The 72089-nt window shown below is 33.9% G+C and overlaps 1 protein-coding gene and 4 long non-coding RNA genes across 5 annotated transcripts in view; 3 read left to right on the top strand and 2 right to left on the bottom strand.

Moving 5' to 3' along the window:
- LOC124455755 (tachykinin-like peptides receptor 86C) overlaps positions 1-8288 on the top strand; it is a 9370-nt gene extending 1082 nt beyond the window's left edge. Inside the window, exons 2-4 of the mRNA XM_047006382.1 lie at positions 4851-5230; positions 7649-7812; positions 7896-8288. Coding sequence (XP_046862338.1) covers positions 4851-5230; positions 7649-7812; positions 7896-8130 — 779 coding nt within the window. The 3' untranslated portion in view covers positions 8131-8288. The remainder of the gene's footprint in view (positions 1-4850; positions 5231-7648; positions 7813-7895) is intronic.
- Positions 8289-13789: 5501 nt separating this feature from the next.
- LOC124455644 lies at positions 13790-16102 on the top strand. The gene is made up of 3 exons (XR_006951955.1): positions 13790-13868; positions 14929-15034; positions 15855-16102. It is a non-coding gene; the product is annotated as an uncharacterized LOC124455644 (long non-coding RNA).
- A 15164-nt stretch (positions 16103-31266) lies between these two features.
- Positions 31267-43220, bottom strand: LOC124455703. The gene is made up of 3 exons (XR_006951992.1): positions 43138-43220; positions 42815-42823; positions 31267-31279 (listed from the first exon to the last, which is right to left on the bottom strand). It is a non-coding gene; the product is annotated as an uncharacterized LOC124455703 (long non-coding RNA).
- On the top strand, positions 38017-43376 carry LOC124455702. The gene is made up of 6 exons (XR_006951991.1): positions 38017-38190; positions 40309-40413; positions 40737-40796; positions 41910-41974; positions 42119-42185; positions 43000-43376. It is a non-coding gene; the product is annotated as an uncharacterized LOC124455702 (long non-coding RNA).
- Positions 43377-71189: 27813 nt separating this feature from the next.
- LOC124455671 lies at positions 71190-71604 on the bottom strand. Its single transcript, XR_006951980.1, has 2 exons — positions 71567-71604; positions 71190-71286 (listed from the first exon to the last, which is right to left on the bottom strand). It is a non-coding gene; the product is annotated as an uncharacterized LOC124455671 (long non-coding RNA).
- Positions 71605-72089: the final 485 nt, after the last annotated feature.

Here is a 72089-nt window from a genome sequence, read left to right as displayed (position 1 = left end):
CAACTTTTGTCTTTAAGATAATTGGTACACGTCCACCTCAGTTCCCTCCCTGGCCATGCTACTAAAAATATGCACCAAGTCAGATCATAAGTAATACTAACACTCATAATATTTTGTAAAATTTTATTCATGACTACTACAAAGTTTTGTTTCATTAATGAATAAAGCAGAAATAGAGGTTTTTCACCATGAAAACATCAGCATTTCCCTCTGTTTCTCATTAAAGAATTTTTTGAGGGCAAGAGGTTAGGTATTTTCAAGTAGAGCTATTGAATATTCTTAAAGCTTTCATATATAATATTCTTTTAAGTTTTATTGCGCTTAAAGCTTTAAACCAAATTACCAACTGGCTTAATACAGGATTACGGTTGTCAATTCCTTCAGCCTAGAATTGAGTTTTCCTCTGAGAAATACGTATGTTTATAATGTACAAAAAACAGAAATTTGACAAATTTAAGAATAGTTTAACTTTCTTAAAGATTAAAATTTGCATTATTTTGTAGCAGTAGGATTGAAATCAGACATTTTAATATGACAACTTTGTTTTAACTTTATGGATTCATACTTGTATGTGCACACTTATGCCATCTTCAGTGCAGATGAATGAGTTTAATTTATCATGAAATAAAATACATGATATCTGGATAGCCAAAAGAGATAGACAAAGACATAGTACACTATAATTTCTTACTAGCAACAAATTTAAAAAACATTTACTAAAAACGACAATTTTTTTAAAAGCAAACATGTGTCAACGTCAAAACATGTTTGCTTTTAAAAAAATCGTCGTTTTTATTAAATGTTTTTTATAATTGACTCTATTAGTGTGATTCATGTAAATAACTACCTATCCACGTATCACGTTTCATATTTCATTATGTCTATATCCACGTTCCACATATTCATATCCTTGTTTGTCTACATGTCATGTATCAGTTTTCATTAAAATTTAACTATATGCAATTATTTCATTCATTTTAATCCTTAGGTAGCATAAGTATGGCGAAACTTGCACTAAAAAGTTAAAAAAATTTGTCGTGTGTGTTTAATGTCTAAGATTAAAAAATATTGGCAAATTGCAAATGTAATCTGTATGTGAGAAGTACAATATTTGAAATTGGAAAAGATCTTAATCTTATAAGAGAGTGGTTCCATCACTAGCAGCTAGTATGTTAACAGCAAGACAAACAAAGTGGGCCATTTATTGGGGATGATCAAATTTGTTGTTAATTTGAGATCACTTATAACGTAAAAAATAAAGCATTTTGACCACGAGCATTGATTTTAAAAGTCTCAGCAAGCGGTTTGTGTGTTTAATACAGCACATTGTTTTTGCTCTTAAGGTTTTTAGTCTTTCCTAACTCTAACCATAATAACACTAACCGTAAATATGCGTTATAATTATATGTTTGTAGATGTAGATCGTCCAGGTTCGTATATTCCTGAGAAGTACTGTTTTTGTTGTTGTTGACTGACGTTTCGACAACCTTAGCGGTAGTCATCTTCAATGTCAAATGAGGGGTAAACGTCTGGTTAGCCGTATTTGTTATCTGGTTCTTACGTCATTGTATTGTGTGTACAGGAAATGTGTGGACTACCGCTAAGATGGCTACTGCTAAGGTTGTCGAAACGTCAGTCAACAACAACAAAAACAGTGCCTCTCAGGACTATACCAACCTGGACGATCTACATCTATCAACATGTAACGATATTCCCGGGTTCAAACCATTTACTTTAGTTATAATTATCATTTTTGCCTATCTTAAGTGAATTAATCGAGGAGTGAAGTTTCAACAACTACACACAAGCGCTTTTTACATTATTTACTTTTAAGTAGGTCACACAATACGAGCATGAATTTCTTTAATCTATGAGTGCTTCATGGGCCCATAATATTTTTTTTCTTTTTTGCAAGATTTTATAAGTTTTATTGGGTGTAGTGTTCAGTGGAAATAGTATATGTAAATAAGAAAGATTGAAAGAAAGATACATAGGCAGCTTGATATAGTTGAAACATGCTTGCCCACAGGTTGAATCGCGCACCTACGTAAATACCTACGTGATCTTTAAATGAAAAAACTGAAAAACTACATTTATAGGCTAAAAAAACTAGAATTTTTCTACGAATGAAATGAAACTTTTATCGTTATATACTGCCTGCTATTGTTCTAATGACGTTATACGTTATTAATGAATTTCTTGCTTTTTGTGGGTAGCCTGTTCGCAGGCTAACCACTATGCTATACCTTAAAATGTCCGTTCCTTCCTTTGGTCTGTCTGTGCCATTAAAATGTATATAACTGGAACGCTACCTGTTCCTGTTATATGGAAGCCGTTTCTCCTCAGTCTTTCCACTCAACTAACACACGGTCAAACAACTTCTTTAATGCATCACACCAATAAAACTTCTCAAAAAATTTTATTTTAAGGAAATAAATCATATTTCGGATGATTAACTTAGGCTGAATATTCTTGATTTAACAATGATTCATCGTTTGGAAATGATGAATGAAAGGACTATCATTATGAGAAAAAAAAAACGTACAGCTTTTGTGTCATTTTTTTCATTGTCAAGATGAAAAATTCGTTATTCGTTCTTTTTATTTAGGGATATTAATACATTAAATATGAAATTGTACACATGTGAAAGTATGCACATAAAAATATGTTAGCGAAATTCTGTTATTAAATTTTGTCGTTTAAATTTGCAACTGTTAACGTCGCTAAAAGTTGTTTCGGTTAATAGCGTCTGTTTTTCAGTCAGTCGACAACCTCTTTCCTTTAAAATCATATTGTGTTTGTGTTAAAACACGCTACATTACATCCAACCACAAAATTTTATCTCAAAATCGTACAATAAACAGAACAAATCTTTTAAATTCGTTTCGTACTCCACAACCAAAAAGTTTTGTTTTCTTCGCAACGTTCCCGCGAGTAAATCACGAATGAAGCCAAATGAAGCCAAATAAAGCCAAAATTTGGCTTCATTAAAACAATCTAAAGGTAGCGTTTCATTTTTATTCCTTTTGATGATCTGTGCACATTCCAGTATGCGTCACAATAAATACGTAATATGTTCAAACGTGAAAGTGAATAAACTTATGGCACTCGCTGATCACTTGCTTTCTACACTTGCTACAATTAATTTTTAATTAAGTCCGTGATATCATTGATATAATCATACTCTCTTTCAACGTGCATAAATCGTCAGATATATTGTACTTTCAAACTTCTTAGACAATAATAGCAACAAAAGAGCACGGCCCAGTTTTCCAAAAATAGAAATACCAATATGATTTCCATGCAAAATCAATGCAAATATTTTGCGCTTAGATTTAATGAACCCTCTCGTTTTTCTGCTTCCCGTACACGCTTTTAAATTGTTTTGAAAGATAAGTTGTTGACGATGTGATTTTTAAAGTTAAAATTGTTTTAAGGGACAATAAAAATAAATTTGTCCTTGAAATTCGTAATAAAGGACCTAACTTTCTATGATTTGAGCTGGTAAGCTGTCACGTGACATGGAATATAATCGAGGGCGTTTTGCAAATGTAGATGTAAGTTATGACATTTAATTGGTTATATAATTTTACAGTGAGCAAACAGCACTTTTTCTATCTTATATTTTGACGTAAATTATTTAAGTACGTGTTATTTGAATTATGACCATATGCTTACCAGGCTATATGTTTGCACTGCGTACTTTTTTCCATAATTGTTTAATTAAGAATTTGATTCGTTGCTAATTTACATTTTATTAAATACAACCCATATTTTTATGTTACTATACAATTTTTATGTAATGATTTACGTAATTTTACTTCGTCATTACGGAGTTGTACGAGAGACAGTACCACGCATGCGCAAGCCAGTTGTACCATTAATGGCGGCAAGCTAGTTACGATTTTATTTTAGAAGAGCTTTTTCCTTTTGGTTGATCATGTTGTTCGTGTTTTTGCGTTTTTGGATTAAAGTATGAATGAATGAATGAATAATTTTATTTCCACACACTAACCATTGTCAACATGTGAGTTGTTTCTCACATGAGGCGTGCGCAAAGTGTTAGACTATATTATGATGATATACTAAATTAATGTCGTAATATCACATGACCTATCTCATTTTCTGTTCCTCGTGAATAAAAACTTTGACAAACTCAATGAACCTTTTTGAGCAAAACATTATGTGGTAAATACCCGTCTTATCATTCTATTATTATTAAATAAAGATACATAAAAAGCTTACACAAAGTTACAGAAACAAATTTAACAAGAATACTAAATTAACAAAGTACAGTTCTCAAACGACCCAGTACTTAATCGGTACTTTCGCCTTCGAAGGGATGTTAATGTTGAATATAAGAGCGAATGTGTAGTTAAAATGATATAAACTCCAACAACGATTTTTTACTTATTGTCGCGGTATTGCATCAAACTTCTACTCTGTCTTTTTTACATACAAAAATCCAAACATTTTGTTTTCCTACTTGTAATCAAGTTTTGACTTACACCAAAATTGTTCACATGCAGTCTTCATGAGTCTTTTTATCTAATCAAATGTTAAGTATACAAGTTAATGCAATTCGAAGAGTGTTTCATCAAGCTTAATTCTTCATTGCTCAACGATGAAATGCTTTCATTTAGAGCGTTTTTTGGTGTAGTGTCATAATTTATTTAATTTCTTAATGCTAAAATTTCGTGACAAATAAACTTTTCTGCCTAAAAAAGAAGGGCACATCTCTTTTTACTCGTTGCGTTTTTTAATCATCGATCATGTTTTTGGCACGCTTTACTGTTCATTTATCAATTTTCATCATGATCGAAGTGATTTTCCCTTTTTATTGAATACAGGGGATATTGGATGCAAATTTGAGGTCAATCTGTTAAACATTCCTTATGCTTCTTCATGCATCACTGTCGCCATTATTTCATTTGAACGATATTGTGCCATTTGTCGACCACTAACCACACTGACGTATTTCAAGGAACGACTGAAGTATATTGTTCCTTCGATTTGGATTACTGCTGTTGTTGTATACTTTCCCACATTGTATTTTTGCGGACATAATCTCCATAAAAAAGGGGATCAACTCAGCTGTGATTGTACTTATCGTTGGCCAAGTCTCAAAGCGAAGAACATTTATGGTATTGGAATCGTTCTTTTTTTTTATGTTGTCCCTTGTATGGTTGCTTCTTCTCTCTATTTCACGATTATTCGAAGGCTGAGAAAGGTTAGTATGGAAAATTTTAACTTATATACCCCTCAAACATTTACTGATGAATACACTAGACTTAAAGAATATAAAGACATAAGTTTTAACACTTGGTCACTCCTGACGAAAACTCCAGATAGAAATTCATAAGATCTCAAGTTTTGACATTAGTAGATACGACTGAAACTCATTTTAAAGAACTTTCAAAGAACTTTTTTCACCGTTGAGCTTTTTACAAAAGAACGTTGGGTTATTTTGTAATCATGCTTTTGATTATACCAGGTTAGTGGAGGACATATAGTAAGTCACAGCCTTGATATACACCTCACAAAGCATTAGCTCGTAGAGAGTTAAAAATCAATTCTACTCTTTTCATACCGGAGCAGGCGTCTTTCCTTAAAACCTGCAGTAATCTATTGAAGATTCATTAGCTATCCTCTGGAATGCAAACACTAAAAACAGACGAAGAAGTCATTAAAAATAGCCTAGTAATGTAGTACTTCAAATTTTTCTTCCCTGAAATAGTGTTTCATTATTCTACTATGTTGCAGTACCGATCCGGTGATTAAGCGTTATTCTAAATAAATTATAGGTGCTTATTCTATGTTCAAAATACCTTCAGAACAAAATTGTTGGTGTTAAATATTCAAAGAATTTTATTTACTAATCTAATTTCCTTTAAGTGTTTGGAAATGTAAACTTTAACCGAACTTTTCTGCAGTAATTTATTTTGACACACTTAATATGCGCAACTGCGCTCTGGGACTGTCTGAAAGAGTTCGTTGTATTTCATGCGATGTGTCTATTACATAAAAGAGTCTTGACTTCACTTCTACCCCGCCAATTTTTCTTTGCTACCCACTTTTTGAAAAATTCCTTAATTTAGCAAAGTGCTTAGCTGTACGATGATTTTTCGACGATTAGAAATAATTCGTTAACAAACCACTTATGATATTCTCTTTGGCCCGTTTCGAACGTCGAACTTTATTTGCGCCGAACGCATTAAAGACAAAAGAAAATGACATAAAAATTCTCATGTTAATTTTGTTTTGAATGCATTCGGTTCATGTAAAATGCGACGTTGGAAACAGGCCTTTAGCAGCTAATAATATTTTTATAGACCCCTTATCTTGCAACATCAACTACAAACATGAATTTAGGAAGTAATAAACGGTTCATACTCGCTGAGAATAAATAAGTCATGCTCTAGCACCTTTTTTAAATCTACATGACAGATAGATATAAAACTTGCAGATGCTCAGAATGCGAATAGTTTCTGTATGAGTTCTACTACTTGATCATGTTAAATTTCGACAATGTCGTGCCTTCAATCGTTGACTAAATTCTACACGCAAGATTCTGGAAGAAATTTTCAACATATTAACGGCTTCTAATCATTTTCATTCGGTATGATATAAAACGAAAGTTATTCTTTTGTTTTCAAATAGGCCAACGGTTATGTTAGATAAGTACAAGCAAATAGCGATCCTGCCAGTGTTTGGTAAATTCATGACAAATCTTTTATATAACCAAATATTTAAACATTTTACAAAAAATAGCCTTTTGTCGAAACATCAGTTTGGTTTCAGATCCTATCTTTTCATACAACTTCAACATTGCTAGAGTAAGCTTTCATCGCTTCCACCAATCTGGTTATGGTGATTACTTGACAATAAACAATTTTGCAGGAAAGTAGTGACACCAACCTGGACGATCTACTTTTACAAACATGTAACGATACTCCCGGGTTCAAACCATTTACTTTAAAGTAGTGATAATTAAATAAAGTGCAATTTACCAATCATACTTTACAATATGTATTTTAATATGTAAATAATGTGAATTGTGTTATAAATTATTCGTCGTAAACCATAAAAATCTACAACTAGTTAGCTAATATTAAATAACTTCGGGGAAACTTGAGTGATAGGATTATAACGTCATATTGACAAATAATTCCTGGTATTTGTAATAATGAAGTCTTTTCTACAAATAACAATATCTAAAATTATTGTTGACGACATTAAAATCCGGTTTTGAAAAGGATCAAATAATAGCAAGGTTTGCCAAAGTTTCTAAAAACGACATGCAAAATCTTTTGAACAAAAGGAATGCGGAAAACAATAAAAAGTGATGAAGCTGGCTTTGAACATATTTACAAAATATTTCTTATTTGAATGAACCGTCTCACAATGACAAATTAGCGGAGGTTTTAAAAATGTTTTACATCTATATGTTTTTATAATATTTCACGTAGTTGAAGTCAATGATAAAACGATTATTATAAACTCGACTTTCTAATATCAAGAACTATTCAGAGCTCGTTTAATGTTTTCCGCCTCAGCTTTGCTTTGTCAAATAACTTTTAACTCATTCTGAATGATTCTTGATATCTTGCTTAATAATTGTTGATTATCAATTGTCATATTTTTGCAGACAATTCCTGGTGTAGGTGGTAATAATGCTGCGTTGTATAGTTCACGTAGATCAGTGATTCGAATGCTTCTTATATCTTTGATCGTTTTCATTATTGCCTGGACGCCTTACAATGTTTTGTATACACTCAAAAGGCTAGAAATCAACTTTAGAAGTATCTACCCGTAAGTAAGCACAGCCATCTTCACAGATCCTCTTGTCAACATTGATTAATTGTGCTTACGAAAGTTTTTATTTTTGTTTTAAGATACGTATGGTATCCATCGCTTCTACTCGCCGGTTTACATTGTATGTGCAACCCGATCATTTATTGTCTACTTGGTAACAAGTTTCGTCAGGCATTCACGTCTATACTGTGTTGCTCATATTGCTGTCGTGCTCTACGTTTTCGTCAATATCATGACGTTAGTCAGGATATCACGGACAAAGAGATTGCAGGAAGGACTAGCGCAGGACAAACGAATCAACTGGCAAGCAATTAATTGTTGAAAAAGAAAATAACTTAATAGAATTAATTATGTTTGGTTAGATACATTTGTGTAAGCACTAGTTTTTTTTTAGCATAAACACAAGATTCCACATTAACATCCCTCCCCAATTACATGTGCACGTGCTTGATTAAAAATCTTTCGTCAGGATACATTTATTTGAATTACTTTTATTTTAACTAGATGTTTAAATGTGCAAACTTACTAATGTCGAATTTGTGCAAACCAGTGAACTCCATATATATATATATATATATACAAAATGTATATACAATGTGCCCGGCTATCACCACTGTGCAATGGTGAATCCTGCACTTGGGACACAGGACGCACGGTTAGACATTGTATGGGTTGTATTGTAGAATCATCAGAGTGCTCAAACCTATAAAGGTGAGCTTTGCTTCAAGCGAAAGCGGTGAACGTCTCTTTATGAGACTCTCTACACAATCAATCCGAGAGCGCTAAAACTGCGCAAGCGCAGTTTGATATATATATATATGTGGAATGATAACGACAATACATTTTATAGATATAAAATTGAAGCCTAAGTCCTAGTCTCTTGCGCGGTTTGTACGTCAGTTTCATTTGCCTGAGTGCCAAACATACACGTCCAATATAAATTTGAATACAAATTGCAAAAGGATAAACATAAAAACAACATCACGACAAACAACATACGAGGCCAACTCTTTGCAAAAGGTTATTTTTTACAGCTGAAACTTTACTACGGTGAGTTCGTTGTTACTTACAACTTGTAACGAAGAAAAGCCAACTGAAAATTACACTGTATGCTATAAAGACAATACAATAAGAAAATATGACGAAGAAATATTCAAGCAAAAAATTTTCTTACGTCGGAAGGAAAATTTTCAAACAGTGTCAGACAGTGTTTGTCTTTTTTTGCCATTTCAATGGATTTAAAGATCTGTTTTTCAGTATTCTTGAATATCCAGTTTCATAAAAAATATTGAGTCTATAACTCGCATTTTTACTTTCTACAGAGTGATTGTCATTTTTATCGATTTTGATAGTGCTTGAAATACTAAATGGTTGTCATCTCGATATCAATAGTTGAATATCCTTAAAGACTTTGATATGTTTTAAAGGAAAACCGCAGCTTAAGAGCATATCGACTGTAATGACAAAAATATATAGTAGCTATATTAAAGATGTTTTCATTCTATATGTAAATTTTGTCAAATAAAAGTTCATACCAACAAATCCTTTGAGTTTATTTGAAAAACGTAATAATACTTTTGGACGGGGGATGATGTAGAATTGAAATAAATATAATTCAAAAGATTTTCTTCGTGAAGATAAAACTGACTAGTAAGATGAAATCGACTGAGGTCAAACTAAAGATCTAGGATCCGAAAAAATACAAATTGTTTATAAACAAGCGAGAAACACGAGTGATGACGAATGATGACGACAAGTATTTTTTTGGCTTCAATTTCTGGCTTCAGTTATCATTCCAGTTATTTAAATATTGAGTTTCCTGGTGCAAACATGCGCCGTGGAAGCTAGTAGTGTTATAGCTGTCTTCAGAGTTAATGCATTTTACTCTTGCTCTTGTTACTTCTGAATTATCTCTATTACGGAAAAACTGAATAGCTTTTGGGTTCGGCGGTTTTGTATTCAGCAACGCTGTTCTACATTTGACTATCTTAAAAAGGATAATAAAGCACACCTCTTGTAACTCTGCTGCTTCTTGACGACAGTTAGTGTTTCCGTGTGATCCATTTTTACTTACTGAAAGACGTTTCAAGGCTGATTTCTATTCAGTGCAAATTGTCGCGCAATCGACTTTTTACGGTCAAGTTCTTTTGAATTGTGTGCAGCAATGTGAAACTGTTCCGGTCGAGAGCTTATAATTGAAAAAAAGTGATCACAACAAGTCAATCGCGCGAAAAATTACACTGAATGAAAATTAGCCTTAATTGATTAGTAGCTAAACAGGTCACACTTCCAGGTTGGATCTCAAAAAAAAATGATAGCATGTAACATTTAATTTTGTTCGTTTTGAGTAGCTACTGTTTTAATGCTGTGTTCATCATGCTTCCTGAGTTACATAAATACATAGTTAACTAGTGCGTACTAGTGTGCATGAAAAACAAGTGCGAACACAGAAGTATCTAACGGCCTGTGGGTTGTTGCTATTCAGGACCTTCGTTTCTCCTGTCATATAGTTTGAGTTACGTGGGCAGGACATTGCTACTGGCAGTCCTAATGGACTGTCAAATGGAGTTAAATAGGGAATTAGCTAAAATATCACTTCTCTTCGAGATTTTCTGTATTACTAACACGCTAAGGAATAACGTTTCAGGCAACATTGTTACACTTAATGCTGTAACAAACTACGCCAAGCACAGTTCACTAAAGAAACTGATTAGGATCACCCTGCATGTTATGAGATTTGTCAGTAATCTACGAAAGAAATCAAAAAGATTGAATGGCGTGAGCTTGCCATTAGCTCTGGTGCTGGAAGGAAAAGATTATCAGAATGCTGTTTCTTCAAGGAGCTTTAGTTTTTAAAAAATTCAGTGTCAAACAAACTTAGTGTGAGCAATTTGTCTCTCTCTTTCAGCATGGATGAAACCCAATCTGAACCACAAGCAACAACGCTGAAATTAGTCATTGATACAATAAAAGTGTAATGATTACAGGGCCAACAGTCAAAAAAGGAAGTGCCAGACTTGTCTGTAGTATCAACTACAGACATCCGACCGTGAAACAACAAACCTAAACCCTCACAATATTCCAACTCCAGAGGGCAAAACAGAGAGGATATTAGTTTGCATTTCTGGATGGAATGGATAAAAAAAACAAATTGCAAAAACGAAAATTCAGAAGGTTCTGTTTGAGATTGAGTTTGATGGTTATTGAATTCCATTTCATGCAACTATAATGCTTTCCTGACTTTTATTGTTTATGATACCATAGTGTTAAGTTTGTGAGTAAAACATGTTTTAAGCATTGTTTTTAAAATAGAGAATCAAATATATTTACAGTTTTTCCTAAATAATGTGTTGTTTTTTAGTTATAAATATTAAAAAATGAAGACTGTTGTAAAGTATATGTCAAACGTGTTCTAAACACTATTTAGAACTGACCATTGACTTTCCATTTTTGGAGTACGTGTTTGTTTCCAAATGACCAATAACTCTAAAGTTGTTATCACATGCAACTTCTGGTCTCCACAATATATTTTGCTGATTGTTGCTGTCAACAAAACCATTCGGGCCGTATTGAGGTTCTCCTCCACTGTTCACCGCATGCATCAGGTAGTTGTGCAAGTCTACAATTGCTTTAGTGACTTTGATTACAAGCTCTGTGTTTGCTATGAGACGACAGTGCAATGCACGAAATCTTGAAGAAGCAATCCCAAATGCATTCTCAAATACTCTTTTAGCCTTTTAGAGGCGGTAATTGAATACTCTCTTTGCTAGTATTAAGGAACAAGCTGGATGGGGCTTTAGCAATGTCATTTTCTAAAGAAAAGCTTTATCACTTACCAACACATAAGGAACTGGTGTTTCCCCATTTAAACTTGCTCTATATTAGCTCGTTATATGCCCTTGCAAATTTCCGTTATCTTGATTCAATTCCAGCCCCTTAGAAAAAAGTTTGTTCTTGACATGATTAAATGCAAATACATATGAATTGGCACTTAAGGACTTATGTAAAACTGAATCCTTAGAAGAGAGAGAAACACTAACCGTTATTTGGTCAGAAATTAGGGGATATCAATAGGAAACAGAGAATAACGGGGGTGTCGGCATTTGATTTAGAGCCACTGGTTTCTTGGTTTGTGGTCGCAAATTGCATCTTGGTCATGATAGACAAGAGATTCTCAAAAGAAAAGGTCTACCGGACTACCACCAGTTAATACACGTTGTTTAGAAATTCATCTAACCTTGACTAATCTATTTATTCTCATATCCTAGCGAGAATTCCCTTCTTGGCATTGCTCAGTCCTGATTGACACTTCAAGTCTCTGTTTACATGTGCCCCGAAGATAGTGTTTGGAGCAAGTGGCAGGCTTGGTGATGGACCTGATTCTTCTGATGTACAATACTCGACGAACTTTGAAAGAAGTTTGATAACCATATACTTAAGGAGATGTGGGTTATGTTCACAGGGAATCAGGAGGAAGTTGATTGAGAAAAGTGACCACAGGCGGTGTTTCACATACACTGGGTTACGCTGGTGCTGCTGGTTTAGCAGCACCTTCTGAATAGAAAATGTTACGTTTAACAGTGAAAATAATTTTTTTAAGAGACTTAGTCACCAAAAATAGTGCACTTTACCAGAAGCAAATATTTCGTAGCAATAGATCTTTTTTAAAAAAAAAGTGTTTGAAGACTCTTTTCATCTTTTAATGTCATTATTACGTCAAAACCTTTAAAATATGGTACATAGCTAAAGTTACAAGTAGAATAAACAAACCGTTGCTAATTGTGGAGGTAGCTTGTCCATATTAACATAATGACTAAAACGGCTTAAACATAACAAGTAAAAAGAGCTCACTTTCAATTGGGTAAGCTGATGCCGACATCTTTTCAAACTTAATTTTTCATTATTTTTAAATTTAAAACTGTACAAATTAAGTGATTGATATTATCTTCTATTATTATATTCGTGACTAAAAAATTAGAAACAACTCGGTCTTTTAGATTGTTGTTTATTTGTTTTTGTGATATGTGTATTGAACTACAATGCTATGTATTTTAAATTAAGCTACAATATAAATGTTGCATTAAATAAGGTCATTTCTTATGTAGAAGACACGCATTAAACCGTCACATAAAAATCCAAGTGTTAATTTATTACAGAGAAATCAATGTCCTTAAACATACCTCCAAATTAAGTCGACCAATTTCCCCCAAAACGATCAGAATTCGTGATGCAACCGATACTTATTTATTGACACAAAAAATTAAATATTATATGCAACTGTGTGAATTTGTTATTGTATAGATTATAATTAATAGATGACTATGGACTATACATCTTTATTTCAATTGGTCCGGAAATTTTTACGTTAAAACAGCTGCTACATTAAAAAATATAAGTGATAAACGTATTTTCTGCCACATTATAAATTAGTATTTAATGTTCATTCCAGTGGACTGCAAGGCTCTTTAATTGTTGTCGTTAATGTTCAATAGGTAGCTACTAGTAATGCCTTTGTTATCATGCTGAAATGATTGTAAATAAGCATAGATTCGCAGGGACATGCCTTTTGTGATCTCAATTAATGTGTCCTTTATTAAGCTGATTTCGTCACAAGATTTTCTTTTCCGAACACAAGACTGTCATGAAGAAAATATGATTTCGTAATACTTGCCTAATATCCCGCTCAAGAGCTCTCACAAACGTCTCGGAAGTATGAAAAAGCCAGTGCACACACAGAAAACATCTTTTCTTTCTTTTATACATTAATAAAAATTATGGAAAACAGATGAATTTAAAACAAACGTTTAATTTCTCATCTAACAGGTATTGATGATTGATTTGCAAATTCTCTTTGATAGATTTTATTTACTTAGCTCAGATTGCTCAAATCGGTTTGCACAGGTTCATGCAAGCAGAGCTATTGACCAATCAGCTCACGCATTTTATTGTTTTTATTTTATGAGTATCTATATTACCTATAAACTATTCAAAAGCAATTTATTTTCGTCGAGTCTTCCACTGGGTCTGTTTGCTGAACAAGTCAATCGATCAAGGTAAGCACCTATTTAGTATGTATTGACTTTAGTCTAAAATAAAACCATCGCTATATGCTGTTGTTACGTAAATTTGAAAATTGGGAAACAACATGTGATCTTATTGGCACAATACTAATTGAAGATTTTAAACAAACGACAGTATTTTTCAAACTTTTTATGCAAACTATACGTTATCTTCACCGCGAATAAATTAATTATTATTTAATATTTGCAAATAATTCTTACATTCACAGAGTAATTCCTCATTTGTATTATATGTCTATCTTATATATATATATATATATATTCCTCGATGTAAATAATTTATTCATTGTCACTGACGATGACTTCTGGTTAACTCTAACTTTTTGCAAATATAAATTTTAAAAATACTGTCGTTTATCAAAAATACTTAATGCCTAACAACAGTTGCTCTGTAACATGATATTCCCATCTATCTAATGTACGTGTTTTTGAGATTGAATTAACTAGTTGGCAAGAAATCAAATCCAAATTTTTCGATATTTTTACACAACAATAAATGAATCTTAGATAATAGAATTTGTGATTGTTCTATGTTGTACTAAATGTTCAAATTATGCAAAGAATTGCAAAAGACTGCCGAAATTACATCAGCCTTTTTGTATCTTAATGTTTATAAGGATTCATGATTATAAAGTAATCTTCTGAACATGAGTTGTTAATAAGGTAATTTTTATTAAAAAAATAAATCTCGAATGTACGCGTCTATTAATTATTCATTTCGTTTTTTAGTAAAATGTTTGTTGCATGCAAAACTTGTATGTACTTCTATGTACTTCTATGTACTTGTATGTACTTGTATGTGCTATACATCAGTGTATGTAGTAAAAATTTATATGATTGACATTATGTCATTACATGAAAGAGTAAAACACGTAACGGATTAAAATTTAGAAGAGCTATTTTTCCCTGAACTTTCGATGAAATTTTTTATGTTCCTTTTTATTTTAAAATGATGTTGAATTGTACAGATTTGCTAAATAATTATATAATTAATTATGATCTTTAATATCTATTATTCATCTCTCTTTTTCAGCAACAGCACAAACTGATACGTATGAAAGTTGTCATGCTTTTGTTGGCTTTTTTAAATATCTCGCACACCTTGCCTGACCTAATCAAACAAGACTTTGAAAAAATAGGTAGATTATTAAATATTTGCAAGAAGGTGGAGGTATTATCTCAATCGTAAATAATGACAATGATACAATCTGTGGACTTTGCCTGTATCTTTCGTTATTTGCTGCCCAGAAGGAGATTGTATACTATCTATAATAAGAAAACGGAGTTTGCTCATCGTTTAATGGTTAAATTATTTATATATTTCGTTTGTGATCTAAGATTTTTTTAATTTGTGTGTAAAATTAGCTTAAAATGTGACACAAATCTTAAACCAATTTTGCAATTATAAAAGTTTATGTTAACAATAAAAATTATCTTTGGAATATGCAACCGCAAAATACCGCTGTACACATATAAATTTTGCGTAACCATAATACTTTATTGATTTCACAAGATTTTCAAAACTTATTCATATTGATTTTTTTTACAATTTAAGGTTTATAACAGTAAATTTATACATAATATTATTTAGAATGTTCACAATTCATTTTATCGCAATGTATGAATAAGTCATTTATATATGTTTTTTTTTGACAAGTAGAACAGCCCCTATTTGTTTTCGGAAGAGACGGTGTGCGCCCATGTCTGTCATAATCATTTAAGATGTAAAATTATATGGTTTTTAAGTCATATGGTTTTTAAAGTCATATGGTTTTTAAAGTCATATGTGTAAGTTATATGAGTTTCTTAAAAGTACAACAGCCTCTATTTGTTTCTGGAGGAGAGGGTGTGCGCCCATGTCTGTCACAGTAAGATCTAAAGAACAGGTAGAGACAAGTGTTTAACGGACAGTTACAGTTTATAATATAACTGATGTTTCTAACTTCTCTCCATTTTTAGGCAACCATTTGAAAACATGCCAATGCTCAGATGGCTCTGGAAGAATGGGAATTCTACGATATTATTCATGTGGATACCAACCTGTGACTCACGAGAAACTTTGTGGATTTACAATAAATGATTTAGTTTGCTGCACCAAACAATGATTCTACTATTATAAATAAAGTACATTGTACTGAAAGTAAAAATGAATTATGAAGTTATTTTCTCATTGTTTGATAATAAAATATTATGTCGTTTGTGATAAATGATGCTCTTTTACAGTATTTTTATGAACACTAATAATTGCTCACGTGTGGTCCTTATGCTGAGACAGTTCAAAAAAGGGCGTGTTGTGATATTACTATTGTCATTTTTTGATTCAATAAGTTGCAAACCTTGGTAATTGCTCTTGTGTGTATTTTACATATAGTGAGTTCAATTAAGAAATACTACTTTGTACGATATAAAGACTATCTGAAACAAATAATTAAAGCCAAATCTTACACCCAGACACGCGAAATTACACCCAGACACGCGTGCTTAGTGTTTCGAGATTCTCTCGCGGACTGAACTCAACATGCGTGTCTGGGTGTAAAATTTGGCTTAAAAAATTATTAGGCTTTTCTATTACAGGTAGGGTTCATGTATTTTATTTCAATGGTATGATTATTCCAACCGCAGCCTAATACCACAATTGATCGCCGTTTCAAATCACCTATTGATTTCGCAATTGTAAACAGTAAATACTAAATAGCTAAACCAGCGAAATATGGCAAATATAATCAGTGTTAGTGAAGTGAGAGCAGTTTTAATGCAAGCAGCCGATCGGCTTTTTGGCTTTGGATACTGCGTCAACGTCTGGGAACTCAGTATTTTTAATACTTATTAATGTCTAGTTCATACGCATCCATGAGAAAAATATATGCTATATAAATATATAAAGACAAGATGTCAGACTGACTTAGACCATTGAGTTCTATAATAACTGGAGCGGCTATCTCAAGCACGGCTTTGATTAGCGGCTGACGCCAAAAAAATGAAGGATTTGTTCCATTACCGCTGAGATTTACCCAAATTGACTGCTTTTCTGAAAATCTCACAATTTTTCTCTCCCCCCTTGTGAAAGAGTGAGGAAAAACTATATTTGTTTTTCGCATATTTGGCAAGCAATTTTATGATGAAAATCACTGTAAAAACATAAATCTCCTAAAAGCGAGTCTACTGTTGTTGCCAGTTGTCGACTTCTACGACGGATGCCTTTTTTAACGAACGAGCTATTTGTTGGCCAAATATGAATGCAGATGCGCGCGTCGTAACTGTCGTTTAATGATTTGCTCGATCAAAGTTTGCGGTTTGCACGAAACAAAATATATCATATTTTATCTCAAAGGATTACTAGTGAAATGTTAGCTCATTTATTCTTATTAGCTTTTGCTTTCTTTTATGTGATGGCCTTTTTCGCAACAATTGTAGGATTTGATTTTGTACATGCATCTCGCGTTTCATAAATTAATAATGAAAAAAAATATTGTATACAAATCATGAGAACCTTTGAGATTTTTGGGTTATTTTTTAACAAGAACTGCATCAAATACTTGTCAAGCTGTAGCATATTTGAATTCGTTGTCATGATTGTGAAATGGCAAAAATGCAAATAATTAAATCACTTACATTACAATAGTGTTTATAATAATTAAATGAAGATATGATCTTCGCACTTTGCTGGACAATTTAAGCAATCGTCTCGTAAGCCTGAAAAAATCAGGTGACTCAGCGGGATTCAAACCCATGACCTCTGCGGTGCCGGTGCAGTGCTCTGACCAACTGAGCTATGAAGTCACACAGTGGTGAGCAGGTCAATATTGTTGGGCTCATGTTTTCTCATGAAAGGAATGTCGTATGAATGTTTTTATGCAGTGCGGTAATTGAAATTAAATGAAGATATGATCTTCGCACTTTGCTGGACAATTTAAGCAATCGTCTCAGGACCTGAAAAAATCAGGTGACTCAACGGGATTCGAGCCCATGACCTCTGCGGTGCCGGTGCAGTGCTCTGACCAACTGAGCTATGAAGTCACACAGTGGTGAGCAGGTCAATATTGTTGGGCTCATGTTTTCTCGTGAAAGGAATGTCGTATGAATGTTTTCATGCAGTGCGGAAATTGAAATTAAATGAAGATATGATCTTCGCACTTTGCTGGACAATTTAAGCAATCGTCTCACGACCTGAAAAAACCAGGGGACTCAACGGGATCGGATTCGAATGTAATACTTCTCTTCTTGTTCTCTTTTTTCTTGTGTTTCCTATTAGCCATGTGAGTTCAGAATTTGATTGACTAATAAAGCTTTCATCTCAATATTAAATTGTTATACCCATATTTAATACCAGTTGCTATGGGACTTTTCACTCTAAGTATGCAACATCTGGTGTTGTTTATAGAAATATGATGAAGTGCATGTACACATGTAAAAATATGGCAATAAAATCAAATGAATTAAACACATTTTGTGTTCTTTAATGCTAGAAGCTTAACAGCTTTGTAAAAATTATAGAGTTATTAAACTGTACTACCTGTATTTCATTCATATTATGAAATGAATTAAGAAGCAAAAAATTGAAGAAAAACTTGGAAAAATAAAACATTTCCCTGATTTAATAAAGGGGAAAATAAAGCAAATGTCAAATGTCCATTGTGTACTTTATTAGGTAAATGAGCTAAAAATATTTTTTCATAAAAACTGAAATTAAGAAAAAATAAATAGCACTGAAGTTTTCATCACTGAATCTTTAATGCTTCAATAGGTCATGCATTACATATAAGTAACATTCAAACAACTTTCTACCACAATAATTTAATAAAGAGATGAGACATGATTTTACAATTTAGTTGTAAAAAACACACTGGATTGTACAGTTACAGTAAGTCATCATCAATCTCAATATCAATTTTGACACAAGCACAAACCTTATGACCTTTTTACATTACATTTCATCAAGCGTCAAGACACAGAAAACCTTGTCATCTTTATTTGGTACTTGACCTTTACTTTGAAAGCATTCAAAGCATCTTTACTAAATCCATTATATCCATCCATAGAATTAGTTAAAGTTAAAGTAAATGTTGGACAGGGAAATCTGTAAATTAGTTAGATCTGTTTGTATCCAGCCTAATAATTTTGCAGTTAGACACTGCCAGGTCAATAGCATTTTCCAATTGTCTTTCATATAGTGATCTATGAAATAGTGTTGGTACTGGTAGTGCAGCATATTCCAGAAAAATTTTGCTATCCGATCATCTCTTCATGTTGTCAGCAAATTGATCAGAACAAACTCTGCTCTACATTTTGTGTACTCTTTGGGGTGATCTTTTTCGCGTTAGAGCAGAATCTTTTTCGCGTTAGTGAAACTATTTTGCAAACAGATTTACGGTTTCACACATTAACCAATAAGTGGAAATGTATGTTGATATTTAAAAACATAAATAGGAAAACATCAGTCGGATTTTATCGCTAAGGCTTTGAGTTCAATTGCTTCTCAATTACAAACAAAACAAATATCTCACCTGTGAAAGCGACTTTGTGGACATTACCATCTTCAACAATTGAATGATTGAAGTGTTTGCGTTTTAAAAGAAATGTTAAAGAAAGATATTTTGTTTGTTTTTGAAAAATTCTGTATAGTTAGCTATAGACATCAGGGGAGGTCGAGAATATAATTTTTCTGCAAAGCGATCATTTCAGCGGAAATAGGTCCATTGGCCGCCATTTTTTTGGTGTCAGGTCCCAGTCCATTTACCCGCTGCAGTTATTATAGAACTCAATGAGTTAGACACTTCACAAGCAATTTTGGCGCCACTAGACTTCTTCGTTTCAGAAAAAAAATAAATTGGCTGCCGTGTGTAGGCCCTTTTTCAAATTGTGACTTGTAAGGCACTATTTTTTATGATTTATTAGTATAGAATGAGTTTTTACTTGTTTGTTTTATTTGATAATATAATATATAACATTTAAAATCGCCTAGCAAACTTTTCAAAATCGTATAATGTGTGTACACTGTAGATTAAACCCTATCGAGAACCCTATCATCTCATGACCTATTCAAGTTGTGATGTATATTATGTAAATTTTTAAGATGTTGCTAGAGCTTCTTTCGACTGACCTAATGCTAATTTATGCATGTTCATAATTAAGGTGTGATTGACAAAGGGCAGGGTCTTTACCATCAAAACAGACAAATATAGACCAGTAGTGTTTTTGTACAGAACGAGCCCATTAGGCAAGGATTTTTAAAAAAGCTAATGTCCTATAGACCGGTTTCACATCCATAGCAACTGTTGCTATAGTTGAATTCAGAGGACAAGCAAATGCCATTACCCCATTGTTTCTGCAGCTAGATACCTTCGTCTTTTTTAAGAAATATTATTTTAAATTCAAATTCTATATTTTCTGTATTAGACATGTACTTTTCGTTTTTTGCCCGATTACCTGGAAAATTTGACCACACACAAAATCATTTGCTCCAAACATAGATATGTGTAAAATATTGTGATTCATTTCTTGATGTGATCCATATAGGACAATCTTTATTTAAGACACAGCTTAACGTACATTCTGGGTGGAATTTACTTGCTTCTAAATAGATGGCAACACGATTCACTAGCACCTAAATGCTATATTGTTTTTGTGGTAATGATAAATAATGCAGTAATAGCACTATGTTTGCGTATAACAACAAGAGTAGCCCCACAAGTGGCTTCATTTAGCATGCTTACACATAGAAGCTCTTCCAAAGGGCAAAAATGCCAATTTCATCAAGTGTTGTGATATTTTCAGACCAAATTTTCACAAAGTCTATTGGTTAAGCTGCACCTAGAATACTGTATTGCCAAGTGAATCTGGTTTATAATTTGGCAACCAGATTTATGATAGTCAATAGTACTGATAAAATATCATTAGACCATTGTCTAATCTAACAAATTTAAGGGAAATAGAGAAAGAAAACGGCAAGCTTGCTGTGACTCTAATGGGAAATCTTTCATACTTAATTTCGATATGTTTGAATAATAAGTTAGGTTGTGTCTTATTGTTTTACATATAATGTATTTTTCTTCAACACCACAGATCATATGACCAGTTCATGAACATATAAACGCTAGACATTTATGCCAATAAGACTTTATGAAACATGCTACTAATTATGTTGTCATAACCCTTATAACTGACTGTTTGGAGAGATTTTTGGACAGCCCTTAGAACCCTTTGGTCAGAGCCGAAACGTTTTCATTGTAATTAACCCACATGAAACAGTAAGATTTATCTCCAGTAGCTGGGGTGGTGGAGTTTGCGATCAACATTTACCAACAAGAGAAAATATTTTTTTGCACCTTGGATTTTATATTGTAAGATTTTATTTTGAAATTTTGAAAACACAAGAACTTTCCAAACGGAATAATAATGTTGTAAGAATGTTCACATTATATAAAGCAAATTAGAATGATGTGTAAAATACTTTATTCTATATTAAGCATATCAACCCATAGACTGACTTGGTGGAAGTTTGCGGTCAAAACATTACCAAACTTGATAATAATTTACATTATGCTGGGCATAATATAATATGTATATGACTTAATTATATCTTTGTTGTATCTATAGAGTTGCTGTAGAGATGTGTTCGTGAATCATGTTGTCTTCTATCGTCCTATATCATATGGATCACATCAAAAATGAATCACAATATGTTGCACGTACTATACCTACATTAGGACCAATTGATTTGATGTGCAATTCTTTCATCAATGAAAAATGACGAAATTGCCGGAATTGTCATGGAAGATCATTCAATCAAGTTATTTTCCGAAATGCTTGTTGAAAAGGCGAAGAAAGAGGTACACAGCTCATTTCTCAAAATATAAAAGAGCTCGGTCGTCAAAACCCTGAAGCACACATACGAAAACGATAATCTGACGAATTTGATAAAGCCATATGTATATGTTTGACGATCTACGATTTAATCCAAGTGGACTTCAAATTGATGTAGGAATCTAATCTTTTCAATTAAAGATGGAACACCTTATTAAGAAGTGTGCAACTTTCCTTATTGAAAATGTTTGAGATATCAAGCCGATTCTGTAATAAAATAAATAAAGAATCATCTCCTGCTCCTCTAAACTGATTGAAGAAAAGAAACGACTTCCAAAGCAAAGAAGAACCTTGTAAAGTTATTCCTGGCTAGAATCTTAATGCCCGAAAAGAGAAGGGGGTGGGTGGTTTAAGCTTCAAAACTCTTTTTTATGTCTTACTGCTAAAAAGAACCCCTAATGGACGTATGCCTCGGAGAATGACATTCAACGCATGCTCACTCCACTGAAGAAACATCTCTCTGAGTGGCAACCTCGCTCGCTATAGGTCGCTTACTTATAAGGTTGACGTGCATTTTACAAAGTTTTCTTGCACATCATTGCCGATATGTTCATTTTTTAGACTTCAGATCGTGGAAGTTCAGGGGAAGAGAGGGAAAAAGGTACCCATAATCCTAACGCCAGATATCGAGAATGGAATCAATCAGCTGGTAAGCAAGCGATAGAAGGTGAGAATTTCTGTTGAGAATAGATATGTGTTTTCTTGTGCAAGACGAAATTCGCATGAATCGATGCTGAGATGGGACTAAAAAGCGTTGACTCGACTAAGTGGTCATCTCCTTTTCAGAAGCGTTTTCTATCAAATTTTTAGGAAATTTTTTCGCAGTTTATGTTACGTCAATTATTGGATTCGTGATAATTACTCTGATGGAAAGATTCATTGTAATTGGTAGGATTTAGTCCTCATAACAACGACTTGAGAACGTATTATCACACCACTTTACTTACTTGCCTTGCGTTGTTCGACTATTTTGTCTAAAATAACGTAGGCATAGTCTTTGTACTTCTACATTGTGCCTGAAATATTTGTTTTGTTTGGTTTTTAGTACAATTTTCTAAATTTTTAAGTTTAAAAATTATGGGAAGTAAACGGAATAGAAAAAGAAAAGCGGTTGACAGATGGCCCAACATGGCCGATACTTTGAAAAAAAGTCGTGAATGTCCACCTTCAGTGAAAAACCCGAATTAAGGTACAATTTTTATGCACTTTTCTGTGCTTTTTGGCGTTTTCATGATGTTCATTTGTCCCGAGTGTGGTGGTATCATACACTCTCATTTTGATATGAGGAAGAAAAATGGCACTAGTCCGAACATGTCAACGCTAACACAACAGAAAATCTCGTGGATTTATACTAGTAGTATATGCCGGCGATTTAGAACATTTACAACTCTGACCGGCTGCCGGCCAAATAGTCTCAACGAATCTTTAAATGCATTAGTGATAAATGTGAGTGAAAATACTGCTTTAACACTTCGAAAAAGCAAGGTCACTCACATAAATTGAATGCAATAGCAATGATGGCATTTCGTGAAACTGGTCGTGGAAACTTTGCCGTTCTTGCATTCGACAAATTGACGAACATGCCAGCTCGTCTAAATCACCAAAACTTCACAAATCTTCAGAATAAGAAACTATTGCATGTTGTGAAACAGTTGGCCAATGACAGTATCTTATCTAGTGCAATGAAAATGAATGAAGCCCTTGACAATAAAAATGGAGAATGGGGCATCTCACTAAATGGGACATGGCAAATAAGAGGGCATACTTCCCATAAGGTTGTCATCACTACTATATCGCTGGACAGCAAGAAATGTCTGAGTATAGAAGTGCTTTCAAAGAAGTGCCAGCAGCTCTTGAAATGGCAGATGAAAATGCATGTTGTGAGATACGATGAATGGAAGGCTTCCCACAACTGCAAAATCCACCATAAAAGAAGTTCTAATAGCATGGACACTTGTGAGGCAATCAGAATTTTTTAACAGTCTGTTGCTACCCGAAGATTACGATATACGAATAGGTTTGGTAATGGTGACTCATCAAAATATTGTGTAATAGTTAAAAGACAGCCATGTGGAGAAATGAAAGTAGATTTCATTTGCATTTCAAAGAAAGTAGAATGCATTGTCATGTGCAAAACAGAGTGGGGAGCAGCGTTTGGAAGTTGAAGAGTTCGCATAAAGGAGTCAACCTAAGTGATTGTAAAGGTGCGAGTGGAAATGGTTGATTGGATGATACTAAAATTTAGCTTCTGCAAAACTAATATGGATTGGCAGTAAGAGATAACATGCATTACATAGATAAAATGGCAAAAGCAATCAAGGCATCCCTCTATCATGTGGTATCAAGTGATGATAACCCTCCACATAAACTTCACCCTGATACTGAGGAGAATTGGTATGGATTATTGCCTGTTGCGATTGATCGAAGTGTCGATAATTATCGTTTTTTAATGTAGGTTTATCGATATTAGTTTTTTTCAGTATACCGAAATATCGATATACCGAAAATATTACAAAAAACATGTTTTTCTTGGTTTTTTAAGTTAATGGCTATATAGCAGTTTTTAAATTGTTTTGTATACTATTAATTTATCCAAAGAACCAATCACGCGTGTGCAGCAACTGCTGGCTAAGTTTCAGCTATTTGATCTTTGAGTCATAACAAGCGCATGGCATTTGTTGGCTAAGTTACAATTTGATCTAGCGATGAGTCATCGCCAGCAACACTATAAATAAACCAGATTTAATTGAAAAATTTATAGACATAGTAACAGTTCTCGTGCATGTCAAAAAAGTCTAACTTATAACAAATCATACCAAACGTAGTTTGGTAGCACTTCGAAATAGTCGACAATCACATATGTCGTAACTGCGACATGATGCCTTATAATTCCAAAGTTCAAACTAAAATGCTATGATTTTTGTTCCACGATCTTGTGATTGGCATCATTTTATCATAACACTTTGTTCCAAACACAACGCAGGGTGGTCATGCAAAAAATTTGATCATGCAATGCATAGATGTATTACCTATAAATCTATTCATGAAAAATATGAGTGATATGACATGATGTGAATGATAAAAGGCATTTTCTTACACATTGTAACTTCATATTTAATATTTGTTGAAATAGACTGACTCTTCCAAAATTTACTTTTTTACTTCGCATTGCCATAGTTGTATTGCAAGTTTTTTGTCCTAATAAAATGGTTTAAAATAAGCATATAGCTGAAAATAAAATTTGTGATGAATGTCATCGTCTCTTGTGACTAGCATGATTTTGTCACAATACTTATTCCCATATAATAAGGCTGTCATGCAGAAAATTTCATCCCTCAATGCATAGCTATATTATCTATAAGGCCATTCACAAAGAACATGAGGATTGTGAATGATATATATGATAAAAGATATTTCTTACACAAAATTATAACTTCAAACTATGTTTATTCAAATAGACTAACTCCTTAAATTTTTCTGTTTGCTTGGTATAGCTAATTGTGTTGCAATTTTTTGTCTGATTTTAATAGTTTAAGGTGAGCATAAAGTTGCAGAGAAATTTCAACATGAAATTTGACGCAGCTATCTTGTGATTAGCATGATTTTATCACAAATATTTTTTTCAAACTCAAAACCGTCATGCACAAATTTTAATCCCACAATGCAAACAGCTATATCAATTGTAAATCTATCCTCGGCCCTCATTTTTTGAAAGAGTATTCACTGTGGATATATTGCCTATAAATATATACACAAGCACTTAATTGTCGTCGAGTTTTCAACTTAGCATCTTTGTCGAACAAGGCCGCAATTGACCGAGGTAAGCAACTTTTTTACATGTGCCTACTTTAGTCTTAAATGTATCCATCGCTTTGCTGCAATTTATCTCTTAAAGTTATCATCACTGAAGTAAAGTTTCTTATTGTTGTCAATATCTAATTTAAATGCTTTTCAATTGGTAAGAATAAATGATATGGATGGAAACAATACGGTTTGTCAGTTATTCTCCCGTTCTTAACTTTTTGATTGTATACACTAAAACATTGCAGTTAGACTACGTACACACAAAATTTATTATTGTCAATTATGCGCTATAGGTGTGCTTTAATTGCCACATAATTATTCTTTTGAAAAAATTCTTGAAGCAGTGGTATTTTGAATACAAAGAATTTAATGAAGCATAATATTACATGAAGTGTTTTGGAAAATGACAAGATTCAAGATATATTCTAAAATATACTTTAAGCTCAAGTATTTTGTTTACCGGACTAATACACACGGGACTAACATGCACATATATATATACATTAATTGTAAATATATATGTCTATGTATGGTTTTAAATACCATTCTATCTGAGGATGACTTTGAAATAAAGTCGAAAATTTACATTTCACTTCTCGGCTTGTTTTGATTTATATTTTGCAATCTCAAGGTATCTTGTTTTTTCATGATTTGTTTTATACTATATATTTTTAAATTGTCGGCTTGTCATGGTTTTTTTGTTCGTCAGATTGCCAAATGGAGAAATGATCATCTTTCATGAAGCCATATAGCAATAAAATTTCGCCCCAACTTCAGTAAATCTCAAGTAAAATACTAGCGTGAGTCTGTGAATCCGTTTGAAACATATAACGCATACTTTGTTTTGCGGATTTTTGAGGGTAGCCACGCTCATGCGGAGGAATAGATGGATGGAGTAATGAACGCATGTAGCAAATCCGGAAAAACGTTATAATCCCGAACTCTTTCGTGTGCGCGCTACGCGCGTGAAACACACGGCATTGCAATATTGCAAATTGAGTAAAACTCTCAGATTGCACACATTAGTTTGGTCGATAAATACGCAGTTGTATTTAGTCTGAGTATGCACACACTGGTCACAGTGCTTACGTAAGTAAAACATAAACACAAAGCAAATAAATGTATTTTTAGACGAGTCTTAAATGCATTAAAGTAATCATCTCCATATTTGTTTGACATGAAGTCATAACGACAATGCATAAACACTCATGCTGCCTGTCAAACACAGTGTGCGCATTGTCTACAAAATGCTCCGTTCACTCTGGTCACAGAGAGCAATTTGATCAGGTTTTTTTCGAAGCTAACATTGAAATGACCAATTACTTAACCCATTCTGAATATAGGGGGCGGGCATACGAAAGTAGTTTTTAAATAAATTATGAATCGCACTGTGTTAGACATGAATCTAAAGTGTTGATCCATTGTCATAATGACTTCATATTTATGCACATCGAGACGACACTTAATGCATTTAAGAAGCATAGTACTAAAAAATACTAATACTTTTCTTCAAGTTTTAAACATTAATCGACCAAACGAAATTTAATTTACATTGCTTTTGATGGTGAAAAAATCTTTTAGAATCTTGGCTTATTTTTAAATATTGTCAGTATAAACAAAGGAGAGGATTATACCACTATACCTACAGAAAGAGCGATTTTAGAAAATTACATTGTTTATGCAATATCCAGTCCTAATATAGAGATCAATGACTTACTTCACATCTACTATTTACAGCCTAAAACCAACATTCACAGCATCGCCAAAATTTAATGGGTATCTGCTCCCCTGATTTGCAAAAGCTTGTTTGGGACTGTCGTTCCACAGAGGATTGAATTCATCGCACATTTTAGCAATCAGGAATATTTAGGAAAGTTTGATGTTTATTGTGCATAAACTAATTGCTGTCTATTTTTGTGGCTACCCACGTGTACGCTTTGCGTACTTATTTTTAATGTTGAAGGTTACAGTCGGCCTCTAATTACTAAGCGTGACTAGATGATCTAAATCTGCGTTTTTGCGCATGTTCCGATGTTTATAGCCAATTAGATTAGGAATATTTTTTCTGTGAAGTATATTGTATGGTTAGGCTAAATTTTGATAGCCCGACTAAGATGTGAAAATCATGAAACCGGCACACTGTTGCTTCGAACTACTCGCTTTATACAAAATTTGAGTTTCATAGCGTATTAAACCAAAATCGCTATTTAAAGATTTCGATTATCCTCTCAAAATCTGCAGGAAATTGATTAAAACTGTTTTGAAATTCAATCTCATTTATTTTGCATTTTTAATAGAAATAAAGGAATGTTAAAGTGCGCTAGCAGGAGTTTCTTCTGTTATAGCAACAACAGCTGTGAACTTTTAACTGGTAATTTCTTTTCTGGTCTAGAAAATGAAATCATTCCGCTCCAGCAAAGTCCTCGTATTCCTCATACTTGTTTTGTCTGTCGTGTCAGCGGTTCCACACAGAAGTCTTTATAATGACTTTGAAGAAGTAAGTAAATTCCAATGTGTTCTATGTACTTTGGAAATTACATTTAAATTTAGCTAATGACATTACAAAGCTTGAACTGAACTACAGAAACGCTTGTGTGTCAAACCGTGGAAACTATTGCAGTTGGTGTTGTCTATTGCTTACGTCATGCTTAAAGTACGGAAAATAACGTTATCCAATCGCCTCAACTACTGGTTGCGTGAAAACTTCAAATCCAAACTGCAATTTTTAGATTAAGTGAACTAGACGCTACAAATTGTTTGAATATAAATAAATAAAAAGTATCCAGTGCTTGCATATCATAAAACTGATTATCTCCCAAGATTCGTTACAACAAAAAGCAAGCATTCGCAAGAAGTGGAATTATCTTTAAAGGGGCAAAGGTGGGTTCACTTTAACATTTAATTAATGGCCATTATATGGAGTAATAATTCTTGATATCATGCGAAAGACAAATCCAATAATTGTTTTATTATTCCCATCAACTAACAGAAATGTTATCAACACTGATAAATGTAAAACAATTTGAAACCTTCGCTAAATTTTTGCAAAAGCAAAACGATTTTTTTTCAATTTTTTTTTATATATTCTGTAATTTTTTTCAAAACCAATTTCCTCGCTTGCTTAGTGTTTTCCTATGCGTTTTGCTCAAAAGGTTTCCTTATTGTTTTAGAAACTGTGATAAACATCGCTATTATTGGATTTTTTTCAAAACCGGCTTTTAATGGCGTCAATAATTGCAGAAATTATTATCTGTAGTTATGACGTCATAATTGCAGGTATCGAGAAATATCTGCAGGTAGTTGACCAATCACAGCCGAGATTGCATACACAGTAAATAATAATTAGCAATTATTGGATGAGGTTGTTCATGATGTCAACAATTAATCAGACCAGCATCAATGTTATCTGCCGAAGCGAAGCTGAGTCACTTATTGACATAAATTTCTTTTCAATACTTTTAGGAGCTGAATACATGAGCAGGGTATCCGGGATTCAGCCAAGCGTTAAATGATTTAGGCGAATGGAAACGATTCAATACTTATCATCGGATAAATCTTCTTGAGCAATTTCACAATATTCTGATTTATATATCTACGCAAAACATTCAAAATTAAAACAAGCAATTTGGCCTAATTTGAAAATTACAACAGGAATGACTAGTGGCGCTTAAAAAGCTGTTGTAATTTTTAAGCTTGAAGTTTTGGCCCTCTAAATCCCTTGAAATCATTTCATTTGACGTTTCACTGAATCCCGGCAAGCCGGGATCATATAAACAGCCCCTTAGCAATGTGCTACTTTTTTGGAAGTCATACAGTAAAATTAAAAAATAAAATAACAAGCCAAACTATCATAAGGACAATGTTCAACTCATTGTTTTTAGTTTCCTTGTTTCAGTTGAAAATAAGACTATTTTCATGTTAATTAGACGTTTTAAACGAAATACTTTAACAGTGCTTTATGGCCATTTCACTCTGTTTAAACATGCACTTTAGAGATGCTCTAAGTTCGGAAGCTTTTGCGGTTTGTCTCTCCCGCCTTGTTGTACTGGTTTGTTCTGGTATGTTAACGTTATACATCCACTTAAAGCCTACTATAATTAAATTCCATTTTCATTTTGGCTTGCTCAAGTCAACAGTGCTTTACAAATATAGTCACCGTATATAATTAATTACATTTGACGCATTAAACAACTTTTTTGCAGCAAAAGGTCATTTTGCTTTCCTTGAGGAAATGAAAAACTTCATTACGTCATCCTTTTCAACCAGCAGGTAAATGCATAATTTTTTGTTTCTATATTACAATTTAGTGCGTCCTACTTTCTCATAAAACTGCACGTTTGAGATTTCTCTGCAAATTTTAAACTGCTCTTTTAAAATTTGCTCTTAAAACTTCTCATTAAAGATGAATAAAACGAGAATTGTAAAGTTTATGCTTCAAATCATTTTGTATAGTTTTTTCCAATATTTGTAGACATAAATACATTTTATGAACATTTCACGAGGTTGATGAAGTAACCAATTTAAACATTCCAATGTTTCTTTCACTATAATATATTCGTTATTGTCATGGTAAAATAATATGTGGCAACTACAATCAAATGTAAGAAATGACACTCACTTAATCAAGACTAGCGTTTGCTTTTACAAACATCTATGATCAGAGGCTTAGGATGCTTTCTACGCTTCTGATCATGAAAATTTGGAGGGGCTTTTGCGGGCGATTAATCATTTAAATAGGATACATTTCCGGTAAAAAGGCCTATTTTATAATAAATTGAAAAGTTAGGGGGACACCCCGACACGTGCACCCCATCCTTCTATGCCACTGCCTATGATATATATAACTACTTGTAATATAGCATTTATTCAATTGATTAAAACAATTAACGACCATTACGAGAACATGCTTATTATACACATACGTCGAGGGAGGCCGTCCATGCTACGCCATAATTATTATATTTGCGACTTTTTACGTTTTTGCTTTAGGTACTTTCTACGAATAAAGGAATATTTCTTCGGATTTTTTAAATTTTATAGCTATAACTCCACAGTAATTTTTTTCATTGGGTTAAATTTTAGATTGATCAAAATATGGTGGATTAATTATATCATCGCATTGATAAATGAATGATCTTATTGGCTAATGATCTGATTGGTTAATGATCATTTTGATTGATGATCTTATTGGTTAATGATCTTATTGGTGGATGATCTTACTGGCTGATGATCTTAGTAGTTGATGATCTTATTGGTAGATGATCTTATTGTTTAATAATCTTATGGGTTGATGATCTAATTGGTTGATAATTTCCATCCACTCAACTATAACATTTCTCATTATAGTATGATTTTATTTTTTAGTTAATTCGATAAACAGGGATTTTGCCCTACTTACTTTTTGCTAGATTAAGCAAGAGTCTCTTCGAGATTGATTAAAAGTTTTATTTAGTTCTTTATTATTGGCAAAATTCTTGATTGCGCTTTACGTGAAATGTTTCCCTCCCAAGGATTTCATAATTTTTTGAAAATTTCTGTAAAGAATCTTGTTGAATTCCTTTTCATTGGCTTTATTCGTCCTATAGATAAAAAACAGCTGTCTGATAATTTACTTTCTTTATAGAATCATCAATTTTATAATAAAAAGGATCATTGATTTATAAAAAAGAGATATATTAACCAGTTCATCTGGATTGTATTAAAATGGTTTCAACGCACTTACTGATGTATTGTTTATGTTAGTTTCATATTCTACCATTTGAGATATAGGTCATCTTCGTTTAGCTCCAAAACGCGTTTTTTATTAAAGTTAAGCCTTCTAAAACATTTTCTCTGACGATGAAACATAGAATTTTCAAACTTTATATTTTTTATGCTGCCTAAAATGCCATGGTATATACCAATTTCCTTTGACATTTATCGTGCTTAGTTGAATATATTTTGTACATGTGATTCTTCTCCCCATCCCCACAACCACATCTCACCCTCTTTTCAAATATAATCTTGTTTGTTTCTGCAAATACGATTTTAGAAATTTCATTTCTTGTAAAAATTTCCAGAGTTAGACTGTTAGGCAATATAAATTTTGACTTCTAACTTTATTTAAAATTTTATTTCTTGTAAAAAATTCCAGTGTTAGACTGTTAGGCAATATAAATTTTGACTTCCTACTGCAACAGTACCATTTGGTTATGTATTTCCAAATAATAAGATTTAAGGCCTGTTTATATAGAGCTGAGTTACCCGAGTGTAACAGCACCAATTTCGCCTCTGTTTTGTAAATACCTTGATTAACGTGACATGTTCTTGCCTCACTTTTATACGGTAGTTAGACTTCTAGAGGATTGGGTTCTAAATCATTGGTTGTAATCCGTATAGTCACTATAATCACAATTGATTTCAATAGAAATCTGGGCGACCATATTTCTCAACGATTATTTATTATTTTAAGGCTTCTTTTACTGTATGTTTTCACTAAAATCTCTCAACTGCATAAAATTTATACAATTAAACATATTTTGTACAGTTTTTCTATATGTAATTAATTAGTACGCCTATAATAATGTACCTTATACGCATTTTGTATATTTAATTAAAGAAATAAATGAATAGCTAAACTTAAACAACCTTATACTAAACTCGATCTTTCAATGGTATTTCATTGAAGTCAACCTGTTTACCCATGCGAATAAGCAAAAAAAAATAAACTAAATTTTGTTGTCAGCTAAGAACTCCATCCAATGCTCTTCCATATCTAATTCTTTCCCTTGTACATGCGTCATGTGACTAACTTAGTCCTATCATGCGAGCCAATTACAAAGTCTATTATTTCATATTTCTGTACTTCCTGCATGGTGGGGTTAATTGATATATCTCGCCAAAGCAAGGTGAACAGACTTGCATCTGTCAGACTAACAAATGCTCCGACTTATGGTATACTTATCATACAAACTTCTCGTAATTTATCACATCGAAATAAGAATTCTAAAAACAAAATTAAAATCAATGGACGAATAGCACTGTGAAATTGAGTTTTATTTTTTGAGCTCCTCGTTTTACTTTGCAAGCACTTTGAAAAGTAAAGCTCGGTATCCATATAATCGTCGAATCGGCAATCGTAGAAAAAATAGCTATTTTGGCGCAGCGATTAAAAGCAAACTTGGTTGGACGATCAGGAATGTTGATCGTTGAGTGGATTCTCGAGATACAACCAAGTTCTATTTCGACGATCGAATTTTGCCATTGAATCGAATTTTGTTTTTTAAGGAAACAGGGAATCGGGTGATTCAACGATTCTAAGCGCAATAAATTTATTCATACGCTGAATTTATACTAAAATAAACCAAAATAGGCATTGCATTTCTAATTCTTCTAACAAATAAGCATCAATCATTGAATGTTGCTCATGTAACGGACACCTTCAATGATTTATGACTGCCGTTTATGCATAAAAGCTCAAGAGCAGCTCAAAATATTTTTTCAAGCTTTTAGATTATACAGATTTTTTAAGCAACATTACCATCTGGGCAGGTCTAGACGACGTGTACATGCTATAGGAGAAATACATGTATATTTGTTGTGTTTTAGAAGTAAATTGTTAATTGTTTTTCTTTGGTCCCGCTATATTCGAAGTGCGCGCAAATTTTGCCTAGTACCCATACTTCTATGGGTGTTTTGACGATTGGCAATGATATGGAAATCACAGGTACTTCAAAATTCTTTTAGAGCTTATCAAGTGAGCTTAATTAAGGCTGAAACACACTAGGCAGTCGCTTTAGTCGCGCGTCTAAAACTTCCGCTTTGCGTGGTTACCAAGCTAGTAGCGTAAGCATCATGTAGTCGCTTTGAAAGTTCAACATGTTGAACTTTTGACATTGGTCGCTGTAGTCGCTTTACACTGATTGGCCAGTAGATACACTTTAACTTCCTAAATGCATATCATATCCCTGTCATCAGCATCATGCGGAATTTATAGATTATACCTTGGAAAACCAGGGCAATATATAGTGAATTTACACTGGAATCTTTCAGGTTTTATAAGACTTATCAAATAGAGACAATAGGAGCTACAAACTGGAACCCTAATGCACAACCTAAATGCACAGAATAAGATTGTCCACGATATACAAGTAATGGGCTATGATCATATTGGCGTGTTTTAATGGCTTGTTCTCTTTTCTCCACATAGTAAATATTCATATATTCGTAGCTATAATAAAGGCCAAAATAAAAAGTTTAAGTGATGTCTGTGTCTGTAACAAACAAAAATTTCCGCCATGCTCAATAGAGGCCACGGCAAAAGTCGCGATGGTCGCTGCATGTATGTTTCTGGCGTACAAGCGACTGACGCGTGCACACCAACTCGCTTTGGACGCGCAACTGAAGCGAGTGTGTTTCAGCTCTTAGAAAACTGAGTTTTTTCCGACAATTATATAGAAAGCGAGCTTAATCAAATTCGTGTCTTGCTTCATTTAAGTTCTAATGCTATTTAATAAGTATTTTACAAACCTCTCTCCTATTTATTAAAAGCAAGATTAATTTATTAAATGTTAGGAATATGTCGACTTTCGTTTCAGCTCAATGTGTTCGGGCGAGTTTAATTTAAAATTAAAATTATCATTTTGCAATGAATTCTTTCTGAAAACACGGCGCTTTTCCCTTTTCATACTTAAGTTGTTATGATTGTATTTTTTAATGTATAAATTACTTTTAAAAGACATCCTGATTTTCTACTCTGTAAATATTGTCTCGTGTTTCTTGTTGCTTATGCATATGATTAAGAGATGTTGAATGAATCTTTTTTACTTCCTTGTGTTTTTTATAAATCAATGAGATCTAAATACGCAATACAAACAATAAGCAGCAAAGTATACACGGCGACAGAACACTGTTATCATTATTCCATTTTGGTGAGAGAATAAAGCACATGATATTATTCCTTACGGATTAACTGAAAATCTTAGAATGGCCGTAAACAAAAAATGCCTAATGTCTTTAAGGGGCTGTTTACATGATTCCGGCTTTCCGGAATTCAGTGAGGCGTGAAATGATTTCGAGGGATGGAAAAGGGCCAAAACTTCAAGCTTAAAAATTACAACAGCTTGTTAAGCGCTACTAGTCATTCCTGTTGTAATTTTAAAACTAGGCCAAATTGCTTGTTTTAATCTTAAATGTTTTGCGTTGATATATAAATCAGAAAACTGCGAAAATGCTCGAAAAGATTTACCTGATGATCTTACTCTTTTTATGTCTTACAGCTAAAAAAGGCTTTAATGGACAAATGCCTCGAATATGACATTCAACGCATGTTCACTCCACTGAAGAAACATCTCTCTGAGTGGCAACTACGCTCGTTATAGGTCGCTTACTTATAAGGTTGACGTGCATTTTACAAAGTTTTCTTGCACATCATTGTCCATATGTTCACTTTTTAGACTTGAGATCGTGGAAGTTCAGGGGAAGAGAGGGAGAAGGATACCCACAATCCTAACGCCGGAGATCAAGAATGGAATCAATCAGCTTGTAAGCAAGCGATAGAAGTTGAGAGTTTCTGCTGAAAATAGATATGTGTTTTCTTGTGCAAGTCGAAATTTGCATGAATCGATGATGAGATGGGACTAAAAAGCGTTGACTCGACTCAGTGGTCATCTCCCTTTCTGAAGCGTTTTTTTTCAAATTTTTTGGAAATTTTTTCGCAGTTTATGTTACTTCGATTGTTGGACTCGTGATAATTACTCTAATGAAAAGATTCATTGTAATTGGTAGGATTTAGTCCTCATAACAACGACTTGAGAACGTCTTATCACACCACTTTACTTACTTGCCTTGCGTTGTTCCAAGTTATGTCTAGAATAACGTAGGAATAGTCTTTGTACTTCTACATAGTGCCTGAAATATTTGTTTTGTTTGTTTTCTAGTATACTTTTCTTAATCTTTTAAGTTAAAAAATTATTAGAAGTAAACGAAATAGAAAATGAAAAGCGGTTGACAGATGGCCAAACATAGTCGATACTTTGAAGAAAATTCGCGAATGTCCACCTTCAATGAAAAACCCAAATGAAGGTACAATTTTTATGCACTTGTCTGTGCTTTTTGGCGTTTTCATGATGTTCATTTGTCCCGAGTGTGGTAATAACATACACTAATGCTCATTTGTCCCGAGTGTGGTAATAACATACTCTCATCTTGACAGAGGAGGGAAAATGGCACCAGGCCAAACATGTCAACATCGACATAATGGAAAATCTCGTGGATTTATACTGGTAGTATACGCCGGCCATTTAGAACATTTACAACTCTGACCGGCTGCCGGCCAAATAGTCCCAACGAATCTTTAAATGTCTTAGTGATGAATGTGAGTGAAAATACTGCTTTAATACGTCGAAGAAGCAAGGTCATTAACATGAATTAAATTTAAGAGCAGTGATTGCATTTCGTGAAATTTGTGGTGGACACTCTGCCGTGCTTATATTCGATAAAGTGACGAACATGCCAGCTCGTTTAAATCGCCAAAACTTCACAAATCTTCAGAATAAGAAACTATTGCATGTTGTGAAACAGTTGGCCAATGACAGTATCTTATCTAGTGCAATGAAAATGAAGGAAGGCTTAACAATGAAAATGGAGAATGGGGCATCTCACTAGATGGGATATGGCAAATGAGGGGGCATACTTCCCATAATGGTGTCGTCACCGCTATATTGCTGGACATCAATAAATGTCTGAGTATAGAAGTGCTTTCATAGAAGTGCCAACAGCTCTTGAGATGGCAGATGAAAATGCATGTTGTGAGATACGATGAATGGAAGGCTTCCCACAACTGCAAAATCAACCATAAAAGAAGTTCTAATATCATGGAGACTTGAGGAGCAATAAGAAGTTTTGAACGGTCTGTTGTTACAAGAGGATTACGATAAACGAATATGTTTCGTAATGGTGACTCATCAACATATAGTGTAATAGTTGAAAGAGAGCCATATGGAAAAAATTGCAATTCCAAGACACTGCAATAATATGGACATGTGCAAAAGAGCGTGGGGAGCAAGATTTGGAAGTTGAAGAGTTCGCCTAAAGGAGTAAACCTTAGTGATGGTAAAGGTGCAAGTGGAAAGAGTGGGTTGGCCGATGCTGAGATTGACCTTCTGCAAACTAATATGGATTGGCAGTAAGAGAGAACCTGCATAACATAGATAAAGTGGCAAAAACAATAAAGGCATCTCTCTATCATGTGGCATCAAGTGATGATAACCCACAACATAAACTTCGCCCTGATTTTAAGGACAGATGGTATGGATTATTGGCTGTTGTGATAGATCAAAGTATCGATAATTATCGTTTTTTAATATCGGTTTATCGATATTAGTTTTTTCATTCTACCAAAATATTGATATACCGAAAATATTAAAAAAAAACTGTATTTATGGGTTTTTTTAAGTTAATGGCTTTATAGCAGTTTTTAAATGGTTTTGTATACTATCATTAATCCAAAGACATAATCACACATTTACGGCAGCTGTTGATTAAGTTTCAACTATTTGATGTATGAGTCATCACCAGCGCGTGGCAATTCTTGGGTAGGTTACAATTTGATCTAATATTAGTCATCGCCAGCAACACTATAAATAAACCAGATTTAATTGAAAAATTTATACACATTGCAACAGTTCTCGTGCATGTCATAAAAAGTCTAACTTATAACAAATCATACCAAACGTAGTTTGGTAGCACTTCGAAATAGTCGACAATCCCATATGTCGTAACTGCGACATGATGCCTTATAATTCCAAAGTTCAAACGAAATGCTATGATTTTTGTTCCACGATCTTGTGATTGGCATCATTTTATCATAACACTTTGTTCCAAACACAACGCAGGGTGGTCATGCAAAAAATTTAATCATGCAATGCATAGATGTATTACCTATAATACTATTCATGAAAAATATGAGTGATATGACATGATGTGAATAATAAAAGGCATTTTCTTACACCCTATAACTTTATATTTAATGTTTATTGAAATAGACTGTCTCTTCCAAAATATACTATTTTACTTCGTATTGCCATAGTTGTATTGCAAGTTTTTTGTCCTAATAAAATGGTTTAAAATAAGCATAGAGCTGAAAATAAAATTTGTGATGAATGTCATCGTCTCTTGTGACTAGCATGATTTTGTCACTATACTTATTCCCATATAATAAGGCTGTCATGCAGAAAATTTCATCCCTCAATGCATAGCTATATTATCTATAAGGCCATTCACAAGGAACATGAGGATTGTGAATGATATAAATGATAAAAGATATTTCTTACACAAAATTATAACTTCAAAATTATAACTTCAAGGTAAGCATAAAGTTGCAGAGAAAATTCAACATGAAATTTGACGCAGCTATCTTGTGATTAGCATGATATTATCACAAATATTTTTTTTAAACTCAAGACCGTCATGCACAAATTTTAATCCCACAATGCAAACAGCTATATCAATTGTAAATCTATCCTCGGCCCTCATTTTTTGAAAGAGTATTCACTGTGGATATATTGCCTATAAATATATACACAAGCACTTAATTTTCGTCGAGTTTTCAACTTAGCATCTTTGTCGAACAAGGCCGCAATTGACCGAGGTAAGCAACTTTTTAACATGTGCCTACTTTAGTCTTAAATGTATCCATCGCTTTGCTGCAATTTATCTCATAAAGTTATCATCACTGAAGTAAAGTTTGTTATTGTTGTCAATATCTAATTTAAATGCTTTTTCAATTGGTAAGAATAAATGGTATGGATGGAAACAATACGGTTTGTCAGTTATTCTCCCGTTCTTAACTTTTTGATTGTATACACTAAAACATTGCAGTTAGACTACGTACTCACAAAATTTATTATTGTCAATTATGTGCTATAGGTGTGCTTTAATTGCCACATAATTATTCTTTTGAAAAAATTCTTGAAGCAGTGGTATTTTGAATACAAAGAATTTAATGAAGCATAATACTACATGAAGTGCTTTGGAAAATGACAAGATTCAAGATATATTCTAAAATATACTTTAAGCTCAAGTATTTTGTTTACCGGACTAATACGCACGGGACTAACATGCACATATATATATACATTAATTGTAAATATATATGTGTATGTATGGTTTTAAATACCATTCTATCTGAGGATGACTTTGAAATAAAGTCGAAAATTTACATTTCACTTCTCGGCTTGTTTTGATTTATATTTTGCAATCTCAAGGTATCTTGCTTTTTCATGATTTGTTTTATACTATATTTTTTTAAATTGTCGGCTGGTCATGGTTTTTTTGTTCGTCAGATTGCCAAATGGAGAAATGATCATCTTTCATGAAGCCATATAGCAATAAAATTTCGCCCCAACTTCAGTAAATCTCAAGTAAAATACTAGCGTGAGTCTGTGAATCCGTTTGAAACATATAACGCATACTTTGTTTTGCGGATTTTTGAGGGTAGCCACGCTCATGCGGAGGAATAGATGGATGGAGTAATGAAAGCATGTAGCAAATCCGGAAAAACATTATAATCCCGAATTCTTTCGTGTGCGCGCTACGCGCGTGAAACACACGGCATTGCAATATTGCAAATTGAGTAAAACTCTCAGATTGCACACATTAGTTTGGTCGATAAATACGCAGTTGTATTTAGTCTGAGTATGCACACACTGGTCACAGTGCTTACGTAAGTAAAACATAAACACAAAGCAAATAAATGTATTTTTAGACGATTCTTAAATGCATTAAAGTAATCATCTCCATATAGTTTGACATGAAGTCATAACGACAATGCATAAACACTCATGCTGCCTGTCAAACACAGTGTGCGCATTGTCTACAAAATGCTCCGTTCACTCTAGTCACAGAGAGCAATTTGATCAGGTTTTTTTTCGAAACTAACATTGAAATGACCAATTACTTAACCCATTCTGAATAAGGGGCGGGCATACGAAAGTAGTTTTTAAATAAATTATGAATCGCACTGTGTTAGACATGAATCTAAAGTGTTGATCCATTGTCATAATGACTTCATATTTATGCACATCGAGACGTTACTTAATGCATTTAAGAAGCATAGTACTAAAAAATACTCATACTTTTCTTCAAGTTTTAAACATTAATCGACCAAACGAAATTTAATTTACATTGCTTGTGATGGTAAAAAAATCCTTTAGAATCTTGGCTTATTTTTAAATATTGTCAGTATAAACAAAGGAGAGGATTATACCACTATACCTACAGAAAGAGCGATTTTAGAAAATCACATTGTTTATACACTATCCAGTCCTAATATAGAGATCAATGACTTACTTCACATCTACTATTTACAGCCTAAAACCAACATGCACAGCATCGCCAAAATTTAATGGGTATCTGCTCCCCTGATTTGCAAAAGCTTGTTTGGGACTGTCGTTCCACAGAGGATTGAATTCATCGCACATTTTAGCAATCAGGAATATTTAGGAAAGTTTGATGTTTATTGTACATAAACTAATTGCTGTCTATTTTTGTGGCTACCCACGTGTACGCTTGGCGTACTTATTTTTAAAGTTGAAGGTTACAGTCGGCCTCTAATTACTAAGCGTGACTAGATGCTCTAAAATTCAATCTCATTTATTTTGCAGTTTTAATAGAAATAAAGGAATGTTAAAGTGCGCTAGTAGGAGTTTCTTCTGTTATAGCAACAACAGCTGTGAACTTTTAACTGGTAATTTCTTTTCTGGTCTAGAAAATGAAATCATTCCGCTCCAGCAAAGTCCTCGTATTCCTCATACTTGTTTTGTCTGTCGTGTCAGCGGTTCCACACAGAAGTCTTTATAATGACTTTGAAGAAGTAAGTAAATTCCAATGTGTTCTATGTACTTTGGAAATTACATTTAAATTTAGCTAATGACATTACAAAGCTTGAACTGAACTACAGAAACGCTTGTGTGTCAAACCGTGGAAACTATTGCAGTTGGTGTTGTCTATTGCTTACGTCATGCTTAAAGTACGGAAAATAACGTTATCCAATCGCCTCAACTACTGGTTGCGTGAAAACTTCAAATCCAAACTGCAATTTTTAGATTAAGTGAACTAGTAGCTACAAATTGTTTGAATATAAATAAATAAAAAGTATCCAGTGCTTGCATATCATAAAACTGATTATCTCCCAAGATTCGTTACAACAAAAAGCAAGCATTCGCAAGAAGTGGAATTATCTTTAAAGGGACAAAGGTGGGTTCACTTTAACATTTAATTAATGGCCATTATATGGAGTAATAATTCTTGATATCATGCGAAAGACAAATCCAATAATTGTTTTATTATTCACATCAACTAACAGAAATGTTATCAACACTGATAAATGTAAAACAATTTGAAACCTTCGCTAAATTTTTGCAAAAGCAAAACGATTTTTTTTCAATTTTTTTTTATATATTCTGTAATTTTTTTCAAAACCAATTTCCTCGCTTGCTTAGTGTTTTCCTATGCGTTTTGCTCAAAAGGTTTCCCTTATTGTTTTAGAAACTGTGATAAACATCGCTATTATTGGATTTTTTTCAAAACCGGCTTTTAATGGCGTCAATAATTGCAGAAATTATTATCTGTAGTTATGACGTCATAATTGCAGGTATCGAGAAATATCTGCAGGTAGTTGACCAATCACAGCCGAGATTGCATACACAGTAAATAATAATTAGCAATTATTGGATGAGGTTGTTCATGATGTCAACAATTAATCAGACCAGCATCAATGTTATCTGCCGAAGCGAAGCTGAGTCACTTATTGACATAAATTTCTTTTCAATACTTTTAGGAGCTGAATACATGAGCAGGGTATCCGGGATTCAGCCAAGCGTTAAATGATTTAGGCGAATGGAAACGATTCAATACTTATCATCGGATAAATCTTCTTGAGCAATTTCACAATATTCTGATTTATATATCTACGCAAAACATTCAAAATTAAAACAAGCAATTTGGCCTAATTTGAAAATTACAACAGGAATGACTAGTGGCGCTTAAAAAGCTGTTGTAATTTTTAAGCTTGAAGTTTTGGCCCTCTAAATCCCTTGAAATCATTTCATTTGACGTTTCACTGAACCCGGCAAGCCGGGATCATGTAAACAGCCCCTTAGCAATGTGCTACTTTTTTGGAAGTCATACAGTAAAATTAAAAAATAAAATAACAAGCCAAACTATCATAAGGACAATGTTCAACTCATTGTTTTTAGTTTCCTTGTTTCAGTTGAAAATAAGACTATTTTCATGTTAATTAGACGTTTTAAACGAAATACTTTAACAGTGCTTTATGGCCATTTCACTCTGTTTAAACATGCACTTTAGAGATGCTCTAAGTTCGGAAGCTTTTGCGGTTTGTCTCTCCCGCCTTGTTGTACTGGTTTGTTTTGGTATGTTAACGTTATACATCCACTTAAAGCCTATTATAATTAAATTCCATTTTCATTTTGGCTTGCTCAAGTCAACAGTGCTTTACAAATATAGTTACCGTATATAATTATTTTAATTTGACGCATAAAACAACTTTTTTGCAGCGTAAGGATGCTTTGCGCGATTTGAGGAGATGAAAAACTTCATTATATCATCCTTTTCAACCAGCAGGTAAATGCATAATATTTTGTTACTATATTGCCATTCAGTGCGTCCTACTTTCTCGTTAAAACTGCATGTTTAAGATTTCTCTGCAAATTTTAAACTGCTCTTTTAAAATTTGCTCTTAAAACTGCTCATTAAAGATGAATAAAACGAGAATTGTAAAGTTTATGCTTCAAATCATTTTGTATAGTTTTTTCCAATATTTGTAGACATAAATACATTTTATGAACATTTCACGAGGTTGATGAAGTAGCCAATTTAAACATTCCAATGTTTCTTTCACTATAATATAGTCGTTATTGTCATGGTAAAATAATATGTGGCAACTACACTCAAATGTAAGAAATGACACTCACTTAATCAAGACTAGCGTTTGCTTTTACAAACATCTATGATCAGAGGCTTAGGATGCTTTCTACGCTTCTGATCATAAAAAGTTGGAGGGGCTTTTGCGGGCGATTAATCATTTAAATAGGATACATTTCCGGTAAAAAGGCCTATTTTATAATAAATTGAAATGTTAGGGGGACACCCCGACACGTGCACCCCATCTTTCTATGCCACTGCCTATGATATATATAACTACTTGTAATATAGCATTTATTCAATTGATTAAAACAATTAACGACCATTACGAGAACATGCTTATTATACACATACGTCGAGGGAGGCCGTCCATGCTACGCCATAATTATTATATTTGCGACTTTTTACGTTTTTGCTTTAGGTACTTTCTACGAATAAAGGAATATTTCTTCGGATTTTTTAAATTTTATAGCTATAACTCCACAGTAATTTTTTTCATTGGGTTAAATTTTAGATTGATCAAAATATGGTGGATTAATTATATCATCGCATTGATAAATGAATGATCTTATTGGCTAATGATCTGATTGGTTAATGATCATTTTGATTGATGATCTTATTGGTTAATGATCTTATTGGTGGATGATCTTACTGGCTGATGATCTTAGTAGTTGATGATCTTATTGGTAGATGATCTTATTGTTTAATAATCTTATGGGTTGATGATCTAATTGGTTGATAATTTCCATCCACTCAACTATAACATTTCTCATTATAGTATGATTTTATTTTTTAGTTAATTCGATAAACAGGGATTTTGCCCTACTTACTTTTTGCTAGATTAAGCAAAAGTCTCTTCGAGATTGATTAAAAGTTTTATTTAGTTCTTTATTATTGGCAAAATTCTTGATTGCGCTTTACGTGAAATGTTTCCCTCCCAAGGATTTCATAATTTTTGAAAATTTCTATAAAGAATCTTGTTGAATTCCTTTTCATTGGCTTTATTCGTCCTATAGATAAAAAACAGCTGTCTGATCATTTACTTTCTTTATAGAATCATCAATTTTATAATAAAAAGGATCATTAAATTATAAAAGAGAGATATATTAACCAGTTCATCTGGATTGTCCTAAAATGGTTTCAACGCACTTACTGATGTATTGTTTATGTTAGTATCATATTCTACCATTTGAGCTATAGGTCATCTTCGTTTAGCTCCAAATTCCCCCTTTTATTATTAAAGTTAAGCCTTCTAAAACATTTTCTCTGACGATGAAACATAGAATTTTCAAACTTTATACTTTTTATGCTGCATAAAATGCAATGGTATTACTATATACCAATTTCCTTTGAAATTTATCGTGCTTAGTTGAATATATTTTGCACATATCAATCCTACCCCCAAACAACATCTCACCCTCTTTTCAATTATAATCGTGTTTGTTCCTGCAAATACGATTTTAGAAGTTTCATTTCTTGTAAATTTTTCAGTGTTAGACTGCTGAGCAATATAAACTTTGACTTCCAACATCATTTAAAAATTTCTTTTCTCGTAAAAAATTCCAGTGTTAGACTGCTAGGCAATATAAATTTTGACTTCCAACTTCAACTGTTCCATTTGGTTATGTATTTCCAACTAATAAGATTTGAGGATTGTTTATATGGAGCCGAGTTACCCAAGTGCTGCAGCACAAATTTCGTCTCTGTTTTGTAAATACCTTGGTTAACTTGACTGACTATTTACATGAGACATCAGAATAACTCCCTTTGATAACCGTGCTGAGATCTCGGTTAGGCGAGTAGAATAGGTAAAAAGCACGCATGTGTCTATCTTACAAATGGCCTGTAAACTAAACAATGGTAATGCAGGAGCATAAAAAATGTCAAATACGCCTTCTAAAACTTTTTTTCGATTCATTTATATCATTTTTGTTGATTTTAAGACTTTGCGATTAAAATGTACTTTGATTTTAAGGAGGCTCCTCACATTCCACCCGAGATTCGGGTGTTTCAGGTAGCCTTTACTTACAACATTATTTTGAGCAAACACATTCAAGCTTTGGAAATACGAACTTTGTGGGAATATTCATGAATTCCATGAGTCTAGAGATGCTTGAATAGGATAACTGTTTGCGTTGTTATGGCAACCATGTCTTTTTTCTTTTACACATTTATGGCTAGTCTTTTGAGAATTGACCGTATCTTTTTCTCGGTTCGGTGAACTTTTCTGATTTTTTGCGTGACGATTGTTGTTTATACATAAAGCCTTTTGTTTAATAAAGAAGGAATTCTATAAATGTTTTTTTCAGATATTTGAAAATTTCGAACAAATGAAAAATTATTTGTAGATTATGTTCTATTTTGCGTATGTTATAATTTTTGTTGTAATAAACATCGATACGAATTTTTAACAAAAGGAAAAACGAGAAAATCTTTAATAAAGTTAGCGCTGCCAGGTGTTTAAGTAAAAAAATCCACTAGACATGAGCACAATATGCGCATGCGTAATATCGCCAGTTCCCCGACTAGTAACTGTGGTGAGCAACCTTTATCCCTTTACGTAATAACAATGTATCGGACTAAATGTGGATTTTCTCAATTTCATAAACACAACACTGTTTTATTCCTGCCAGCAGAATTACTCACTTAGCTGTTTAACTCAGCTCAATATAATTAAATTATGCTTTGTGGAAAACTTTAACATATTTCCATCATATTTGTGAACACATTTAACTATATGTAGACATTCAAGTCAAAAATCATGTGCTAGGTCTAGATTAATAGAAACTGAGCTTTTTCAGGGCCACAACAAGCCATGAAGATAGACTTAAGCCTTCTGAGGATGGTAAGAAGTAAAATCTCGCTTAGGATTGTTATAAAAATAGGCAAGCCATGACGTAGTGAAACAATATTTACGAAAAAAACGTTTCTTCCTTCGAAACAATTTGCCACAAAAAAACAAATGATTAATTTCATTTCATACAAGAAATTCATTAAGTAAATGAATCAAAACTAAACGAATCTGTTTTAAACTAGTTGCATATTGTTAAAATACAGTAAGACGAAAAATGTGAATATCAAAACCATATATGTAACTTAAGTTTTTTCCTCTTTAATCAGACAAAGTTGCGAGGCCTTATTTTCACGGATGTTAACTTTAAGGATAGATCCCATGATGATAGATCCGTTTAAATTAGAAGCATAACATGATTTATACCACCATGCGCCTTTATAAGTAACTGCACAATTTCTACCAGCTTTATCATTGTCCGAGTCCTTGGTTGTAAATGCCATTCCGTTTTGATAAGTAAGCAAATCGCCAGCAGCTCCTACGCATGTTTATAACACAATGTTATTTGTATAGGTAATCGCACGGTTTCAAGTTAAATTTGATAAAAACATGCACGAGTGAGTTTTTCAAACACTATCAAATCTGCACGAGTTCAAAGGACGACCAGAGAGTTTTGCTTTGTTACGTCGTTGACAAAACACGGTTTTCTCCGCTTACACATTCTTTAGTAATGAATGCTTCAAAAATGTATTTATTACTAAACATTTTGACACTCGTATTTGTAATCATCATCTTAACAAAAATCTGTTTGACTACGAGAACGACAACTTGTTTATCGAGCCCATATCCCTCGCTGTCAAATCACATAGTGGTAGTTACACTCGTAGTCAAATCTGAAATTTTCTGCGTCTGGTACAACGACGGTTAGTAATATATCTTTGGAAAATCGCAATAAATTCATTAGTTGCATGGTGAAGCAACACATTTTCCAATGATGCGTTAAGATGTTGGATTATGTCTATAATGGGACTAGCGGGGATTGATACGAATACATTCAAACCACACAGTCTTGATGGCATTTCCACCTCAACTGCGAACAATTTTGGGTTTCCACTCGAGATAATTTTAAGAGCTTCTGGACTGCATAATGCCCAAACCTTTGCTACCTTTTATAGCAAGCTGTTTAGTTACCTTCGTAATATTGAGCCTAAGATTATTAAATAATGTTGCTCTATGTGGTGTTGGTGTTAGGTGTAGTTTTCTTTCGGCTACTTCTGCTTCAAAGTGATATAACAATGGTGAGATAGGATTAAAAATCAAACAAGCTTATCACAAAATGAAATTGATTGGGATTCTACCCATCCATTAGGAAGGAACAACGGGATTGCAGTCCCACCCAAATCAGGTCGTCTAAGACTCGTGCTTTATTTTACATATACCTAGGCTATTTATATATAAAGTTGCATCGACTAATGCTTTGCAAATTGACCACATGGGCGCCGAAGAAAACTCATGAATGCATGTAATTCCCTCATTCCTTTACAAATTAATGCATTGGTAGAATCTCAATGACACTTCACTTATATTACAAGTAAACTTGTTGAATTTTTAACTAAAGGAAAGGCTACTGATTCATTTTCAATTAAATGCAATGTGGACCACTACAAAGAGTAAATAGATCATCATAACCAACAAAATGACGTTATAGATTAATAAATTTTTTTAAAAAGGTGCATGTAGCTCTCCTAACAAAAATAATTCGACATGCTTTGTTCACATGAGTCACGTGACTTTATATAGCTTGGTTTATTGTCTCGTTGTAATACTCATATAAGGTCGCTATTCTTATGAATCAAGAGTTTGTAGAATATCACAATTTAGGTGCCAAAAGCTTACGTAAATAATGTTTTTTCGGCAGTACAACTGCTCATTTTCAGAAACTAATTACTTAATGTTTTCCATGTTTGAATCAGGCCGTCTCAATAGCTACTTGAACGCATTAAGTAATTATTTTACAGAATTACAACACTAGGGTAATGTTGTAAGATTTATTTCAATAGCGAAAATATGAAAGTTTGATTCTCCTTAGCAGAAGAAAGCTGTAAAATTTAATAAGGAAGGAACTTAAAAACACTAAAACTTCGCTCCCGATAGCAATTTCAATTTCCTTCCGTTTGAATGTACTGAGGCATTGATCAATTAAAGTAAGGATTTGGCATGTTTAATTAGTATGTTTAATGTCTTATTGCACATGCTTTTATGCCGTTTATATAGCTAGAACAATTTTTAGTTTGGATTGATCAAATTACACTAAAAAAGGTCAAATGGTTGTAAAAATTAGCTACAGCATAGTAAATGCAAAACATGATAACTTGTGATATTTCAAAAAACTCAGTAAGAAATGTTTACTTAAAATTTACAATAAAATTTCTTATCAAACTTTCGTTACGTTTTATACTTAAAAGAAAAATTCTATCAACTAAATTTATCGTTTATGAGAAACAATTTTTACTTGAATATGTTATAAGGCTCAACTTGTATTTCCTTTTTTTTTACTTGCAACAAAGAACAATCATATTCGGCATATTTTGTGTTCCCTGTCGTGTCTTCCCTGTAAACGCTAAGTGTGTTTTGAGTCATAGAAGTCAATCTGTTTAATTTCTGCATCAATAGATGCTACCCTAAAACAATATATGAAAAAATACTTTTTAGTAAGCCAAGGAGTTCCGTTGGAAACTCGAAACCTCCGGAGGCAAGGCTCGTTTACTTATACCTTATTAAGTTTCTTTGAGATGCTGTTTTTAAGATATTATATCATCTTTGTATGAACAGAAGCTTCTCCCCTTCCCTATTATGGAAGTTGCTACGTCAAATGAATTTTTTTCATTGCATGTTTAATTGCTAAAATTCTTTTATCAAGGGGTGAAATGATAGTTGAAGACAAATATAAAGAATAGCTATATTATACCTATTGATGCTTAGGTTTCAGCTTTATCTGCTGCACTGCAACAATTGTGTTATCTGTCTGTGTTTTATCATTATATAGGTGTATTTCTTACTCTTTTTTTAAAGCTAACTTTAAGGGGCTGATTACATAAGCCCGGGTAGCCGGAATTCAGCCAAGCGTTAGATGATTTAGGCGAACGGAAACGATTCAATACTTATCATCAGATAAGTCTTCTGGAGCAATGTCACAATTTTCTGACTTATTTATAAACGAAAAATATTTATAATTAAAACAAGCAATTTGGCCTAATTTGAAAATTACAACAGGAATGACTAGTGGCGCTTAACAAGCAGTTGTAATTTTTAAGCTTGAAGTTTTGGCCCTTTTCAATCCCTTGAAATCATTTCACGCCTCACTGAATCCCAGCAAACCGAATCATGTAATTTCAGTTAATCCGTAAGGAATAATATCATGTGCTTTATTCTCTCACCAAAATGGAATAATGATAACTGTAGTGTTGTAGACACGCCCCTTAAAAGTGACAATGACATGTATATATATAGGAATGAGAAATGTTGTTGACATACATATATGAGAGAGCACAATAGATAGATACTAAAGGAAGAAGATAAATTCTAAACATTACATTGGCGACGAGGAATAAAATATCAACGCAAACATGGCAACATTTTTATCTCCCATGCCACATTTTAATCCGGATGAAGAAATCGGAGGAAACATTGCAAATAGATGGCGCACGTGGTTGGAAAATTTAAAACATTTTTAACAGCCAGTAATATAACAAATCGAACTCGGCAACGGGCTTTACTTCTTTATCAAGCAGGACCCCGAATTCGAGAGATATTTCGACAATTTCCAGACCCGGGAGAAGATGATGATTTTGCTAAAGCGGAAATACTTCTTATGGAGTATTTTGAACCACAGAAAAATTTACAAATTTCGACAAGCAAAGCAAGTAGAGTCCGAAACAATCGACCAATTTCATACAAGACTGCGCTCATTATCTAAAAACTGTGAATTTGCTGATGTAGATTTTGAGATAATGGTTCAAATTGTTATTGGTGGACGATCCAGTCGTGTACGAAAACAAGCATTAAGAGATCCTAAATATACCTTAAAAGATCTGTTGCTTGAAGCAAGGCGTGAAGAAACAAGTAAAGTACAAGCGGCGGACATCGAAGAGCACTTGGACAGCCACGTTTTACATACACTAAAAACCTACAAATAAAACTCCCAAGCCGATAAACCACAGAAGATATGCTTTTACTGTGGAGGTAACTACCCCCATTTAGACAAACCGTGCCCAGCGAAGAACAAAACATGCGCCAAATGCGGGAAGTTAAATCATTTTGCAAGCCAATGTCGCAGCCGAAACTCGCAGAAAATCAAAACACCCGCTAAATCACGCCAAGACATACGACCGGTAAAGGCTGATGAGGAGAAAGATAGCAGCAGCGACAATAATTCGGAATACTGTTATACGGTTTGTAACAACAACAAGCCTAAACGTCCTGAAACGGCAATATCGCTCAACGGACTATATGTCAGAATGACAATTGACACTGGTTCAAGCATAAATATAATCGACAAGAAGACTTTCCGGAAATTTCGAAATACTGAGCTTGAACCCACATCCGTGAAAGCATACCCGTTTAACTCAAAAACGCCAGTCAAGATGGAAGGGAAGTTTCGTGTTCTTGCGGAGTCAAAACACAAGTTCACAGTTGCTACTATATATGTGACATCAGACGATGGCGGCTGTTTACTCAGCTCGGAAACAGCGCAAGAACTTGGACTTGTAAGCATAAACTTGAACAAAATTAACACATCGCCAGAAAACTCAACACTTACAACAAAGGATACAAAGCTCCATCACATTTTGGACAAACATGCACCTGTCTTTGACGGACTTGGGAAGTTAAAAAATAAACAAATTAGACTAGCAATTGATGACTCCGTGCTCCCGGTTGCACAACCACAGCGACGAACACCGTTCCAACTACGCCTGAAAGTGGAAAGTGAAATACACAGATTAGAGAACGATGACATCATAGAGAAAATACCTGAAGGCATGCCCACTGACTGGGTCTCTCCGGTGGTGATTGTTCCCAAGCGTGATGGTAACATTCGATTGTGATTTGATATGCGGATAGCAAATACGGCTATCAAACGAACCAGACATCCAATACCAACTGTGGAAGCTGTATCCATGGAACTCAATGGAGCACGTATATTTTCAAAGCTTGATCTTGCTCAAGCATACCACCAACCAGAGCTATGTCCAGCATCCCGCAGCATCACAACATTCTCAACTCATTGCGGTCTCTATCGTTATAAGCGATTAAACTATGGAACTAATGCCGCAGCTGAATTATTTCAACATAATCTGCAGGAAACATTGCTAGGAATTAAAGGGGTCAAGAACATTGCTGACGACATAATCGTATTTGGAAGTAATAGAGCAGACCATGACCGTGCACTGGATGAAGTTCTTACCCGATTACAAGATCACAATCTCACACTTAATTGCCAAAAGTGCAAGTTCCTGAAGAAGAACCTTGAGTTTTTTGGGTTATTATTCTCAGAACATGGGGTCTGCCCGGACCCAAAAAAGGTAGAAGCTTTCGTTAAAACTACAATACCCACAACGGTCAGCGAAGTGAGAAGCTTACTAGGGATGGCAAATTACAGCTCTAAGTTTATCCAAAATTATGCTATCATTACAGAACCCCTTCGAAAACTAACACGTAAGTGTGCGCGCTTTGCATGGACGTGGGAACACCAAGCAGCTTATGACAAGATAAAAAATGCACTAACCAACAGTCCAGTTATGAGTCATTTTGATACATCAAAAGAAACGTCGGTATTAGTGGATGCGAGCCCAGTTGGCTTATCAGCCATATTAACACAAAGAGATCCTAAAACAAACGCCGATAACGTGATCTGCTATGCTAGTCGGGCTCTTTCGTCAGTAGAACAACGATATTCGCAAACTGAAAAAGAGGCCCTTGCTATCGTGTGGGGTATCGAACACTTTCACATCTACCTATTTGGGGCATCGTTCACCCTGATCACTGATCACAAACCATTACAACTTATCTATAGTAATCCTCGGTCCAGACCCCCCGCCAGGATTGAGCGATGGTTATTGAGACTTCAACAATACAATTTTCAAGTCATTTACAGACCAGGTGACACGAACCCTGCAGACTTCTTATCCAGACACCCAATATTACAGAGTCCCAAACGCAACATCGCCGAAGAATACATCACGTTTGTCACGACAAATTCAGCTCAAAATGCCATATCAATTGAAGTCATCAAAGAACATACGACCAAAGACATAAGTCTTCAGACGGTAAGAACAGCGGTCGAGTCGGGTGATTGGAGCAATCAGTCTGTGAAACCATTTCTTAGCATCAAAGATGAAATATCTGTGGACAACACGAATGGCATACTCCTACGAGGAACGCGGATTATCATTCCAACAACCCTAAAAACAAGCGTTGTGAAGCTGGCCCACAAAGGCCACCAAGGAATAGCCAAAACTAAAGCTTTGTTACGCCAATACGCCTGGTTCCCTAATATGGACAAGGCCGTCAAGGATGAAATTGAAGCCTGTCTACCATGTCAAGTAAATGGATCAACCAGCCCACCAGAACCATTAGCAAGTCCAGAAATGCCAGAGGGCCCTTGGCAAACCATCCATGCTGACTTCTATGGTCCGCTCCCTACTGGACAATATATCATCGTGCTGATCGATAAGTATTCGCGATACCCAGAAGCCGAAATAATCTCAAGTACCTCCGCCAAAGCACTGATCCCTAAAATAGATGCTATTTTTGCACGGCATGGAATCCCATTAAAGTTAAAATCTGACAACGGTCCACCGTTCAACAGTAAGGAATTCTCCAAATATCTACATAAACTTGGGGTGAAGCACGAGACATCAATCCCGGAGTGGCCGCAAGGAAACTCAGAGGCCGAGGCATTCATGAAGCCTTTAGCTAAAGCGATCAAAACAGCCCGTGCGGAACATCGCAATTGGACACAAGAACTTTCATGATTCTTACTCAGCTATCGCACTACGCCTCATTGTTCAACCAATGTCCCACCAGCTCAACTACTATTTAACCGACCATTGAGAGGTATCCTACCAATGCTAAACCCCAAGGACAAAGTGCTAAATAGACATAAAGAGGCGCAGGCGAATGATTTTGAAGCGAAATCGAAAGGAAGAGAATTGGCAAACAAAAGAAGAAGAACTAAAGAATCAGATATCAGGGTGGGAGACAAAGCCCTCTTAAAACAAAGGAAGAAAGATAAATTCACAGCAAAATTTGAGCAAACACCATACACAGTGATTTATCGTAGAGGAGCTAAAGTAGTCGCTGAGAACCATAACCATCAAATAACCAGAAACACATCGTTCTTTAAAAAGATAAGAGACAAGTCGAGAGAATCAACTGACGAAGATGAATACAACATCCACGAACAACCGTACAGACACAACCAATGCGTACCAGAATGTGAAGAACCAGAACACATCATAGAACCAGAACCAGAAGAGCCAGCTCCAAGGAGATCAACCCGACAAAGAAAAATAACAGAACAATATGGGAACTCAATAAACCCTGACTTTGTTATCCGTTAAGTTGAGGAGGGATGTAGTGTTGTAGACACGCCCCTTAAAAGTGACAATGACATGTATATATATAGGAATGAGAAATGTTGTTGACATACATTTATGAGAGAGCACAATAGATAGATACTAAAGGAAGAAGATAATATCTAAACATTACAATAACAGTGTTCTGTCGCCGTGTATATTTTGCTGCTTATTGTTTGTATTGCGTAATTAGATCTCATTGATTTATAAAAAACACAAGGAAGTAAAAAAGATTCATTCAACATCTCTTAATCATATGAATAAGCAAGAAGAAACACGAGACAATATTTATAGAATAGAAAATCAGGATGTCTTTTAAAAATAATTTATACATTAAAAAATACAATTGTAACAACTTAAGTATGAAAAGGGAAAAAGGCAATGTTATCAGAAAGAATTCATTGCAAAATGTTAATTTTAATTCTAAATTAAACTCGCCCAAACACATTGAGCTAAAACGAACGTCGACATTTTGCTAACGTTTAATAAATCGATCTTGCTTTTAATAAATGGGAGAGAGGTTTATAAAATATTTATTAAATAGCATTAGCACTTGAGTGAAGTAAGACACGAATTTGATTAAGCTCGGTTTCTATATAATTGTCGAATCGTCATTCGTGGGAAAAAACTCAATTTCCTAATTAAGCTCACTTGATAAGCTCTCAAAGAATTTTGAAATACCTGTGATTTCCATATCATCGCCAATCGTCCAAACACCCAAAAAAAGCATTTGTACTAGGCAAAATTTGCGCGCACTTCGAATATAGCGGGATCAACAAAAACAATTGACAATTTACTGCTAAGACACAACAATATATATATTTCTCCTATAGCATGTACATGTAGACCTGCCCAGATGGTTATATTGCTTAAAAAATCTGTATAATCTAAAAGCTTGAACAAAACATTTTGAGCTGCTCTTGAGCTCTTAAGCATAAACGCTATAGGTCGCTTACTTATAAGGTTCACGTCACATTTTGCAAAGTTTTCTTGCACATCATTGTCCATATGTTCACTTTTTAGACTTGAGATCGTGGAAGTTCAGGGGAAGAGAGGGAGAAGGGTACCCACAATCCTAACGCCGGAGATCAAGAATGGAATCAATCAGCTTGTAAGCAAGCGATAGAAGTTGAGAGTTTCTGCTGAAAATAGATATGTGTTTTCTTGTGCAAGTCGAAATTTGCATGAATCGATGATGAGATGGGACTAAAAAGCGTTGACTCGACTCAGTGGTCATCTCCCTTTCTGAAGCGTTTTTTTTCAAATTTTTTGGAAATTTTTTCGCAGTTTATGTTACTTCGATTGTTGGACTCGTGATAATTACTCTAATGAAAAGATTCATTGTAATTGGTAGGATTTAGTCCTCATAACAACGACTTGAGAACGTCTTATCACACCACTTTACTTACTTGCCTTGCGTTGTTCCAAGTTATGTCTAGAATAACGTAGGAATAGTCTTTGTACTTCTACATAGTGCCTGAAATATTTGTTTTGTTTGTTTTCTAGTGTACTTTTCTTAATCTTTTAAGTTAAAAAATTATTAGAAGTAAACGAAATAGAAAAAGAAAAGCGGTTGACAGATGGCCAAACATAGACGATACTTCGAAGAAAATTCGCGAATGTCCACCGTCAATGAAAAACCGAAATGAAGGTACAATTTTTATGCACTTGTCTGTGCTTTTTGGCGTTTTCATGATGTTCATTTGTCCCGAGTGTGGTAATAACATACACTGATGTTCATTTGTCCCGAGTGTGGTAATAACATACTCTCATCTTGACAGAGGAGGAAAAATGGCACTAGGCCAAACATGTCAACATCGACATAACGGAACATCTCGTGGATTTATACTGGTAGTATATGCCGGCCATTTAGAACATTTACAACTCTGACCGGCTACCGACCAAATAGTCCCAACGAATCTTTAAATGTCTTAGTGATGAATGTGAGTGAAAATACTGCTTTAATACGTCGAAGAAGCAAGGTCATTAACATGAATTAAATTTAAGAGCAGTGATTGCATTTCGTGAAATTTGTGGTGGACACTCTGCCGTGCTTATATTCGATAAAGTGACGAACATGCCAGCTCGTTTAAATCGCCAAAACTTCACAAATCTTCAGAATAAGAAACTATTGCATGTTGTGAAACAGTTGGCCAATGACAGTATCTTATCTAGTGCAATGAAAATGAAGGAAGGCTTAACAATGAAAATGGAGAATGGGGCATCTCACTAGATGGGATATGGCAAATGAGGGGGCATACTTCCCATAATGGTGTCGTCACCGCTATATTGCTGGACATCAATAAATGTCTGAGTATAGAAGTGCTTTCATAGAAGTGCCAACAGCTCTTGAGATGGCAGATGAAAATGCATGTTGTGAGATACGATGAATGGAAGGCTTCCCACAGCTGCAAAATCAACCATAAAAGAAGTTCTAATATCATGGAGACTTGAGGAGCAATAAGAAGTTTTGAACGGTCTGTTGTTACAAGAGGATTACGATAAACGAATATGTTTCGTAATGGTGACTCATCAACATATAGTGTAATAGTTGAAAGAGAGCCATATGGAAAAAATTGCAATTCCAAGACACTGCAATGCATTGGACATGTGCAAAAGAGCGTGGGGAGCAAGATTTGGAAGTTGAAGAGTTCGCCTAAAGGAGTCAACCTTAGTGATGGTAAAGGTGCAAATTGAAAGAGTGGGTTGACCGATGCTGAGATTGACCTTTTGCAAACTACTATGGATTGGCAGTAAGAGATAGCCTGCATAACATAGATAAAGTGGCAAAAACAATCAAGGCATCTCTCTATCATGTGGCATCAAGTGATGATAACCCACAACATAAACTTCGCCCTGATTTTAAGGACAGATGGTATGGATTATTGGCTGTTGTGATAGATCAAAGTATCGATAATTATCGTTTTTTAATATCGGTTTATCGATATTAGTTTTTTCATTCTACCAAAATATTGATATACCGAAAATAGTAAAAAAAATGTATTTATGGGTTTTTTTAAGTTAATGGCTTTATAGCAGTTTTTAAATGGTTTTGTATACTATCATTAATCCAAAGACATAATCACACATGTACGGCAACTGTTGACTAAGTTTCAACTATTTGATCTGTGAGTCATAACAAGCGCGTGGCAATTGTTGGCTAGGTTACAATTTGATCTAGCTGTGAGTCATCGCCAGCAACACTATAAATAAACCAGATTTAATTGAAAAATTTATAGACATTGCAACAGTTATCGTGCATGTCATAAAAAGTCTAACTTATAACAAATCATACTAAACGTAGTTTGTTAGCACTTCGAAATAGTCGACAATCCCATATGTCGTAACTGCGACATGATGCCTTATAATTCCAAAGTTCAAACTAAAATGCTATGATTTTTGTTCCACGATCTTGTGATTGGCATCATTTTATCATAACACTTTGTTCCAAACACAACGCAGGGTGGTCATGCAAAAAATTTAATCAAGCAATGCATAGATGTATTACCTATAATACTATTCATGAAAAATATGAGTGATATGACATGATGTGAATAATAAAAGGCATTTTCTTACACCCTATAACTTTATATTTAATGTTTGTTGAAATAGACTGACTCTTCCAAAATTTACTTTTTTACTTCGTATTGCCATAGTCGTATTGCAAGTTTTTTGGTTTAAAATAAGCATGTAGCTGAAAATAAAATTTGTGATAAAAGTCAATGTCTCTTGTGACTAGCATGATTTTGTCACAATACTTTTTCCCCAAAGACAAGGCTGTCATGCAGAAAACTTGATCTCTTAATGAATAGCTATACTATCTATATTATCTATCACGAGGAATATGAGGATTGTGAATGATATAAATGATAAAAGATACTTCTTACACAAAATTATAACGTCAAAATATGTTTATTCAAATAGACTAACTCCTTAAATTTTTCCGTTTGCTTGGTATAGCTAATTGTGTTTCAATTTTTTGTCTTATTTTAATGGTTTAAGGTAAGCATAGAGTTGCAGAGAAAATTCGTTATGAAATTTGACGCAGCTATCTTGTGATTAGCATGATTTTATCACAAATAGTTTTTTCAAACTCAAACCGTCATGCACAAATTTTTTGAAAGAGTATTCACTGTGGATATATTGCCTATAAATCTATACACAAGCACTTAATTTTCGTCGAGTCTTCAACTTAGCATCTTTGTAGAACAAGTCCGCAATTGACCGAGGTAAGCAACTTTTTTTACATGTGCCTACTTTAGTCTAAAGTGTATCCGTCGCTTTGCTGCAATTTATCTCATAAAGTTATCATCACTGAAGTAATGTTTCTTATTGTTGTCAATATCTAATTTAAATGCTTTTCAATTGGTAAGAATCAATGGTATGGATGGAAATAATACGGTCTGTCAGTTAATCCCCGTTCTTAACTTTTTCATTGTATAAACTACAACATTGCAGTTAGACTACGTACAGGCTACTCACAAAACATATTATTGTCGTTTATGTGCTATAGGTGAGCTTTAATTTTTCCACATAATTATTCTTTTAAAAAAATTCTTGAAGCAGTGGTATTTTAAATACAAAGAAATTAATGAAGCATAATACTACATGATGTGTTTTGGAAAATGACAAGACTCAAGATATATTCTAAAATATACTTCAAGCTCAAGTATTTTGTTTACCGGACTAATACGCACGGGACTAACATGCACATATATATATAAGATAATTGTAAGTATATATGTGTATGTATGACTTTAAATACCATTCTATCTGAGGATGACTTTGAAATAAAGTCAAAAAATTTACATTTCACTTCTTGGCTTGTTTTGATTTATATTTTGCAATCTCAAGGTGTCTTGCTTTTTCGTGATTTGTTTTATACTATATTTTTATAAATTGTCGGCTGGTCATGGTTTTTTTGTTCGTCAGATTGCCAAATGGAGAAAGGATCATCTTTCATCAAGCCATATAGCAATAAAATTTCGCCCCAACCTCTGTAAATCTCATATAAAATACTTGCTTGAGCCTGTGAATCCGTTTGAAACATATAACGCATACTTTGTTTTGCCGATTTTTGAGGGTAGCCACGCTCATGCGGAGGAATGGATGGATGGAGTAATGAACGCATGTAGTAAATTCGGAAAACGTCATAATCCCGAACTCTTTCGTGTGCGCTCTACGCGCGTGAAACACACGACATTGCAATATTGCAAATGGAGTAAAACTCTCAGATTGCACACCTTAGTTTGGTAGATAAATACGCAGTTGTATTTATTCTGAGTATGCACACTCTGGTCACAGTGCTTAGGTAAGTAAAACATAAACACAAAGCAAATAAATGTGTTTTTAGACGAGTCTTAAATGCATTAAAGTAATCATCTCCATATGGTTTGACATGAAGTCATAACGACAATGCACCAACACTCATGCTGCATGTTAAACACAGTGTGCGCATTGTCTACCAAATGCTCCGTTCACTCTGGTCACAGAAAGCAAATTGATCAGGATTTTTTTGAAACTAACATTCAAATGACCAATTACTTAACCCATTCTGAATAAGGGCGTATATACAAAAATATTTTTTACATAAATTATGCATCGCACTGTGTTAGAAATGAATCATAAGTGTTTATCCATTTTCATAATGATTTCATGCTTATGCACATCGAGACGAAACGTAATGTATTTAAGAAGCATAGTACTAAAAATACTAGTACTTTTCTTTAAGTTTCAAACAATATTCGACGAAACGAAATTTAATTTACATGGTTTGTGATGGTAAAAAATCTTTTAGAGTCTTGGCTTGTTTTTAAACATTGTCAGTATAAACAAAGAAGAGGATTATACCACTATACCTACAGAAAGAGCGATTTTAGAAAATTACATTGTTTATGAAATATCCAGTCCTAATATAGAGATGAATGCATAATTCAGCATCCTTAATACACTGACAGAATTCAACAATTTTTAAATGCTGCCGACCTAAATTTTGTATGAGAATAAAAATTGGATTAATTGATATGCAAATAATTAAAATAGAAATTATTGGCCTAAATGAAGCTAATACTTAACAGTATTACTAACATATACACATTTACATGTAGTCAAAGTCAAAATAACTGTCATTGTTGCCATACTGTACCTTTTCCATCCACACCTATTATAGTACGTGATTGTGTTGAAGAGCAGTTAGCACGCTGACTGTCACGTAATATACCACCAAAAAGTAATGGAACAAACATTTCACAATCAGTCTAAAGAGTAGTTATTTAAGCATCAGAACATGTATACATTCCATAAGGCACCATGCACAGCATATAGCAGCATATCCTTCTTGAAAATGATTGATAGTTTTACTACAAAATACTACAGATTAAGTTACTTTAGAGTTAAGACATGGTTGTAAAAAATTGCCAGCATTTGATGAATACTAGAGCTTAACAAGCCAAATTCCAAATGTAAAAAGCAAAAATATTTCATCTGAAGAACTGACTTTTGAAAATAATCACCTAGAATTGCCTTCTAATAGACGACTTAATTTGTTTATGTTTTGCTGGCAGGCAAATTTTATAGGGATTCATCTGTGCCGCCAGAAAGAATTAAACTTACCTTCCATACTTCAACCAATTGGAAAACATTCCTCGTTCGATGAAGGGATTCCGCACACTCAAAACAGTAGAACTGTCCGTGACCGCAATCACGACATGTAATTTCGGCTTTTTTTGCTGGTATCCCATCTTCTAAAGCTTAGAACCTAAAAATTTTACGCAGAGTATGTCTTCACAGTCAAAGAGTATGGTTTTACCCTGCGATTGCCGCTCCTACTAAGCACCATCTTTTCTGTCTGTCTTACACTAACAGTGTCCAGAGATATTGAGGTCAGGAGAGACAAACATAGCCTTTAGATAGCACAGAAAGCAATCTAAATTGGCTATCTTCCGCGTTCTAAAATTTAGAACTCTGAGTAATACCCATTTAGAATGAGCGAAACGGGTGTGCTTTTCCGCAATAGACATATTATGGAAACCATTCTTCACGTGAGCACCCAGTACAATGTTTAATGATTTGTCAATTGAATCCTTCAGTTCTTCTACTTCGAGGCCAACAACTTTGCCGTGTTTGTAATTCTCGCGTTTGTTTTCTGAGTCCCCGACTCCAAAATAAATTGTTCCATTATTACCTGCATTTAGAAGTCCAGTTATAAATAGGCGAGCTATTTCCATCATTAGGCAAGGAAGTCGTTGGGGATTTACTTTTGTAAACAATTTGAACTCGATATTTTCATTTTCTACCACGCAAAACACCCTTCCCTCCTCATATTTGGGAGTGGCGGCTTCCTGTCCAAATGGTCTTCGAGTACCTGACATACAAATGAAAGAGGAGTTGAAAACAATGCAAATGTAGTTGCATACTGAGAGTTACTTTTAAAAATTGCTTCAAATAGCCGGATATCGCCGTTTAAGTATTATGAAAACGTTTGCAAAGTCTAGGAAATTTAAAAATATGAAGAGACCATAATTGTAAAATTATTCAGCACACATTATATTTACATCTCAAACTTTACAAAAAAATCAGTGTCTTGCTTGTAAATACATTTTGTAACAAAAAAACATTGTCATTTGTCAAAGTGCAAACTAACTATTTGCATGCTTCTTATAACGTTCGTAATTGATATACTAACAAAACTTTGGAACGTCAGTGCGTTCAGCATCACCAACAGCTGCATCGCAGAGAATTTTTTCAATTAGTGATTGCACCTCCTGCTTTTCACTAATTTCCTGTGGCAGACTTGTCTCTGGTGCTTTAGGAAGACGTTCTTCACTTTTAAATTTGACATTGACTAGGCAATCTATATAATAAAATGTTATGAGAAAAATGAAACAAATCACATATAATGCTTTCTTACAGTCATTGTTTATACACATCCTATTTCGCAAACCAGTGACAGGGATCTCGTTGGAGTCATTAAAAAACTGCCTCCCTTTCTTCGTAAAACCAAAGATTTTTCAGAATTTTAAGTGATTTCAGAAATTTGAAAATAGTTCAATGTAGAGGAATTCAGAAAAAATTTTGATTTCAAGAGCAGTTCTGGCACAAACGTGATTATAAATAATTCACGTTCTTTCAATGTGCTTATAATGTCGTATATTTACCCTTTGAATGTACCTTTGAAAACAAATAAAATGATTCATGGATTTTTTACACAAATTCTAGGAACTTCTAAAAGGTTTCCAACAAATTATTAAACATTGCATAGTACGCAAAAGTTCAGTTTGGCTTAAAAAAGGCTTTGTTTCCTCTCCACAACTAAATTTCCGCTACTGTTGCAAACATCATAACTTCACTTATATTTTTGTATTCTTTATCAAAAAGGTAGAATCTTTGAAGAAGTTATTTTTGTAAGGCTCTCAAATATTGTTTTTGAATAGACTACAGTTTATTTACACAAAATTATGTTGTAAAATAATCAGTTAAACTTTCTTATTGTTGCGAAACCATTTTTTACTGAATCTGCGAGCAGAACCAGAAGACATATGGATAACATTCTGTTAACAAGTAAATAATGGAAATGCATGTTACATGCTGCAAACCTAATTGCAAATTTCTACATAATTAAGAAATGAAAGGTTGCAATTACAGCAAGATTGTGATAAAAAGCGTACGCAGTCTTCATTTCAAATGCCTTGGATAAAAACAACAAATAAATAACCATAAATCCAAATCATCAATACGGGATGGTGACTGGTCTACAGCAAAAGATAAACCTCTAATCAGCCAAAAATTTGGTAGTTTGGCTTTTCTTTGTTTCATGTTGCTGTATTAGCAGTTAAGTGGATAGAGCTGTTTTCAAAAAAGCTGCCAAAAATGTTTGTTTTGTCAAAAGGTTACCTGCAGTTCTTTCCGCATTTCTTGTTTACCTTTATCTGTTGTTTCAACTTCCGTGAAAAAGATATCCTTTATTAAAAATAATAGGAACATATAAAAACTGTAATTGATCACTTCATTTCAACCGTTTAGCTACAGGGAGTGGGCAAAAAATTAAAAATTGCATGTTTACTTAAAGAACTAGTTTCACGGTAATGCTTGCACGCTTAGATATGCACAGCCACAGTCCTTTTGGGGGCACCCTAAACTGGCGGTACTTCTATGCATCGACGACATATCGACGTAGACCAGCGACATATCGACGGCAAAACGCGGTAGTCCAGGAAATAAAAAAGAAATGACAAGTATTGAATTAAATAAAGATGTATTCATAATTAATATAATTAGCCAGAAAACAGATTAGCTCGTTTGTACATCGATGTATGTACAAAAGCTAGTACGTGGGTCGCGTTGGTTTGTATAGCAGTTTGCACTACACCCTGTTCTTCATGATCAGGTTATTGAACTGGTGATCCGTAATAGTTTAAATCCTTTAGATCTTATTTAAATTCCGACATTTTGTGCAATATTTCTAAGCCCTTAATAACCGAGCGCAAGGTCTTTACGGAGAAATATCGAGCCCGTAGGTTGAGGATTGTACAAAAAGATAGAGATCTAATGTTTCTAAGTAAAGACTGAGAGAGCGAGGTTATTAAAAGGTTTATTATTTGGCATTATTTGGCCTGAAACGAAGCTTGCTTTCTTTCTCGTCCTTGCTGTTTTTTACGGGGTGGCTTTAACTTCCCTAGTTTTCGACCATAAAAAATAAGTTTAAAACAAATTGTATCGTCTGTATTCCAAGTGTTTTTTCTTCGAATCATATTCGTAAATGGTTTTAGTTTGGTTTATTTCGCGTTTTACGGTTTGCATTACGAAGTTTGTTTACATTTGATTTTCAAATTAGGCGTTTTGGACCGTGGTTTAATTACGGGAAAGTAATAGACCAGCAAAAATGTTCCGGAGCCATTCAAAGCGCGTCATTTAGCCAGAAGTCACGCTTGCAATATAATAAAGTTAATGAATTATGCAACACTATATTCGATAGTGGAATTTCATTAACAGAAGTAAACACAAGCCCGCAAAGCATTACCGTGATTATCATTCATTTAAAAATTAATGGTGTACGTGACCAGATAAAAAAGCTGAGGGACTTACAGTAAAAGAATATGAGTATAAAAAGACTGTAATTTTCCATAGACAACCTTTTATTTAGCGCAATAGTAACTAAAGACCACTAATAGCATTTCATCCGCAGAAGGCTACCATTTTCTTAAGTTATATTTTTTATTAATTGTACGTTTGAAGTTTTGGTTTTCAACATTATATTTTCATCTCCTTATTCCTTAACAGTATAAGACTTCATTTCTACATCATTTTTCTAAGAATGAAAAGCAAGGAGCCTATAACTATAATTCAACATGAGGGGGGAGACTACTATCTAACTCTTTATTTTTACTGTGCACTTTCCATTATAACTGTAAACATGAAAATAAAAGCATTTCTACATTTGTGTTGGTCTTTCTTTACAAAATGCTCACGATGCTTATCACTATCCCTTACGTTAAACTCGTTTTCCTTAAAGACAGGAAGCATTTCTTCTTTTTCGATTTCATTTAGTATACAACAGACTCGCTCATATCCTGTTTCTTGAACATGTGAATCCATAATTCGCTCTCTTCTATAGCGGTCCTTGTAAACGATAAAATATTCAATATCAGTTTATTTGAGAGAGTTTTTTATGATCATTGTTGCACATAATAATTATTGTTTTCAATAAGCTAACCACTAATAAAATGTGCAAATCGTCTGAAAAGGCAACGAACATTTGCCAAATTCATGTCGACAATCAACGCGACAGATAAAGAGTTTGACGAGTTCAATTCCATGTAAAAAATTTATGCATTCTAGCAACATGCAGAAAAGTTTGACAGCAAATCAAAAAAATTTTACCGACTACGGAGATCATATGTTAAAGAAAATATTCACAATATTTGCAGAAAAGGTGCAAGTACAATATAATGCAATGAAACGTTCACTGATATTATTTTATTAAAGATATTAAAAGAACTTTCGGCTGTTAGACTACCGCTAGCCTTTTTCTTTTTACAGCCCGTCGAAGACTGTAGTCGAAAAGCTAAAAGTTCGTTAGATAAATTTTTATATCAGTAATGTTCGATCGCATTATAAGTATGTGTATTGTTGCATGTTTTAAATAATCACTGATATTGAAAACAAATCTTGGCCTGTTTAAATTAATTCAATTAAAAGAACACATTACTTACATCCAGGTCAACCGTCGATGTGTATCGACGAGCTTGTACTTGATAATTATATGATAGAATGTTTTAATGCTTTTGTACACCGATCAAACATCTTCAAAGACAGTTGTGATGAAACCTGAAATTCGGTGAGAAACTCATGTTTGACTTACGCTGGACAGTTGGTGCAAATGCAGTAATGTTTTACATTTTAAACACAAGTGGCTTCATGATATTTACTAATAAAGTATAGTATATAAATCAGAGAATTCTAGATACGAAAACAAAATAGGTGATAACCACAATGTTAGAAATAGCTACGACATGTGGAATTTATGGCAATAAAATGAAGTAGACTTATAAAACTATTATTTAAACAATATACTATATAATTCATATTATTCAGATAAAACTTAATTACTAAAATCATCCTTACTGATGCTTACTAATTTATAAAAATAGCGGACCTTTGCCATTCATTGCCATAATTGGACGATAAGAATATTTTTGCGCTCTTGCTGTATATGCAATGCATGACATTACGCCTTCTTAAAACAGCACTTTCTGGGGACTTCGGCCTCAAAGAGTGTGAGATTTGCTGCACGTTATTGTGCATTATTTGCGCAGGTAAAACAGATAATTTCAAGGTAGTGGATGGCGAAAGTGACTGATGGCCCCACAAAACACGCTATGAATACACTTCCATTCATGCTTGATGTAAAGTCATATGTTTTGTAACGTGATGCGGTGATGTAAATGCTCGTCACGTTAAAAAACTAAGTTTTATTATAAATTTTCTTATTTGGTCATTTATTGTAAGAGCATGTGTATATAGTCCAGTAGATTTATGGTTGAACCTTGAACTAATTCCCACAAAAGCTCACTCTTCAAAAATATCTTTCTTTTCATGTACAGAACAACATATTAAAAGTCCCACATGATCTGAGGCCGGCAACTTCGTAAAATAATGTTTTCTGTGAAATTATGACATGAAAACGAGGCTATAAACAAGAATTACAAAATAACACTGCTTTGACCTAACGAATATCATATTTGATTATATAAATCTGCAGCGTGGCTATTAAAAATCATGTTAAGTCTTCAACGACCGAAAAAAAGGAATCCTTTAGGTGAAATGGAATCCTGTACCGTGAAATGTACCATGCCCGTCGATAGTTCGGAGATTATGGTCGAGGTTATCCAAACCATACTGTGTAAACTCACCATTATAATCCGGGATTGTAGTCCCTTGGCTTACGGCTGCATTTCGTTTGAATGAGAGGACTTCTTCATATGACGAACAGAAACCAGCATGATTAAGCGTGTCTATTAAAAAACGCGAGGCAAAGCTGTGATGGAGTAAAACACCCATTCCAATCTGTAAAGGTGCAAGCAAAGCATGATGACGAGTTGACTGCATAATCTCTTGACCAACAAAAGCTACTTTCCGAGAAGTGTCTTTTCCTGAAAACAGTTGATTAAGAAGAAGCTGAAGTGTTGGGGGTAAGAATTCAAGATTTTTGTCAATGTCACTGTCGATTAACGGATATATGTCGCTTGGTGTTTCAATACATTTTATGTCACTACGTAAAAGTTTTGCTGCTGCTCTTATAACATTCAGTTTCTCATCTTCAGGATTGGAATTTTCTTTCTGCTGCATGTGGAATTCCTCTAGTATAGACGTAGCAGTTCTTCTGAATGTCACAATACTTGGCATGCCTGGTTGATTTGTGATAATCACATTATCCCCAAAGTGCTCTAGAATCTTTTCTTTCATGTAGCGGTTGCTATATGTGGTACTATCAGTCGCGGACTCCGCCAAATACTCCTCCATCTTTTTTATTAAATCTAATACAGTAACTTGGTCATCAATGTTTTCTAAATATTGAGCTACCTTTAAAAATGCATCGTTGGCAGTGTTGTTGATTGGTCGTCCTGATTTGCGCTTTTTGAGCGGTGATTGGTCATTAAATGGTGCTGGAATTCTCATTTTTGTCCTGAAGTTTGTACTGCATAGATGATGATACATTGCGTCAGCTGCCGGTAGGTCATGCACACTTTGGATCCTTGATTTTACGGACTTGGCCCAGTCATCGCATCTCACTTTGCAAGCATTCAAGATAGTGTCTTGAATGTCCATAGCCTAACAGTGCAAACAACACGCCCCTTTTGCGCTCTTGTTCTTGATTAATTTCATTTCCGCAAAACAAGCAATCTCTTCTGAAATCGAACTGAACTGAACTTTGTGAGCGAAGGGTTCTTGGTACGGGATGACGCTCTTCCTTCTGACGTAGCGATTTAGAAATATATGATGGATTTGTGTATCGTTTCCTACATGCTATGTGAACGCTGTCACCTTTACGGACGTCAACTGTATCGCCTCTTTCTTTACTAGCTCGGTTTATACCATCTATTCCTTTAGATGTTAGAGCCACCCCGTTGTTCACAATTGATTCTTTACATATTGCACAGTACTGACGCAGAATTTGATCCATCCTATAATGATTCACAAGCAAAATAGTGTTCGACAACACAAAAAAGCCTGGTTTTATTTACTGGTTTATGCGATATTTTACAGCCCTAATGTATCTATGGCTTTGAACGCGGTATTATAATGCAAACATTGTATTTGGTAATTATAAATGTAAACATTGTATTTTGTAAATTGTAAAATGTAATAGCAATTAAATAATACATTCATAAACTCATTGTCTTCAAGTTATCTATTTTGCTTACCTTGAGGAGAACAAAGAAACGTCACATTTTGATGCCAATAATGAGCCAAAGCTTCAATTTGAAGTATTGAAAGGGAAGTCACATTAAATATAATAAATATCCATCTAAACACGTGCAAAATATACGTAAACAAACGTACTTCAAACACGCGTTTGTCTAAAAAACTACCAAGTCAGCGAAAATTAGTACCCAAAACAGCAAGATCAGCATTTTTGACGTAAATAAAGGACAAAATATTAATTAATTTACAAAATATCATTATCCACTTGTTTTTAATCTATAATATTTATATTTGTGCTTTACTAAGTGTTCTAAAAGGATAAAATCTAAAACATTAATTTTTGAGCCTCGTTTCCATGTCGCTCAGATTTTCAATCCAAATGCCTCAAATAAAACGTAATTTACACGATGTTGCCGTGCTAGGATTTTGTGGGACTTTCAATATGTTGTAAAGGGATATCAAATATACCAAAATCAGTTGGAATTTCTTTTGTGGAAATTTGTTCAAGGTTAGAGTGTTTTTGGTCGTAGATTGACTGGACTAATATTGGGCCTATAAGAACAGAAATAAGGCTTAAAAGTCGTATATGCTTTTGTCCGACAGATGGTGTCCACGTACTTCATTAGGACGCAGAACAATACAAGCATATCTTAATTGCAACTCGTCCGAAACATTGATGAAATAATTTCGAAAAATATTGAAAATTTTGGGAAACTTTTCAAGCATGCTGAACATGACTAGCTTTACTGTTGTTATTCACATCATATTATTCGTATCTATAAAACGCATACGGGTGTTCAGTTTATTGTGAAAGTATATTCTACACAGCTCTATGAGAGTATTGATGTTTAACCACATTAGGTATGATTATATATTTATGTCCTTTATCTCATCTGTTCTTTCTAGGTTTTCAAAATCATGCAAAAAGAAACTAGAACCGGATATTTGTTCTTTATCTTTTTGAGTTATTGTTTTTCTGGGGTGCAAAAAATGAGATTTCTATTAATTATAAGAATGGAATGTATTATAGCGTGTTCTCCCATGTAAGACTTCTTCAAGTAAGTATTATTAAAAATACACATTACGGAAAGCGTCGTAATGTTGATACATGTCATGCGCAGTAGGAGCCACGCCCAATGAGTCTAATAATGCTTCTACTAAAGTTTCAAAAGGTGTAATTATGCCTCCACAACTCCATTATCACTCTTTAACATCAAAGTTCTCACAGTCCTTGTCAAACGTGTCTGAAACTTAAAAAATTCGCTGCGTTATTAAATTAAAAACAAAGCTTTTTCACACTACAAAAAAAGCATCAAATTTATTAAAAGTCTGCCAAAAACCACTTAAAAACTGTGCAGTTTGACCATGAAGAAAAGTTAATGTTTTAATGTTATAGAAGAAGTGAGAGCTTGAAAGTAATCTAAGAATAACCACAACACTTGAAAATGCATTTAAGCTCTCAACAAATCCCTTGTTTTCAAGTTGTTCAAGGCAAACTCTGACATGGTAGTGTTCACAACAAATATCACCTACAATCGTCTACAATCAAGTAATTACACGAATCGAATTGAAGACTTTGCATAATCACATTTCTGTTTATAAAACAGTAGTGAAGTATCGTTAACAATAAAACCTCTGTTAGGATTTACTCATGAAGAGTTATTTTAAGAAAGACGTTGTGCGTGAACGGTATTGAAACAATATTTAAGGAAAATGATTTTTCTTAACAAATTTGTAACAAAAAACAAAATAATAGCTATGTTGCAAACAAATGTCTAATGAAAATCTACGTAAATGAATGAAAACAAATTTCCTTAAACCATTTGCGAATTTGGACTAAAATACACTAAGAATAAGAAATATGAACGTAAACACCAGTCTGAAAATTTTATTTCCATCTTAAATGATTACTACCTCATGAAAAATTACGAGGCCTTATTTTCATGGATGTAGATTTTAATGAATAGTAAAAGCCTTTCCATGCCTTCCAGTTAATACCATCAGCGTATGAAGAGTGTTTACCATGATGATAGATCCCGTTTAAATTAGAAACAAGACATTTATTATACCACCATGCGCCTTTATAAGTAACTGCACAATTTCTTGAAGAATATTTATCGTTGTCAGAGTCTTTAGTTGTAAAGGCCATTCCTCTGTGGTAACTTTTAAACGAATCACCAGCTGTTCCTAAGAAGTCGTTAAAACACAATATTATTTGTTGTTTAAGTACCCATGAATGAAGTTTGAGCGACTAAGTTGTGCTGGTAAATAAGTAAAATCTAAATAGAAATTCCAATGCATAAGACTTTTGTTTATGAAATCTCAAACACAATATATCTTTACACTATGTTAATAATTTACTAGTCATATAACTGCTATCTACTCCATGTGAAGTTTGGAAACATCAGTACCAAAAATTGCTTGAACAAAATATGAATAATACTATAGGAATATTATATTTATGTTTTAGCTTAAAAAGAAACAAAATGTACGACTTTGAAGAACAAACAAAATCACATATTGTTTTCAACACTTCATAACAACACTGTTGAATTGCTTTTTGTTTCCTGCCTTGTCAGTTTGAATCATGGTTTTACAGTGATAACAAAAAGTCAAATGAAGATTATATTTTACAGAAGCTTGTAAAGCAAAGATCATGTTATTAGTTCATTGTAGATAATTTCATTCAAGTTAACTTACTTGAAATTATTCGCCTACGTTATCCTACAAAAGTGTTACCTCGTTGAAAGGCACCAAGGAATACCAAAGTTTAAGTTTGTTTTCAAGAATAAGGCAACGTTGGGATTAATGAAGGAATTATAGAATTTGTTCCCTCATAAAACAGCATTGTAACAACTGGCACAATTGGCTTGGATCTGATCTTATTTAGCTTTATGTTAAAAACACCATTTAAGAAGCTACTTAAAAGTAGAGTTGTATGTAAAATCACATGTCCGCCATATAGTTTGTGCTATGCTGGCCAAAAAAGTCGTCATTTACTTAACTGTAATAAAGAGCAGTAAAGCAAGACAAGTCCGGGGAAATCACTTTAGTTTATGTAATGACAGTCTTAAGATGGAAAATGTATGTTAATTAGCGAGTTTGTCAAGATCTACAAAACACTTAAAGGCCAGTTTCCATTTCGGTCGCTTTGCCCGGACGTGCAGGGCAAACACGTTTTAGCATGCGCTATAAACTACGTCATTGGCTTCTCTCGGATTTCATGGACGCTAGCGCACACGCTTTGAGATTTGAAAAATTTCGACTTTCTTATCGTGCACGCAATGGAACAAGTGAATAAAATCAACCACTCACCAATAGTTAAGACGCTTAAACGAAAGCTGGCTGATATAGTTATAAAGCATCACCAGTGACCAGGTATCTCAGAGTTATTTTGGTTTTTGAATAAAATACCCATTGTTATGTAATTGCTTTACCTTAGAATATTTATATAGCGAATATGAAACTTAAAGCATAATAAAACGTGTTGTACTCAACCCAACAATAGATCATCATCTCGTCGACAGACATTGTTTCAATGCAAATGCCGTCATTAGTCAACCCTTTAATTACTTCTCAATTTTTATTCTTTCAAATTTTTGTTGGTTTCCGTGTTGTTGCCTTACGACAACGCTGTATGGGAGAGGAAGGGTTCAGTAAAAAAGATATCTTGATATCTTTTCTTAATTAAGCCTGTACTGGGTGATTGAAGTAGATCGTGATTGATTTTGAGTTTAAACATGGTAAAATAACTCCTCGATTTCCATCCTAAACAAGCCTATAGCATGTTTTCGAAATACCAAGTTAAGGGAATAATTGGATTATAATAATTACACACTATGCCAATTGTGTCAATTCATTATGAAGAAGACCAGTTCGTTTATATGTATATACTAATAATTGCATATTTAATATTGCACTAATATGATGAAAAACAGACACAAAAATTTATGTAGACGTGTTAGCAGTCATTTTGCCCTTTCTACTCTTAAATAATCAGCTACACTTCGCATTCAATTCATAGCCACATACGTTAAAAATTATACGCGGAACAAAATTATCGTGATTGATTGACTACAAGACACAATTCCAGCTAACTAAACAAGGGTTGTTTGAAATAGTCAATAATTTTCTGCCAAAAAAAACAAAGACAAAGACGTCTGGAAAAACTGCTTGTGTTAGCTTCTGCTGATGAACATGATTGATTTTTTAAATCAGCATGAATTAGGTAGCCACAAGTAAGTTGCTGCTATTAGGGCAACCGTAAAATTGGTCTTTTTTGGTCTTGTTTATACGATTCGATCGAAAATAATTTTGGTCATTAAAGAACCGTCAAATTTATGTTTTCCTTTCGTTTGATGGCGTCCAGCTTGTAGGCAGAAAGAAGAAATTACTATGGTGATTCCTGTTACTTCAGCATTCAGAAGAGTGCATGATATAATATCAGCAACTAGAGAAAACATTTAGCTACAAATCTAGCAATGCTCGGCATACGTTGGATTACGCTGAATGTGATTGTCGTCTCGTCTTGCCCTCGGTCATGTTTATGTTTGAGTTCAAGTTGTATTGTTCAGTTTCCTTTTTAAAAGGAGAAAACGCAGCAAATCGAAGCGGGGAATTTTTAGAAAAGCCAAAAGCCAAAACCAAAAACCCAACAAATTAAATCTTATGCATTGAATCTTTTCTCTATGAAGAGGCTTGGTGTGTTTTAAGAATCAGCTAAAATTTACCTGTACATAATGGCAAATACAACAGAACTAACCAGCATAGAAAAGAAGCTAGAACAGGCCATTTTCCAAAGACGTCAATTCGTTGCAAAATAACATTACCTCGCAACAAACACTTTCAATGTTACGCTAAACACTGATCTGCTATTATGACTTTATCATAATGTCATGTTCTTCTTTATGTAGCTCTCTTAGTTATCATGAGTTTTGCTGAAGCGGATGTACATGTAAGATTAAACAATTCTGTTTTTGAAAAAGGGAGATAACAGAAAACAAGATATTAATCAGTTTTCTATCATGTTTTGTGCAATGTTTTACAAAGCGATCATCAGCATAAAGTTAGCAACAGTTTCAATGAAGGAAAGGTTTGTACTAAAGGGCAGAGCCACAGAGAATTGTATTTTTCGTTATGGTAATTACCTAGAAATAAAGGTTTATAAGTATTTATATGACATAAGACATTTGCACGTGAGAAAAGCAAAACACGAAGTAAAACTCAATGTCCTAGTGTTTTTTCACTCAACTT

Source organism: Xenia sp. Carnegie-2017, unplaced genomic scaffold (genome assembly GCF_021976095.1).
Source record: "Xenia sp. Carnegie-2017 unplaced genomic scaffold, XeniaSp_v1 HiC_scaffold_4, whole genome shotgun sequence".
Classification (NCBI taxonomy): domain Eukaryota; kingdom Metazoa; phylum Cnidaria; class Anthozoa; order Malacalcyonacea; family Xeniidae; genus Xenia; species Xenia sp. Carnegie-2017.
Note: the sequence above shows the minus strand (reverse complement) of the source record. Positions and strands in the feature narration are given on the sequence as shown.